The sequence below is a fragment of the Lolium perenne genome, chromosome 3 (assembly GCF_019359855.2).
Source record: "Lolium perenne isolate Kyuss_39 chromosome 3, Kyuss_2.0, whole genome shotgun sequence".
Classification (NCBI taxonomy): Eukaryota; Viridiplantae; Streptophyta; class Magnoliopsida; order Poales; family Poaceae; genus Lolium; species Lolium perenne.
Window position 1 is genome coordinate 105256264 of NC_067246.2, and position 72089 is coordinate 105328352.

At 42.9% G+C, this 72089-nt stretch overlaps 1 protein-coding gene and 1 long non-coding RNA gene across 8 annotated transcripts; both read right to left on the minus strand.

The window, feature by feature from the left end:
• Positions 1–20152: 20152 nt before the first annotated feature.
• LOC127342067 (uncharacterized) lies at positions 20153–27507 on the minus strand. Its single transcript, XM_071828083.1, has 9 exons — positions 26883–27507; positions 26761–26798; positions 25547–25616; positions 23749–25429; positions 23505–23623; positions 22933–23080; positions 21773–21883; positions 20880–20998; positions 20153–20456 (listed from the first exon to the last, which is right to left on the minus strand). The coding sequence occupies exons 1-2, from the start codon at positions 27324–27326 to the stop codon at positions 26778–26780; spliced, it is 465 nt and encodes a 154-aa protein (XP_071684184.1). The 5' UTR covers positions 27327–27507; the 3' UTR covers positions 20153–20456; positions 20880–20998; positions 21773–21883; positions 22933–23080; positions 23505–23623; positions 23749–25429; positions 25547–25616; positions 26761–26777.
• A 3261-nt stretch (positions 27508–30768) lies between these two features.
• On the minus strand, positions 30769–36208 carry LOC127342068 (uncharacterized). Of its 7 annotated transcripts, none has more exons than XR_007876198.2 (3): positions 35944–36208; positions 32561–35862; positions 30769–31905 (listed from the first exon to the last, which is right to left on the minus strand). It is a non-coding gene; the product is annotated as an uncharacterized lncRNA (long non-coding RNA). The 7 variants fall into 7 exon arrangements; XR_007876194.2 differs by having other exon boundaries at positions 32561–35869; XR_007876197.2 differs by having other exon boundaries at positions 32561–33646; positions 35687–36208.
• Between the last annotated feature and the right edge of the window lie 35881 nt (positions 36209–72089).

Below are 72089 nucleotides of genomic sequence, written 5' to 3' on the forward strand. Positions count from 1 at the left end.
TGAGATGAGAGGAGTTGATTGGTGTGAAGAGTTGGAGCTAGGGTGGCCTCCTTTTATAGCGAGCGATCGAGTCCGAGGCGCACGGGTTCGATCGACCATGGCATCTGCGATACAGTAGCGGAGCGGCGTGGGCGATGACGCAGCGACGTTGGCGACGTCATGGCGAGCACGGAGGGCTTGACGGCATAGAAAATGGAGAGCTGACGCGAGCGGGAGGGTGACGCGAGCTCACAGTACCGTGGCGGACAGTTTTCGACGGTGACGACGGCGACCGTCCTCTCCGGCGCAAGCGCATGTCTGGGAGGTTGATGGGGTACTGTTGCGTGCGTGTGCGAGAGGAGAGGTCAAGGGGAGGTCAGCAGTGACGAGGGCCGACGACGCTCAGGCGCGCTCTGGCGTGCACACGTCAGCGTCCTGGCATGTTCTGGACGTCACGGGCACGGCTCTCCTCTCCTTGGCCAACGGCTGGCACAAGCAAGTGCAGTAGAGTGTGTTGAGTCTCCAAGACATGGTGTGATAGGCTGGAGAGGGGTGGAGAGGAGAATGGCATGGGGTGTGCCATGATGCCGCGGCATGGTGGTGCCCTTGACGTTTTCATGCATGATCACTGGTCTCTGATGCTTGGTAATGTTCACTGGGTGCAAGAGGAGACTGGTGATGACCTAAGGCTCGATGGTTTAGTCCAAAACATGTTGGATATAAGGATGTATGGGGTTGGCAGATTAGTGCACATAATGTGTTTGATGAAATGGCCGCAAGAAAATAATTTTTGAATTTTGGCACAAAATTTTATGGGTGTGTCCCATATAATGTTTGGCATCTCCTGGTGGTGTTGGTTTGCAAAATGAAGTTGGTTTGAGAAAATCCAAAATAGGTATGATCTTGAATCTGATTTGATGTTGCCACTTTGCTTGATTATATTAAGCAATTAAAAAAGAATTTGCCATGTTGGTCTTCATCAAATCTGTTCACCTTGATGAGCTCCTGGATGAGGTGCAAAGTGTTGAGAGGGTTTGGTTTAGAAATCTCTTAATACAGGGGCTCAAAGTGGGCACCCTGATATAAATTGTCAAAATTACCATTATCATATGTGAGTGGGTTTTGCTATTTTCTTTGGTTTGTTTTGTATTCCTTTGATTCAAATGTGATTCTTATGTGTTTAGTAAGGTTTCTAAACCATTGACACAAGCTAAGATGGCCTAGGATAGAGTTTTGCAAAAATAGCCATAGCCTCATATGTGAAACTATTTTGATTTTCTTCCCTTTTTCTTTGTCTCTCTTTGATCCAAATAATCATGGTTTTGGGTTTAGTTAGTGTTAGGTTGGGTTTAACAATGGTTCACAACCATTTAGCTAAAGTAAAAATGGCATAGGCCAAGATTTGCAAATATGGCCATATGCTCTCATATGCCCTTTTTCTTTTATTTTGTTTTTTGTTTTTATTTTGTTTCTTTTTGACTTCAATGATCAAGAGTTAGGGTTTAGGAACCTTTCCAAACACTTCCACAAACAATCATGGCAAAGATCATCATATACATGCATGAGCACTATGCACATAACTTGATTTATTAAAGTTTTTGTTGGCTCCAAATTTGGAAAAAAAGGAAATTTGCATTTCTTTTTTGTTTTTTTAAAATTTGGGATGTTACAAACCTTTCCCCCTTAAACAAAATCTCGTCCCGAGATTTAAGAAAAGTAGGAATCCTAAGAGAGATTGGGCAATTGGGTTAACAGGAAAACATACTCTGCAGGGCATTGGGTGCTTCCTGGGCTTCAGTGGCATTCATGTGGTAGTAACGACCGTTGCGGTTGTTCGGGTTTCTTCCAGTTGAAACACGGCGCTATTGTTGGGCAGGTGCAACAGTATTGGGGGCAGTCTTGGCAAGCTTCTTGGGGCACTCATTGGAGTAGTGACCCACCACTCCACATTCATAACAAGTCACAGTTGACTTGTCCTTTGGGGTTACGGGGACAGCATTGCTTCTAGTCCTTGGGGCAGTGTTAGGGTTGTTGTTGTTACCATTGGGGTGGTTGTTGTTTTTCTGTTGCCTCCGGGCTTCGGGTGTCCTCCATTGTTGTTGGTGTAGTTTGGACGGAACTCCTGAGCAGGTGGCTTGTTGTGTCTTGGGGCAAATCCTCCACTTGAAATGGGGCGATAGCTTGATGTATTGTTGGGTCCATTCTGGTTTATCATTCTGCGCTTACGGTTCTCGTTGGCTTGGTGTAGTTTCCCTTCCATCTGGATGGCAGAATCCACTAAGCTTCCAGGTCAGCAAACGGGATGTTCACTAACACTGTCTGCATCTCATCGTGCAGTCCATTCAGAAATCTCTCCTTCTTCTTCTCGTTGGTGTCGGTTTCATCCGGGGTGTACCTAGACAGAGTAAGGAACTTGTCATGGTATTCCACCATGGACATCCTTCCTTGTTTGAGTTCGTGGAACTCATCCCTCATCTTCTTAATCAAACCCTGGGGCACATGGTACTTGCTGAACTTGAGCTTGAAGTCTTCCCAGGTCATCATTTGTCCTACATTCATTGCAAGGGCACTAGTCCACCAGGCTCTAGCAGGTCCTGACAAGTAGTGGGTGGCGAACAGTACTTTCTCAGCGGCTTCTACTCCTGCAACTTCCAGATTATTTTCCATGGTTTGGAGCCAATCATCTGCATCTAGGGGATCTTCAGTCTTGCTGAACATGGGAGGGTTAGTGTTCTGGAAATTCTTTAGCTTGGATCCAGGATGATCCTGATGTCCATGTCATTGGTTGTTCTGGGCTAGCTGTTGCAGTACGACAAGGTTGGCTTGTCGCTCATCTCTTTCTACTTCTCTATCTGCCATCATCATTTGTAGCATCTGCAGCATTGCATCCTGGTTGGTGCTGTGGGTTGGAGGGGCCATCTGAATATTGGAGGTAGATCATAAGATAAGAGGGAATTTTCTATGGTTTGTTTGGTTTAAGTTTGAAAAGTTCAAAACTTGAAAACTTGAGTAGTGTTGAGGGGGTAAAAACCAACAACACTTTTTCATTCATACCAAACATCACACATTACAAAACTAACACACTGTTGGTTTTAAGAACCATTCATTCGTTCTACGATACGAGGGAACAGATACAAACTCACACCTACGCGAGTGCTCCAGTAATACTACTCTTCATCCGGAGTGGTGGGTTCTTCGTCTTCACGGGTAATGTGCTTGGCGAAAGGCGCGGGTGTTGTCCAACTCCTTGCGGGTCTTGTACAACATGAAGTCCAGGTATGCAACATAGTGGTTCATCTCCGGGTGCGGTGGCATGGTTATTGGCCTTCCCATGGGGTCATGTCTTGGGTAGTAACAGAAACGAGTGTTCTTGATCTTGTTCACATTTTGTCCACACAGACGGGCAATTGTTTCTTGCATGGCTTTGGCTATCCCTTCCTTCCAAGTATTTCCCTTTACAAAAAACCATATGGTTTCCCAGATTGGGACTCCCAGCTTTCCCCTCAGATCTGCAGTAACTTCCCACTGAGGTTGTCTTCCAGACTGATTATTGAGTGGTATTCCAAAGAACTCGGGATACGGACGTCCAAGATATTCAACTAGTTGCTTCAAATCCTTCTCGAACATTAGGTCTCCTCCGTGGCCAAGCTGATAGGACTCATAGTGGTACTCCATCTGTGAGAAATTAGGATGAGTAAGTTAGAGAAGTGATCAAGTGTGCAAATTTTTGTGTGGGATTACAAGGAAAAGTGGAGCATGGATTTCTCATTTTGAGAAAGATCTCAAGGATAAGAGTGAGAATAAGTTTTTTTATAAATATTCACTTCATTTGTTTTGGCAACTAGATTTTTCAGTCGTCCATTCTAACTAGGGTCTCCTAAGGTCAAACCTGGCTCTGATACCAACTTATCAACACCCGGATTTTTAAGTCCAGATGCCTATTATGCCATACATCGCAATCCCATGAATATTGTTTTTGCGAGAAATAATAGATTGATATCACAGAACATCATTCATTACAAACCATAATGGTCTTACATCAAAGAATCACATGATCCAGTCTTAATACAACAATTGATCTAAAGATCAAATACATAGCGGAAGAAACGTAGTAGCGGTCCATCTGTTCCACAGACAACGCTAGACGTCAGGAGTAGTCCTAGTTATCATAGACGTCCTGCTGTCCATCCTCCTGGTACTGGTTCTCCTCTTCATAGTCTGGCCATTTGAATAGCCACGGACAAAGCCATGAGTACTTTAAAGTACTCGCAAACTAATACTAGTGTAAGCACTATCAACTATAGTAAGGGGGTTCTAAGCTCTAGGTTCATTTGCATAAAGCCAGTTTTATTTCGTAAGCACTTAGTAGTAAAAGACTCTTTCTTTGCCTAACTAACTCAAGTGGGAACATTAGTGTCATTCCCACAACTTTATTGTGATTCAAGTCAAAGTCACAATTCACCAGTCACATGTCATATTTTGAAAAGTTCCGATGATGGAACAGTATGGCCTTTCCAACTGCCCATGACCGCGGGCGCGGCTATTCGAATAGTTTTACACTCTGCAGAGGTCGCACACTTTTGCCACAACATTTGCAATAATCCGTCAGGGGTAACTGGCCCTGATTTATCACACTCAGTGTGTGGACTACCAACCATAACCTTTCACTTACATACCCTAGTACAGGCACCTCTCCCCATGAGCTTGGCCTCCCAGCCATGGCAAAACACCATCCTGGGAACTGCACAGGGCTTGGGTCGGACATTCATCTCATTTCACGTCATTTCACTTTCAACGGAGGCAGCATCGGCATAACCCCTATGACGCTTGTTTAGAGGGAACCCATACTAAAGCACATAAATTTCCAGTTAAGCCCTACCCATGATCAGGTATTGTAGGGGTACTCCAAAACTGGAATGGTATCGCATCCGAACCCAACCATCAGTTTTTGTCAAATTCACCATGTCTTCACAAGTCATATTCACCTTCAAAACTTTCAATAGAATGACTTGTCATTCTAAGGTTTTCAAAGTCATTTGATTCACATGTTCCCATCTAGAGTAGTCAATTTTAGTTTTAGCACTAGCAACTAGTCATGAGGGGTGCTAACTAACTTGTAGTTCTCTAGGCTATCTTTGATGCTCTTGTCATACTTCATATCTAGATCAAAGTGAACTATGAGCAAAATAAACTTTGATAACCAATAGTGAAAGCTTGCAAGATAAAACTTGGGATTGGAATCCTTAAACATAAAAGAACATGTGATGGTCCCTTGCTCTAGTAGAGCTTTGCATTAGGGTAGCTTGCAAGAGTATAGCTTGCCTTGGTTGGTGTACTGATCAAAGTGTTCTTCTTCTTCTTCGTAGAAGACTTCCTCGTCCTCGTAGCCTTCGGTACTAGCGTCTATAAACGGATACGAGGTAACAATCACCAAACCAATCTTAAGCACTAGACTTAACACACAAAGGGATCAAACAAGCTATCCTAGCATCACAACTTTATTATCATGGTGGTTGGTTTTGTTGTCTTTTTAAGAACAATAATTTCCTCTCATTGAAAATATTTATTAGAGTTTCTATTTGTTTCCTTTGATAAATAATTTCCTCTCATTAAATATTACTAAGGTTTAATGTCCTCAAATAATAAAGCATGAACACATGTTGACCAAGGTCAACACTTCATATTTATCCATTTGAGAAAATGATTTAAATGAGATACTTCATCTCATGTAATTTAAATACTACTATGGAAACAATTTAATATCACTAAGTAATAAAATATGAGGTTCTATAAACTAAGGTCATTACCTCATATTGAATTACTTGGGACAATGATTTAAATGAGAGGATACCTCTCATACTATTTAAGTAATTAATTTGGGTAATTTAAATGGACTAGAAATGGCCACATAGCCATTATTTTGCTCTAGCCCATGATCATGGTAAACACCACTGTCATATTTTACATATTCATGTAGAGCCTTTGAAATGTGAATTATGAGAGTTGGAATCAACTCAAAATCATTTATGTTTGATTTTTAATAAATGTTTGAAGTTTGAAAAGGTATTGCCTTGTTATTTTTACTACATGAGTTCTACAAGCAATCTAGAGTTGAGACCAGTGTAGTTGGTTAGATAATTTCATAAGCTTTCCAACAATATTAAATTCATGAAATTTGGCTCAGTAGATTTTGTTCTATTAAATTTTGAACATGGCACCAGTATTGAATTCAAACTAAATGATTTAATTCGAATTTGAACTGGTGGGCTTGCGCGGGAAAACTAATTGGGCCAGGGGAGAAAAAGAAACGGGCCGGCTGATAACGCGTGAAGCACACGTCTGTTGGGAACCCCAAGAGGAAGGTGTGATGCGTACAGCAGCAAGTTTTCCCTCAGTAATAAACCAAGGTTATCGAACCAGTAGGAGATGAAGGCCACGTGAAGGTTGTTGGTGGAGGAGTGTAGTGCGGCGTAACACCAGGGATTCCGGCGCCAACGTGGAACCTACACAACACAATCACAATACTTTGCCCCAACTTAACAGTGAGGTTGTCAATCTCACCGGCTTGCTGTAAACAAAGGATTAAACGTATGATGTGGAGAATGATGTTTGCTTGTCGAAAACAACAGAGAACAGAGATTGCAGTAGATTGTATTTCCGATGTAAAAGAATGGACCGGGGTCCACAGTTCACTAGTTGTGTCTCTCCAATAAGATAAATAGCATGTTGGGTGAACAAATTACAGTTGGGCAATTAACAAATAGAGAGGCACATACTTATCATGATGACTACTATGAGATTTAATTAGGGCATTACGACAAAGTACATAGACCGCTATCCAACATGCAATGCCTAAAAAGTCCACCTTCGGGTTAGCATCCGCACCCCTTCCAGTATTAAGTTGCAAACAACAGATAATTGCATTAAGTATAGTGCGTAATGTAATCAACACAAATATCCTTAGACAAAGCATTGATGTTTTATCCCTAGTGGCAACAGCACATCCACAACCTTAGAACTTTCTGTCACTGTCCCAGATTCAATGGAGGCATGAACCCACTATCGAGCATAAATACTCCCTCTTGGAGTTACAAGTATCAACTTGGCCAGAGCCTCTACTAGCAACGGAGAGCATGCAAGAACATAAACAACACATATATGATAGATTGATAATCAACTTGACATAGTATTCAATATTCATCGGATCCCAACAAACACAACATGTAGCATTACAAATAGATGATCTTGATCATGATAGGCAGCTCACAAGATCTAACATGATAGCACAATGAGGAGAAGACAACCATCTAGCTACTGCTATGGACCCATAGTCCAAGGATGAACTACTCACGCATCAGTCCGGAGGCGGGCATGGTGATGTAGAGCCCTCCGGTGATGATTCCCCTCTCCGGCAGGGTGCTGGAGGCGATCTCCTGAATCCCCCGAGATGGGATTGGCGGCGGCGGCTCTGGAACTTTTTTCGTATCGTGGCTCTCGGTAATAGGGTTTTCGCGACGGAGAGTTTAAGTATGCGGAAGGGCAGAGTCGGGGGAGGCACGGGGGCCCCACACCATAGGCCGGCGCAGGCCCCTCCTTGGCCGCGCCGCCCTATGGTTAGGCCGCCTCGTGGCCCCACTTCGTATCCTCTTCGGTCTTCTGGAAGCTCCGTGGATAAATAAGACCCTGGGCGTTCGTTTCATCCAATTCCGAGAATATTTCCTGTGTAGGATTTCTGAAACCAAAAACAGCACAAAATAGGAACTGGCGCTTTGGCATCTCGTTAATAGGTTAGTGCCGGAAAATGCATGTAATGATGTAAAGTGTGTATAAAACATGTGAGTATTGTCATAAAACTAGCATGGAACATAAGAAATTATAGATACGTTTGAGACGTATCAAGCATCCCCAAGCTAAGTTCCTACTCACCCTCGAGTAGGTAAACAATAACAAGGATAATTTCTGAAGTGACATGCTGCTATCATAATCTGGATCAATACTATTGTAAAGCATATGAAATCAATGAAGTGATTCGAAGCAATGGTAAAGACAATGACTAAACAACTGAATCATATAGCAAAGACTTTTCATGAATAGTACTTTCAAGACAAGCATCAGTAAGACTTGCATAGGAGTTAACTCATAAAGCAATAAATTCTTAGTAGAAAGTTTTGAAGCAACACAAAGGAAGATATAAGTTTCAGCAGTTGCTTTCAACTTCAACATGTATATCTCATGGATAATTGTCAACACAAAGTAATATGATGAATGCAAATAAGCAAGTATGTAGGAATCAATGCACACAGTTGACACACGTGTTTGCTTCTAAGATAGAAAGAAGTAGGTAGACTGACTCAACATAAAGTAAAAGAATGGCCCTTCACAGAGGGAAGCATGGATTACTATTTTTGTGCTAGAGCTTTTATTTTGAAAACATAGAAACAATTTTGTCAACGGTAGTAATAATTCATATGTGTTATGCATAAGACATCCTATAAGTTGCAAGCCTCATGCATAGAATACCAATAGTGCTCGCACCTTGTCCTAATTAGCTTGGATTTACATGGATTATCATTGCATAACATATGTTTCAACCAAGTGTCACAAAGGGGTACCTCTATGCCGCCTGTACAAAGGTCCAAGGAGATAAATCGCATTTGATTTCTCGTTTTTGATAGATCTCAACTAAGGACATCCATACCGGGACAACATAGAAAACAGATAATGGACTCCTCTTTAATGCATAAGAATTCAAGAACAGATAATATTCTCATAAGAGATTGAGGATTAATGTCCAAACTGAAACTTCCACCATGATTCATGGCTTTAGTTAGTGGCCCAGTGTTCTTCTCTAACAATATGCATACTCAAACCATTTGATCATGATAAATCGCCCTTACTTCAGACAAGACGAACATGCATAGCAACTCACATGATATTCAACAAAGGTGTAATAGTTGATGGCGTCCCCAGAAACATGGTTACCGCTCAACAAGCAACTTATAAGAAATAAGATACATAGCAACATATTCAATACCACAATAGTTTTTAAGGCTATTTTCCCATGAGCTATATATTGCAAAGACAAGGAATGAAATTTTAAAGGTAGCACTCAAGTAATTTACTTTGGAATGGCAGAGAAATACCACATAGTAGGTAGGTATGGTGGACACAAATGGCATAGGTTTTGGCTCAAGGATTTGGATGCACGAGAAGTATTCCCTCTCAGTACAAGGCTTTGGCTAGCAAGGTTGTTTGAAGCAAACACAAGTATGAACCGGTACAGCAAAACTTACATAAGAACATATTGCAAGCATTATAAGACTCTACACTGTCTTCCTTGTTGTTCAAGCACTTCACCAGAAAATATCTAGACTTTAGAGAGACCAATCATGCAAACCAAATTTCAACAAGCTCTATGGTAGTTCTTCATTAATAGGTGCAAAGTACATGATACAAGAGCTAAAACATGATCTATTTGAGCACAACAATTGCCAAGTATCAAATTATTCAAGACCATATACCAATTACCACGTGAAGCATTTTCTGTTTCCAACCAAATAGCAATCAACGAAGCGGTTTTCAACTCCGCCATGAACATTAAAAGTAAAGCTAAGAACACCAGTGTTCATATGAAACAACAGAGCGTGTCTTTCCCCCACACAAAGAATGCTAGGATCCGATTTTATTCAAACAAAAACAAAAACATACAGACGCTCCAAGTAAAGCACATAAGATGTGACGGAATAAAAATATAGTTTCACTAGAGGTGACCTGATAAGTTGTCGATGAAGAAGGGGATGCCTTGGGCATCCCCAAGCTTAGATGCTTGAGTCTTCTTGAAATATGCAGGGATGAACCACGGGGGCATCCCCAATCTTAGACTTTTCACTCTTCTTGATCATATTGTATCATCTTCCTCTCTTGATCCTTGAAAACTTCCTCCACACCAAACTCAAAACAAACTCATTAGAGGGTTAGTGCATAATCAAAAATTCACATATTCAGAGGTGACATAATCATTCTTAACACTTCTGGGCATTGCCCAAAGCTACTGAAAGTTAATGGAACAAAGAAATCCATTCAACATAGCAAAAGAGGCAATGTGAAATAAAAGGCTGAATCTGTCAAAACAGAACAGTCCGTAAAAGACGAATTTTTTAGAGGCACTTAACAGGCTCAAATGAAAAAACTCAAATTGAATGAAAGTTGCGTAAATATCTGAGGATCACACACGATAATTGGCAGATTTTTCTGAGTTACCTACAGAAAGAACTACTCAAATTCGTGACAGCTAGAAATCTGTTTCTGCGCAGAAATCCAAATCTAGTATCAACCTTACTATCAAAGACTTTACTTGGCACAACAATGCAATAAAGTAAAGATAAGGAGAGGTTGCTACAGTAGTAACAACTTCCAAGACTCAAATATAAAACAAAAGTGCAGAAGTAAAATAATGGATTGTCTCCCATAAGCGCTTTTCTTTAACGCCTTTCAGCTAGGCGCAGAAAGTGTGAATCAAGCATTATCGAGAGATGAAGTATCAACATTATTACCAGGGGAGTTGGGAGTTTTCTCAACAATGCATTGTATCTTGTCTATGTAAGTAACTCCTCTTTCGTTGCTCTTAGGCTTACTATCATCATCAAACAAATTTTCAGGAACAAGTCAAGCATAGTTATTTTCTAGAGCTTCATGCATCCCTAGGAGCTTACTAGGTATCGGTACTTTAATCTCCCCCTCACCATTGACGTTATTAGTGTACTTTAATATATCCATGTCTATCTTTTCAAGTGTTTTTGCAAAATCGGTACAAAAGCCAAGCCTCTTATGCTTAATAAAAACTTTTCTAGCTTCTTTAGCTACATCACCAAATTCTTTAAGAAGGGTTTCTAAAACAAAATCTCTCTTTTCTCCCATTTCCATATCAGAGAGTGTAAGAAACATATGTTGCATTATAGGATTGAGATTAACAAATCTAGCTTCCAACATGTGCACTAAAGAGGTTGTAGCAATTTCATAATTAGGAGCAAGTTCTACCAAGGATCTATCTTCAAAATCTTCAACCATACTAACATGAGTGAAAAATTCTTCTATATTATCTCTTCCAATGATAGACCCTTGCCCTACCGGTATATCTTTCAGAGTGAACTTAGGAGGAAGCATGATGAAATAAGCAAAAGTAAACTAATAAAGTAAATGCAAGTAACTAATTTTTTTTGTGTTTTTGATATAAGAAAACGAACAAGACAGAAAATAAAATAAAGTAAAGCAAATAACTAATTTTTTTGTGTTTTTGATATAAGAAGTAAACAAGACAGAAAATAAATAAAGCAAGTAACTAATTTTTTTGCGTGTTTTTGATATAGAGAAAGCAAACAAAACAGAAAATAAAATAAAGTAAAGCAAGACAAAAACAAAGTAAAGAGATTGGATGTGAGAGACTCCCCTTGCAGCGTGTCTTGATCTCCCCGGCAACGGCGCCAGAAAAAGTGCTTGATAACGCGTGAACCACACGTCTGTTGGGAACCCCAAGAGGAAGGTGTGATGCGTACAACAGCAAGTTTTCCCTCATTAAGAAACCAAGGTTATCGAACCAGTAGGAGATGAAGGCCACGTGAAGGTTGTTGGTGGAGGAGTGTAGTGCGGCGCAACAACAGGGATTCCGGCGCCAACGTGGAACCTGCACAACATAATCACAATACTTTGCCCCAACTTAACAGTGAGGTTGTCAATCTCACCGGCTTGCTGTAAACAAAGGATTAAACGTATGGTGTGGAGAATGATGTTTGCTTGTAGAAAACAACAGAGAACAAAGATTGCAGTAGATTGTATTTCAGATGTAAAAGAATGGACCGGGGTCCACAGTTCACTAGTGGTGTCTCTCCAATAAGATAAATAGCATGTTGGGTGAACAAATTACAGTTGGGCAATTAACAAATAGAGAGGCACATGCATATCATGATGACTACTATGAGATTTAATTAGGGCATTACGACAAAGTACATAGACCGCTATCCAACATGCATCTATGCCTAAAAAGTCCACCTTTGGGTTAGCATCTGCACCCCTTCCAGTATTAAGTTGCAAACAACAGACAATTGCATTAAGTATGGTGCGTAATGTAATCAACACAAATATCCTTAGACAAAGCATTGATGTTTTATCCCTAGTGGCAACAGCACATCCACAACCTTAGAACTTTCTGTCACTATCCCAGATTCAATGGAGGCATGAACCCACTATCGAGCATAAATACTCCCTCTTGGAGTTACAAGTATCAACTTGGCCAGAGCCTCTACTAGCAACGGAGAGCATGAAAGAACATAAACAACACATATATGATAGATTGATAATCAACTTGACATAGTATTCAATATTCATCGGATCCCAACAAACACAACATGTAGCATTACAAATAGATGATCTTGATCATGATAGGCAGCTCACAAGATCTAACATGATTGCACAATGAGGAGAAGACAACCATCTAGATACTGCTATGGACCCATAGTCCAAGGATGAACTACTCACGCATCAGTCCGGAGGCGGGCATGGTGATGTAGAGCCCTCCGGTGATGATTCCCCTCTCCGGCAGGGTGCCGGAGGCGATCTCCTGAATCCCCCGAGATGGGATTGGCGGCGACGGCGGCTCTGGAACTTTTTCCGTATCGTGGCTCTCGGTAATAGGGTTTTCACGATGGAGAGTTTAAGTAGACGGAAGGGCAGAGTTGGGGGAGGCACGGGGGCCCCACACCATAGGCCGGTGCGGGCCCCTCCTTGGTCGCGCCGCCCTATGGTTAGGGCGCCTCGTGGCCCCACTTCGTATCCTCTTCGGTCTTCTGGAAGCTCCATGGAAAAATAAGACCCTGGGCGTTCGTTTCGTCCAATTCCGAGAATATTTCCTGTGTAGGATTTCTGAAACCAAAAACAGCACAAAACAGGAACTGGCGCTTCGGCATCTCGTTAATAGGTTAGTGCCGGAAAATGCATATGAATGATGTAAAGTGTGTATAAAATATGTGAGTATTGTCATAAAACTAGCATGGAACATAAGAAATTATAGATACGTTTGAGACGTATCACCGGCCCACTGCGTGTCTCGCACGAGCAGGCCGCCTGACAGCGGGACCCGCTTGTCAGCGTGTTATAATCGCCGAAACGGTATGTTTGAATGAGGGCCACAGGATTAGATCAAGATCGGACGGTTCACGTGCGTCGTCGTCGACGACGAGCACGAGCTCACTGGCGGCGAGCACCAGGGGGTCGGAGGGCTAACCAGTGGCTGGCGACGAGCGACGTTGATGCACGGCGAGGTTGTCGACGACAGCGGTCCTCCTGGTACAAGTGGTGGCTCCTGGGCGGCTCCTACCGTCGTCTTCATCTGCGGTGGCTCCGCGGACTCCGGCGAGCAATTGGCGGGCTACGGGTGAAATTGGGAGGTGGGAGAGCTCGAGGAGGGGTTATGAGATGAGAGGAGTCGATTGGTGTGAAGAGTTGGAGCTAGGGTGGCCTCCATTTATAGCGAGCGATCGAGTCCGAGGCGCACGGGTTCGGTCGACCATTGTGTCGGCGATATAGTAGCGGAGCGGCGTGGGTGATGACGCAGCGACGTTGGCGACGTCATGGCGAGCACGGAGGGCTTGACGGCACAGAAAATGGAGCGCTGACGCGAGCGGGAGGGTGACGCGAGCTCACAGTATCGTGGCGGAAAGTCTTCGATGGTGACGACGGCGACCGTCCTCTCCGGCGCAAGCGAGCATATCTGGGAGGTTGCTGGGGTACTGTTGCGTGAGTGTGTGAGAGGATAGGTCAAGGGGAGGTCAGCAGTGACGAGGGGAGACGATGCTCTTGCGCGCTCTGGCGTGCACACGTCGGCGTCCTGGCATGTTCTGGACGTCACGGGCACGGCTCGTGCTGGTCGGTGTGCTCCTCTCCTTGGCCAACAGCTGGCACAAGCAGGTGCAGTAGAGTGTGGTGAGTCTCCAAGACATGGTGTGATAGGCTGGAGAGGGGTGGAGAGGAGAATGGCATGGGGTGTGCCATGATGCCACGGCATGGTGGTGTCCTTGACGTTTTCATGCATGATCACTGGTCTCTGATGCTTGGTAATGTTCACTGAGTGCAAGAGGAGACTGGTGATGACCTAAGGCTCGATGGTTTAGTCCAAAACATGTTGGATATAAGGATGTATGGGGTTGGCAGATTAGTGCACATAATGTGTTTGATGAAATGGCCGCAAGAAACTAATTTTTGAATTTTGGCACAAAATTTTATGGGTGTGTCCCACATAATGTTTGGCATCTCCTGGTGGTGTTGGTTTGCAAAATGAAGTTGGTTTGAGAAAATCCAAAATGGGTATGATCTTAAATCTGATTTGATGTTGCCACTTTGCTTGATTATATTAAGCAATTGAAAAAGAATTTGCCATGTTGGTCTTCATCAAATGTGTTCACCTTGATGAGGTCCTGGATGAGGTGCAAAGTGTTGAGAGGGTTTGGTTTAGAAATCTCTTAATACAGGGGCTCAAAGTGGGCACCCTGATATAAATTGTCAAAATGACCATTATCATATGTGAGTGGGTTTTGCTATTTTGTTTGGTTTGTTTTGTATTCCTTTGATTCAAAAGTGATTCTTATGTGTTTAGTAAGGTTTCTAAACCATTGACACAAGCTAAGATGGCCTAGGTTAGAGTTTTGCAAAAATAGCCATAGCCTCATATGTGAAACTATTTTGATTTTCTTCCCTTTTTTTTTGTCTCTCTTTGATCCAAATAATCATGGTTTAGGGTTTAGTTAGTGTTAGGTTGGGTTTAACAATGGTTCACAACCATTTAGCTAAAGTAAAAATGGCATAGGCCAAGATTTGCAAATATGGCCATATGCTCTCATATGCCCTTTTTCTTTTATTTTGTTTTTCTTTTTATTTTGTTTCTTTTTGACTTCAATGATCAAGGGTTAGGGTTTAGGAACCTTTCCAAACACTTTCACAAACAATCATGGCAAAGATCATCACATACATGCATGAGCACTATGCACATAACTTGATTTAATTAAAGTTTTTGTTGGCTCCAAATTTGGAAAAAAGGAAATTTGCATTTCTTCTTTGTTTTTTTAAATTTGGGATGTTACAAACCTTCCCCCCTTAAACAAAATCTCGTCCCGAGATTTAAGAAAAGTAGGAATCCTAAGAGAGATTGGGCAACAACTACACAATAACGCAGAAGGTGCGAGATAGAATAATTGATTTGAGTGGACTATATGTTTACCTGCCAATCTTCAATTTTAATAATTGGCAGCTATATTCGTTCTACAACATGCACTTAGAAGAGGATTTCCCTTAGATGTCCCTTGCAGAACTTCAAATATAGACTATTGATGAACTACAGCATGCAGACCATGTTCAAAAAACGATGCAAGAATGCCTACAATATACGTATATCACCAGCACTAATGTGCCTTGAATTGTATCGATATACTTCTACTATTTTAGGAAAACAATGTTCTACGACTGCCAAAATAATGCATATTTTAGCTGTGGGACGCCATGGAATCCCTGTGTTAGAAAGTAAGCTCACAATCATTGTTGCTGCTATTTACTTTCTATTCTCTTCGAAGGCAGGCATGGATGAACTGTTCCTTTTCTTAACTCATTGTGCTTTTCTTGACTTCTCGCTGCTAGTTGTATCAGCAAGAAAAACTAAACTCGGTTTGAAAGTCGTTGCACAGCATGCAGTGCTATCAATTCGAATCAGAAGTGCTCATCAGCCCAAGCACCGCCGATAGAGACTGGTCCTTGTCCTCTTCAAGGTGTTTCTGTTGATATCCAGTGTTGATGGTATCTCCAATGTGTTACTAACAAAACACGACGATCTATGAAGGAAACAGAAAACCACAATAGAGCTGTAAACATGATAGCATGGGCATATCTTTTCCAATCATAATGTAAATTTGTAATATCTTAATTTTCTTAAGAAATACTTAATCATATATAGTAACAGCAAGGCCTTTAATTATCATCACTAAATAAGTATGATATAAAGCTAAATATGCTGCAGGGTACTCTGAAGAAAGTTAAAAATTGTCTACTTCTAGACATTTACATTGGTTAAATATTTTAAAAATTGAAAGAGATCGCTAAATACAAAGAGGACATCACAGCATATATGACTCGGCTGTAAAATGTATAGTTTCCTGATAAAATACCTGGTCAGAACATGCAAAGGCATCCAAGAGTACTGTGAGTTACAGCCAGAAAAAAACATAGGCCAAATAGAGGGAGTAGATCTCATACATTACTGGGAACTACACGTGAAGTGGACAAACAGTACGAACAAATCACTGGGGCTCATAGACGCGTCAATCTTATTTTTAGGTAACTAAAAAATTGCACTTCTCCAGAAACATGAAAATAGTTCTTCCGTTTGTAGGAATAGTCCCAGCTTGCTAAAGAAACAACCTAACACACTGTAATTTAGACCCAAGATAAGAAGTTTCTTGCAACAAACTTAGGCCTCAGAAAACTAAATTTACCAACCCAACACTACAAAAATGATCTCATCTAAACACAAAGATCGATGAAAAGTATGATGTTATACCTAAATGAGTATACCATGTGATACTTCAACAGCTTCACATCAACCTGTCATTAGTTGTGTATGCCAGCTGTGCGTGTCGGCGTTGGTGCGTGGTTGCTGAAGCCAACGGATTGTTCTCCTTCTAGTTCATGTTGATGCACGTGCTTGAGGCTGTGACTGCCAAGGCCTTGAGTAGTTTCAGGAGAATAACGCAGTACACTGGAGGGAATCAGAGTTCAATTTGTAATGCGCCTGATAAATCAAAGCTATCCAGTGGAAAACAGAGATTTGAGAGGCAGAAAGGATCAATTAGATTACATGCATCTGAAGTCGTAGGCCGTAGCAATGGCAACCTCGCGGTTCTTGCTGAGGGTCATGCCAGGCACGTACCCCATCATTACCATCATCCTCGCAACCTTCCCGTTTACCTCCGGGCTCCCCAGCCTTGCCGGCGGCACCTGGTACCTCTCCCAGATTAGTCGCCCGCTGCCGTCATTGCTGGATGTACTGAACCTGCTGCTGCTGCCGCTGCTCGATGTTGGAGGCTTGGAGCGCATGCGTTATGTTGAAAGCGGACGCAGTGGGCTCCATCTTGCTTTGGTTCAAGACGTTGCTGGTGATGGTGAGCGCTGTAGCTGCTGCTTGCGGGACATGTGCATGGTTCATGGTTTGCATCTGGCAGTTGTTGATGGCCATCCGCATTGATGTTTCCCCGTGAGGGTTAGTTCTTGTCTCCTTAATCTTTCAAACCTATATCCAGCGACAACACACTTTGCTTATCCTCCCCATCCTTCTATCCTGTTTGATTAGCTTTTGTCTATGCACAAGACTGCAATAGGGAAAGAAGGTTATAGGTGGTGCTGGGAGAACGGGGAGGAGAAGATACGACTGATGGCATCTCGGGGAGATGGCAGACATGCACCATGATCTCTTTTTTTCGCGAAAACGCAAAGCTTGCGTTTCGATTCATTGATAGAAAAGGAGTTTACATTACGAGCCTAAGAAAAGGCCGAACGCCCACAGTACACACCCGACACTCAAACTAGACTACGACAAAAAGGCCGAAAATCCGTCGAGTGCTCCTCCAGGACGCTGCAGAGTGAGCTCCTCCGCAAGACAGAACCCTTGCCGATGAAAGTCGCAGTGCTTGTGCATCGTCGAAATTACCAAGAGCCTGCCAGCCGCAGCCAAGACGCGTGCCACCTGAATCCCGCGAGCCCACCACGGCTCAGCTGGGAGCATTGCTGCTCCGGCCTCGACCCAGATCCAAGGAACGCCGTCGGCGCAGCGGCTAGCTCCCGACAACCTCGACAGACGTGCGAGCGTGCAGTCTTCAGCAGCCCGCCAACAAACACAGAGGCCAGCCCACCACTGCGCATCCAGAGGCATGCTCGCGCTGTTCGAGGAAGATCCTCGTCGCGCAAGCCACCGCGATAGCACTCGAGAGGCCGGCGCGCTACCTGCATCGCAAGACACCTCCCATGTGGTCAGCGCTGAGATCCACGAGGAAGAACTACGGCCCGGACTCAAATTCCCAAGACTACGCCTCCAAGGAGGGTACGACGTCCAAGACGTCGTCGTCGCCCGATTTGGCTAGCCAAATCTGAGGTATTCACCCGGAGCATGAGACCCTAGGCAAGGGAGGTGCCGAAACTCCTCGATGACGCCACAAGAGGAAAACGGCGCCCTCAGGCGTCGCCGTCACCGGCCCCGAAAGGCAGGGCTTTCGCCCAGAGCATGGTTCCTCACCACTGCAGGCACTGTCCATCCTTCGCCAAGACCTCCTGCGCTGACCCTTTTCTCTCAAAGCGCTAGCCTCGGCAGCGCAACCCGTCGGCAGCACGTCCAGCGCGCCAGGTCGGGGGCAGCCATACCCCCAAAGGGACAGGCCGCCTAAGAGGGGCACTACCGAGCCGCAAGCGGCGCAGGTGCCACCATGGGGTGGGCCGCTGCGGGACTGCACACATCCACCTCAGAGAGCATCGCCGGCCACCCAGCACCGTCAACCTTGTCGCCAGCGCCGCACGGACGCCACGAGCCGCCACGCCAAGATGGCATAGGGTTCCGCTCAACCCGGCCAGAGCAGCAGCACCATGCGCTCGGAGCCGAGGAGGACGGACAAGGAGGAGGTGCCTGGCCGTACCCAGGCGTAGGAGGGCAGAACGGCCAGGGCCCACCAAACCCAGATCGGGCCCGAAGGGCCCAGACCCGAGCCAGCAAGCCCGCGCCGCCATGGCGCCATCTCCGGCCGCCCAGCACCACCTGCCGCCGCGCGCCGCTGCCGTCCCAACGCCGTCGCCGCTATCCCTGGGGCCATTGCCGCCGTCGCGGCCACCCGAGGATACGACTGGCCGCGCCGCCCGCCGCCGGACTTGGTGGCAGCCCGAGAGCAGCCGCCGCCTCCGGGGCCGCGGGGTCGCCGCCACGCCACGAAGCCTCCACGCCGCTGATGAGGCAGCCGCGCCGCCGCGCCCCTCGTCAAGCGCGCCGCCCTCACCGGCCCCGTCGGCCCGCGCTAGGTCTTCCACGTGAGGGGGAGAGGAGTCCTCGCCGCCGCTAGCGCCCGGGCTTTGCCCAGCGACGCCCTCCGGCGGCGGCGAGGGGAGGGAGGAGCCGGGGGGAGGGGTCTGGGCCGGTGGCGGCTAGGGTTCCCTCCCGTCGCCCACGGGAGCGATGAGGGGGAACGAGCGTTCTCTAGATCTATCTGTTTCGAGATTGTCTTCTGGAACTGACACCACATGCACCATGATCTGGAATCAACAATGTCGAGTGGACAGGATAACTTGAGGAAAGAATGCCATGGCGGAGATTAAAGCCTACGCCGACTCCAAATAATCATCTGTTTGATGCAACTCCGACAAACAACATATCAATCGATCTGTGGGCGTTAGGGCATACCGCTGAATCAATTCCATCAAATTAAGAATTATGCTCCTGCAGGAGAAATTCTTAGAATCCGCATCTTCCATCAATGGCGGCCAGAACGGGATTAAGAGTACTTCTCGGATTCGCAACCACTTGCCATTAAAGTTGTCGCGCCGCCGCCATGGCCGCCACCATGGCTCCACCGTCCAATTCCATCTTCCCAAACCGTCGACGACAGTACGAAACCTCGGCATCATTGATTTCTTCCAGACCTTGGCTGGTGCCGGATATGGCCGTGCGAGCACACTCTCCTCCTGGTCCGACGACCAGTTGAACAATAGAGCAGTTTTTCAGAGCACGTGCGCACCTCATGCACAGTAAAGAAATTTTGGAGAGAGAAGAGTGTCTTTTTCTGAGAGGATTTTGTCTTTTCTGGGAGAGATTACTCAAAGTTTTGGACTATGTGCATGTAGGGGAGATAGTGCCAAACAAGAAAAGTCAAACATCTAGATTTGGATGGAAATGAATGGTGAGGATAGGCATGTGTGCTGCGCACCTGCACCATTGAAGATTTCCCGTTGAACAATCCTGCTTTGATATCACTAGATTTAGATATGCGCCTTGGCGCACGATCCCGTGAAACTCGAACCGATATACGTCTAAATAGAAATACGTTTTATTGAATTTAGAAAACAAAGTTAATAAGGTGAAATTAGACCCAACCACACAAAAACAAACGGAACAACAATACTTATATACAATCATGAAAATAGTTTTAAATATACTACTTCCACTGATTTGAAAAAGTGCCAGATGATTAATACAATTGTTCGTTTGACACTTAAAACCTTCTAGAATCAGAAATTTCATCTTTGCTGATTTTTCAAGTTCCTCGGCACTAACTGGGTGCTAGGCAAGCTCGATGTGGATGGGATCAGAGCCTCCATCACAAGCGCCAGCTTCAGATTCTGCTTGGGCTTTCTGCCGGTGCCATATGGGTCGGCCATCTCGAAGAAGGTAGATCCACTGGAGGTCAACCCTATCAATGGCGTGGTCACAATATGCATAAGACAGTAGATGCAGAACATGTTACGTCACCATATGCTTAGCAACACTGGCTTAATTGCACCAAAACAGATCATTATAATAGGTGGTTTAGCCAGAACTTGTTTCAGTAGCTTGGTAAAGTTGTAAATATAGTTACTTGAATCAACTGAAAATTATACATGGATCAGTCTAATCCAATCAACCAGAATCAATGAATGAATTCTAACAGCAGATCGTGGTACCAAAACACCTAAAATCCATCAAAGACATTCCAAGGAAACATGTTTAACCATATCTGAAACTGGTATTAGACAGTTTAGATAGTGCAGCAATCAAGTATCCCTGCAGCACTTTCAGTTTTAGCTAATCGTTTCAGCCATCTGCTTATAAGACCAGGATTGCATAAAGAGCTCACCGCTGAAATAGTTAGTATCTCTCATAGCATCAGGCCAACCTCATACACCCCGTTGCAGTGGAAGGTGAAGGTATCGTACGCAGAATATTAAGCTAAATCACATGGGAGTGGCTCCATACCTGGAAATGTCAATTTGTTATCATCATCTTTCCAAAAAAATAGAGGTAATGAGCACATTCATGATTAGGACTTGGAAGGACAAAAGCAAGACAAAGAAGAAACTAACAACTCTGAATCATCTTGTGATCATAAGAAAAATAATATCTCTTCTTTCAATAGCATGATATATTAAAGAAAAGGAGTGCACAAATATCGTACAATTTCAACCTATATGTGAATAAAATAAAAAACTCGAAATTGTCCTCAATATAACCTAAGGTGCCTTTGAACTTTCCCACTGCTTATTCCATCCAAAGGATATAAAAGCATTGATAATTATTTAAGAGCGGAAATTTTATATGGTGAAAAATCACAAAATCAGTTATCATGTAAGCACGGAAGAAACAATAAGCCAGCGCAAATCCGACATGAGCTCATATATTCATGAGGAAAATCATAAATTAGCAACCACCAGTAATATAAACATGAAAACATAATGCTAAATGGGAAGAAGATATCAAGCAGATACAGACTTCCAACATACAATAAATGAAATAAATAAACACAAGCATCTATATCTTCTTCCGCCTGTGCTAACGCAAAAGACACAAGGAGTATTGGGAGAGGACAAAGCCAGAAGCAAAGGAGAAGAATCAATTACGCTCTACAGGAACTACATTATTCTAAGTTGTCTATTTGTACGGATAGTAAATTATATTACTCTTCAATCCATTAGGGTCTGTGTAGATACATACCGCTATTTAGCACTACAACAACAATAGTGTTCATCATACCTGAAAAAATAATGGCACACCAGATGCATGTATTCAGAAATTTTCCCATAGATCTGTCTATCTGTCTTCTCTTCTTCTCCCCACGGGAAATCAAATCATATATCTCAGCGGCTGCCAAAAAACATATATCTCTCAGTGCAGAGTTGAAACATAAACAATCTTGAATCATTACATATCTTATGAAACACTACTCCACGACACCATAAAGCATGGTAATGAACATACATAATGTTTAAAGGCAGAAACAATCTTCATAAAATATAATAACCACTGCATATCAAATTAATGTGTACTAAATAATATGACTATTTTAGGTGCAGCAGCATTTCAAGCACGGCCAAAGTAAGGATGATAACCTGCTGACGCTCAATATACTACTGCTTGAAAGCACCCAGTTCCTTACAAAGTGCACAAGACTTGAATATCTACTGCCAAAAAATAACTGAATGGTATTGTCTCGCTTTAACATTTTGCCTATAGCACGATACACAACTGTAAAGATATGCTAGTTGCAGGTGTATACAAATCCACACCAGCTAACATGTATAAGTTGTCGTGACTTTTCCATTTTTTAGAAAGATAATTTGCCCCATCTTATTGACATATGGGAAGGCCTAAAGATAATAAGGCTGAAGCTGGACCTAGAAATGAGCCATGGATATATACGTAAAAGAATTTCTCCAGGTATTGTTGTTACTCGAAACTAAAATCAGAACCAAAAAATTATTCCTAAACATTCACACACAAAAGAGCAAACCCAAAGCTATTGGATGTTAATTATCTATCGTTTTATATAAAGCCAGAGAGATTGTCATCATTACTTATGAATAAGTTCTTTGAATTAAATCACTATATTTTTTAGAAAAGTGAAGCTGATATGGTTCCCACTTCCCCCATGTTGTTCAACTGTTACCACCTTACATGAATTGGTGTGCAGCTGCACCACTATTGAAGTATTTACTTTTGGGTACAGTTAACCTAGTAGGAAAAAGAGGGCTTGAGCTTCTTCAAAGGCTATGACATGAAAAAATAATGAACCGCCCAAAGCTGAATTGATTTGAATAACCCGGGGATGATCAATACAATTGCGTTTGACAATTAAAACCTTCTAGAATCAGAAAATTCATCTTTGGTGACGTTTCAAGTTCCTTGGCACTAACCGGGCGAGCAGGCGCTAGGCGAGCTCGACGTGGACAGGATCGGAACCCCCATTTCAAGCACCGGCCTGAGATGCAGCAGGCTTTCTGCCGGTGCCGTATGGGCCTGCCATCTCGAGGAAGGGAGAGCCACTGGAGGCTAGGGTCAACCCTATCACAGGCATGGTCGCAATATGCATAAGACGGTAGATGCAGAACATGATACATCACTATATGCTAAGCAACATTGGATTAATTGCACCAAAACGGATCAATATTATAGGTGGTTTAGCCAGAACTTGTTTCAGTAGCTTCGTAAAGTTGTAAATATAGTTACTTGAATCAACTGGAAATTATACATGGATCAGTCTAATCCAATCAACCAGAATCAATGAATGAATTCTAACAGCAAATTGTGGTACCAAAACACTTAAAAGCCATCAAAGACATTCCAAGGAAACATGTTTAGCCAGATATCTGAAACTGGTATTAGATGGTTTAGATAGCGCATCAATCAAGTATCCCTGAACCTTTTAGTTTTAGCTAATTGTTTCAGCCATCTGCTTATGAAGATCAGGATTGCATAAAGAGCTCACCGCTGAGATAGTTAGTACCTCTCATAGCATCATGCCAACCTCACACACCTCGTTGCAGTGGAAGGTGAATGTATCGTACATAGAAGATTAAGCTAAATCACATGGGAGTGGTTCCGTACCTGGAAATGTCAATTTGTCATCATCATCTTTCCAAAAATTAGAGGTATGGCTTCCATTGAGCTATATATGCTGCAGAATTGCAGCAATCAGTTAATGAGGTCTTAACTTGGGCCTATAGCCTTACGTGATAAGCATGAGACCTCTGTCAAAAGGAGTTTCCATCAAGTCTGAGATGTTGCCATCAGGTGAAAGCTCTCTCAAAAAACACAGAAAACAAATTATTTGATACTACATTGACATAGGACCAAATTAAACAACCATAAGCATAGCCGGCTGGAAGTACACTCCAATTTATAAGTTCTATAAAAGAAACAGCTAGCAACTTCAGATATACAGAGAACCACTGAAGTATGACTGACAACTTAATTCTGATGTTAGTCTGAACCTTATTAGCGTCTTTTTGACATGTACTGGAGCATGGCTTTACTCACCATTTTGGCATCGGAGGTTTCTCCAAGATAGAAAGAGAGGAAGTAAACACTTGTAGAGTCATAGGCATGTTTAGTTCAAAGTTGGAGTGTTGCATTCTCAAATATAACACCGCCACTTGCGACCCAAGTGAATGGGTAACACCCAGAATTGAATAGAGTTACTTATGGTAGCTATTAATCATCTATTTGCAAAGGCGCAAAAATGACATGAAACAAATAGCTGTATCAGGTTACGTACTTCCAAGCAGCCCTGCATGATGCCACCATGGATAGGAGGGAAGCTCTCGTTTTATGTGTAGGTAGCCAATGGAGCTATTACTTTTGCAATACAGATGGATGCACTGAACACTTTAATTAGTTCTACACCTGAATAATTGATATGTAGTAGTGTTTCTCGGTTAATAATTTCTTATACGAATCCATAATTAAATCTAATCTGTTATGTGCCATGATATGTAAAAAAAAGGTAACCTTACAGAGTTCAACCGGACAGCTTCTACAAAAAATGTACAAGTGTTTCATGCGTAGTATTTATATCCCTAAGTCTATTTTCTGGCCTATAATTAAATGTTGTGAACAATATTACTCACTTCAGCTTATATTTAAGATTTTTGGACCAACAAATCACTTGCTTGAACTCTTAGGTGATTGGCTGTGTCTTATGACGATCCATGGCAGTGCAGGTTCGAAAGGCTTTAGCTTGGATTAGGTTGCTGGTTTCCATTGGCATCGAACGCATGCATAAGGAAGCATTATTGATGCAGCTAATAGAGAAGAACTTCATGGAAACGGAATTACCCCTCAGGGTCCAGTGCAATACGCTCTTCACAACAGGGCGTGATTTCTATGTAAATAAACAATCTAGTGCTTCATGAATAAAGAAGACCATATAAGTAAGAACAAAGCAAACTGGTAACCACTAAGAAAGGGATTTTTTTTTGGGTAAATCAGTATAAAGAATAAGTAGTTAAATGAAAATGCATTATATGTCAACTGCAACTCTGCTTTGAAAACAAAATTTCTTAAATTCTAACACAGGACTTCTTCGGTGGTATTGGAAGGCATACAAAAAACAGACCAATATTTTCCATTTTTTACATGGATAAAGCGTGCACCCAATCGTATTGCAGTTCTTTAAGAATATTCTTCATATTGCATTATTAGATGCCTACTCTAGTAGTAAAAAAGTCCAACAAATGAATAATATACTTATATAGCAGCAAGTGAAGGAACAAAGTAGAAGCTGGTAACACAAGCGGTAACGGTGGAGTTTGGTACCTTACCTAGATAACATCGTTGGGTTCAGGCTCAGTGACCATATTGCACGGAGCTTGCATCAATTAACGAATCCACGATCCATCAAACACTTCAGTACTGTACCATCAAAGCCGAGTTTAAGTTCTGAAGGTGTAAGAAATAAATATTCAACTAAGATTATCCAGGAGGATCTAAGAAATAAATATTCAACCGAGTCTCATGATGATGAATTACATGATGTATGCTACCCCAAAGGGAAAATTTCGTGAGCGGAAGATCTGAACCTGGCAGTAAACCTATCAACCTGTATACAATAAGATTAGATGAAAATTGATTTTCAGATCACGTGCTGCAAAATATACATGCTTAGAAGTTGCTTCTGGTCCTCTTAATTTTCACAAAAAAAAAATCAACATGCTAAAAAAAGAAAAGCTGGGAGAAGACCAATGCTCGAGTAACAACCCATAGCAGTCTTCTTCCTGGCATTTCTTTGCCACATGTGCAAGACCACCATCTATTGGCTGAAGCATCGCAAACCATGCAGGAATCAGTATGCACTAAGTTGTTCCTAATTCCTAGCCAAGTGACTTAGCTTGGATTATCTCCTAATAACTAACAACACACAAGATTCAACTATTTATATGGACTGGATGTTCAGATTTTCTCTCGTGCAATATGACTGGTTGCTAGAGAATATAAACGGAGGGAGAATGGATAGTTAATTCCAAGCCTAGTGAAGGAAATCTAATAGTTATCACATGACAGCGGGTGCGCGACAAGCAAAACAAAACAACCAGTAGCAACATTGTTGGAAGCCCTTCCAACCTTAGCAGCATCAGATTATGAGATTTTGACTATTCATGTACATAATAGAAAGGTTAGGGAGATAAATACTTCTTTATGAACGTATATCTTAAAAATAGATGAATATATGTATGTAGCATCGCATGTAACAGAATTTGAATGGCACAACAGTGAGATGAGAAATTACATCAGGTAGGGTAATCTCATGCTAGTGTACATCTGGAACTATGTCATCACATTATTAACCTCATTTGCCAAATAAAATCGCACAATGAGTTATTTGCAATATTGCATCATCTTTCAAACAATGCCTTTTTGTTAATTCAGTACGTTTAAAAAGAAATGCATCACATATTAAAAATCTCAAATACTATGTCCTTACACTGAATTATTAATGAGATGGGATCGACTTTCGGACTTCTAATCAAAGTAGTTCATAGGATCCAAGCTAATAAAAATCTGTTCTAAGTGTTTCTGTCTTTGATTGATCACCAAAAGATTTCTGCCTATCTTCACAAAGATAAAGAAACTCATGCCTTTAATATGGTGGATACTGTTCAAAAGGCATGTGAGCACACCAGGAAACCATTATAGCGTAAGTATGTTTGCTAAATATCAATAGTAAATACTACTTTACTTGGTACCTGTTTATTGATATCCTTCACGCCTGCATCTTGGTTCCCTGGGTTGAGCACAAATCCATGAGAAAAAAGCTATTCAAAGAAAATAGTTAAAGGAATCCATCCTGGATTTTTGTGTCTGGTACCTGGGGTGAGCAGCTGTGGAGATAGATCGTGAAGCTGGGGTAGGTTACGCAAGTGTTGCTTGTTGTTATCGGAGAGATCCCACGGAGATACTCCAGCTGCACCAGCCCAGAAGCAGAGGAGGTGAGGCGGAGGAGGGCGGCGTCCTCCTTATCAAATTGGGCCAAGCAGCGCGGATCGATGACCTTCGCCCCTGCGGTTCTCCTCCCCAATCCCATCCATCTCTCTGTAGGCGCAGCAGGATGGCAAAGAAGCCCGCCGCCGTGGCCTTTACTGCCGGAGAAGCGGAGGCAGAAGAGCGGCAGCGCCAGCGCTGAGGCAGTTGCAGCCTGATTGAGCGCCGATTGATGACCTCCACCCCCACTGTCGCCTTCGCCGCCGTCGTCTCCAGGCACGCGCTCGCCGCCGCAGTCGCCCAGGCGCGCGCTCGCCTTCACCGCCGCCATCTCCAGGTGCGCGCTCGCCGTCGCCCAGGCGCCCAGGCGCGGAGAGGAGATCACGAGGGAGGCAGAGATGAGCACGCGAGGAGGGGACGGCGGCGCTGGGGCAGATGAGGAGGCGGGGTGCGGCGGCGATGGGGCAGAGGAGGAGGCGGAGCTCGGGTGGCGGCGGGATTTAGAGCATCCCCACTCGCTCCCCACGCCCAAATCCGGCGAAATTTTCGTCCGGATTGGATGAAGATTTGGCGTGGGGAGCGCCGAAGTTCCAGCCGTCCCCCGGCAGGAAACCCCCAACCTCGACCATTTGACATATTTCAAACAAATTCAACATAAAATTTAACAAGTTCGGCAAACAAGAGTACGAAAATTGCTGAAACAAATTCGGCGATAATCAGTACAATGTTTAATAAGTGCTGAAACAAATGAAGCACACAATTTCACAATTTTTCAAACAAATTAAGACAGACTAGTTGGCGTCGGCGTTGGCGTTGCCTCGGAGCCTCCATATGTGCTCCACCAGATCATCTTGCAAAGAATGATGCATTGTAGAGTCTCGAATCTCCTGGCGCATAGCAAAGAAGGTGGCCCATGATGGAGGCACCTGGTGATTAGGCTGTGCAAGAGGACCCTCTCTCTCATATGGTGCTTCTTGCTCAGCCAGAGGAACCGGATGCTTTCGCTCATCTTCAATAATCATATTGTGTAGGCACACACAGCAGTTCATCACCTCCCACATCTGATCTTTGGACCAAGTCATAGCGGGAACCTGGACGACAAAGAAATCTCTGCTGGAGGACACCAAATGCTCGCTCGACGTCTTTTCGGCAAGCTTCTTGTTTCTTGACAAACTCGCAAAGTTTGGAGGTGCCAGGGTTGGAGATAGTCTTCACAAATGTTGCCCACTTTGGATAGATACCGTCTGCAAGGTAGTATCCTTTGTTGTAGTGCCGACCATTGATCACATAGTCCACCGGAGGAGCATGACCCTCAACAAGCTTGGAAAAGACCGGGAGCAGTTTAGGACGTTGATGTCATTGTTGGATCCAGGCATACCAAAGAAAGAGTGCCAAATCCAAAGATCATGGGTAGCCACCGCTTCAAGTATCACAAAGTGCAGCCTTTTTGTGACCCTTATACATTCCCTCGCCACGCAAACGGACAGCTTCTTCCATTGCCAATGCATGCAGTCAATGCTTCCAAGCATCCCCGGAAAACCCCTAGCTTCATTTGTTGCAAGGATCCTCCGAGTGTCTTCGACAGTGGGTGATCTCAAGAAATAGTCCCCGAACATCGCTATGACGGCCCCGCAGAACCGGTAGAAACAATCAAGGGCGGTGGACTCCGCCATCCGAAGATAGTCATCTGCAGTATCACCAGGAGCTCCATACGCCAAAGATCCTCATAGCCACCGTGCACTTCGCAGTGACGAAAATCCAACCAAACCGGTGCAATCCGCCATGCATCCGAAGTAGGGATCAAAGTGGCGGATGGCATACACAATTTGCAGAAATAGCTTTCGCTCATCCCGAAACGACGCCGAAAACACTCTCACCCTGCAAAGGATTGTCGGCGAACTAGTCGGCGTACAACATGCGTAGCCCTCCATTCGCTGTCTCGGCTTGCACTTCCGGCGACCTCGTGCCGACCCACCACGTCGACCGCCTGCCGGTCCGGCGTACATGCTTGCCAAGCAACCAAGGATCATCATGTGCTCGTCGTCTTGGGCGGCCGTCGCCATCTCTTCTTGCATAAGCTCGACGAACATCTGCTCCTCCTCTTCGTCCGAGTCCATGGCCGGCGAGGCAAATGGACGAACACCCGACGGCGTGGTCGAGGCAACCCGAGCCGCGAGCGACGAGGAGCAAGCGGCGGAAAACAAAGCCGGCGGAAGAGCAGCCAGATAGGCCGTCGTCCAAAGACGGCGGAATATAGGCAGGTGGGGAAGGAGGGGCGGCGGAATCTGGGCAACAAGCCGGCGGGGTGGTGCCGGCGGCGAGAGAGATACGAGGGGTGGGGGAGATTTTGAGCGACGTGGCGGTGGGGTTCGTGCGTCGAGTCACCGACAGATCGGGCCCTTCCCCGCTTTTCACTCGTACGGAGTCCCCGAGCGCTCCCCGGGGGGCCGGGGGTGGCGTGGGCTCGCCGGATGGATGAAGGGCCAAATCCGGACGAAAACGAGGAACCGGGGGCGCGACTGGGCCGAATTACGCCGTCCGGATGGAAAAAACGCTCGCCGGGGGCCTCGACGGGGGCACGAGTGGAGATGCTCTTAGCGAGCGAGGGGCACGAGTAGAGAGGACGACGCGCCAACGCCGGGCTGGGTGGGCTTCATCGACCCATGGATAAAAAGTGGGTTCGCGCGAGGGCCTCGTCCTGGACTACTCCACCAGTAAAAAAATGGACGGACAAGATTGCCAGATGGGTAAGATCCAACGGCTACGAGCAGCTAATCTCTGTGAGGCCCCCTATGGGGGCATCATATACAACGTTAGACTAGATTTAGATGTGCGCCTTGGCGCACGATCCCGTGAAATCCACATAGAATTACAGTAGTAACGATAAGAAATCAGGTAGGTAAATTTTAATACATTTTAAGTTTTTTGAATAAAGTCAATTTGATAAAATTATGACATTTTTTTAACAAAGTCAGCCTCGAAAGGCCAGACTAAAAGCGGTGGGTACAGAAATTACAACGATGCCCTTTAGCATGTCTTGCCCTGGAAAACCTAAAATTTGAAGTAAAGGCATCGAATTTACAAAAAGAACCCTAGCAATAAAATAGGAAAAGCAATAAAGTGCTCGGGCTCCATCTCCACCGCACGCCGGTGACCTCAAGATGCAGAGCGCTGAGATCAGAGAGGAAGCAGCTCAGGGTGTTCTCCATTCCGACGAAGAACCTACCGTGCCGGCCATCTCTACAGCTCCGGGGACGAACCACTTGGAGGAGAAGCGACGGCGAGCTCCAGCGCAGGGTTGATGAGGGCCTCCAAAGGAGGTTGAGCTCCTGGACGAGGGCCTCCAACCGGCCATGGAAATCAGGGGCGAGGCAGAGTATCCAACATTGATCAGGGGCAAGGCAGAAGTATATAAGTGCAAGAAAATAGTCGCTTCAACATTGATCTTTATTAAAAACTTACAGAAAAATCTTTGATTTAAATAATAGGAGCACATACTGATACGTAATCTTAGATTTGAATAATAGGAGGTTTACAATTATATAACTCAGGCCATTTGCACACTCGTCTTATTTTGTACAGTACAAAAGAATGTAACTATTAACCCGAAACAAATGTAGATGAAATTTGTAACATGAATAGAATAAAATGGAGACATACATGCCAACCATATGTTCAACACTTTAGTGATGACTGGAAGTAAGAGAAGATATGAGTAAAACTTAAAATAAACCCGACACTCATAAGAAGACAACATTTTAAGAGAGCACTGCTTGGAGAACGACAATTAAATTTAGCTGAATCATGACTTATACAACCCGTGTGACACCACTATGAGATATGAAAGTATTATTCTTGGACACACATAGCATCTTAAGATTCCTCTCTCTCCATTTTCTCTAGCCACCTACCTCCCCTCTCCCCTCCTTTCTCTCGCTCAGGAGAATACAGTGTACGTGAGCTCGATGTTCCAAGATTTTCCCTGGTGCTATTCCCACAACTCCATCTCCATGCCAGGTTGGAAGAGAGCCGTGGTCGTGGCCGTCGCCAGCCTCTGTCCATGGCACCGTTGACCACCAGATCCCCTCGCTGCCCCGCTAAGCACACACGCATGCCTGTCTCACTGCCTGGGCAGAGTATTACTTCACGTGGAGCAGCAACACAGAGAGGAAAAAAGATCCATCAAGTTGGATGATGATGCTTGTTCCACTGCAGCAATATGCGCGTGGTGGATGCCGAAGACGGCATGACCGCGTTGGTCCCCGCAGAACACACCCGTTCATCTCTGGGGCAGACCTGCAAGCAGCAGAGTTCTTAACCGTCAAGCAGATGGCGTGGCTTCTCTGCAGCACCGGCGGCCGGGCTCCCACGCTCCGCCAGCGGTGGCCATCGAGGTGACAGCTGCAGCCATCTTGACCGGTGACATGGCGGTCACGACCTCCTTCAGGTCGGTCTGTTTTCGTCTACTGATTTACTATAAACAATCCTCTTTTATGGGTGTGCGTCTTCTTTTAGGGTCTGTGTCTTGATTATGCGAGTTAATTGGTAAGAAATTGAAATGGCATCACTCTGAAAATAATTGTCCATTAGTTCATAACATTGATATGTGCACTCTGTACATAATAAAATTTCAAGCGTGAAGAAACCATAGACTAAACACTATTATTACATAATAAAAAGGTCATCCATCCAGATGAAGAGCAAGATATTTTTGCAAATGAGAAGTTAGAAGTGTCACCTAGATATGAGAACAACCTGCTTGAATTTATGCCGAATATTCTGTAGGCATAGATAAATAGGACTTGAAAAAATAAACAGGTTGGATTAAGCTCTCACAGCCAGGAATCCAAACAGCCAGTGACCAAAGATAATTTTGCAACTCTGGTTATATTAATTAGTGTCGTAGGTTCCTGACCCGAGAAAAAAGGTAGAGTTATAAGTGCGAAGCAAGAATCTAAGAATGAAGACTAGAAATTATGTAGTACAACACAAATTATGCGACCATAAAGCGTGAACCTGCACAATCCATCAACCATAACATAGTCCATATCAAATAGCAGAAGAGAAGTAAAAGTTTTCACATATACACTGCACTTTTGACTAAATATATATTGCATCTAGTTCTAAACCACTATCTAGGTATGTATTGAAAATTTGAAATATGATAAACCAAAACCTAAATATGGGCCAATATATCTTGGTTTTCATATGGTTCGATGTAAAGCAATAAATGGCTATGCACCTGCCACTTTTCTGAAGAATGCATTTTGTACAACCTGAGTTATACTCATGCTACAGACGGAGCTACAAACCCGCAAAACATCACACGAATTACTACATCAATCTGCACCATATCTCTTCTAGTGGACCAGTAATCAAACTAAAAAATCATTTGGATGCCGAATGCCAAAGCTTTGAAAGAGAAAATAAACTTGGATTAAGAAATAGCGTTCGGATCAAAAGAATAGAGTAATTAGTAATATAATACTGGAAGATCTTAAATCTCATGAATTAGTTTTCATGTAGCTGGAACACATGTAGACCAAAGCTTCTGAGTTGATTTACCTCAAGCTACCTTAGCCCTTGTATTTGTCATCGGAGTAAACTTGACTCTCTAGGGTCCAACCAGGTCATCAGGTCATCACAGAATCAAAATTGAAATTTCAGTGTTCAACTCCTCACTGCATAAAACCTGAACCGCTCGACATCGTCTATATCAATCAAGAAAAATAGCCACATGGCAGATTTCACCTGAGTGTAATGAACCATAGTGAGGATTTGGTCGCATAAGTAAAAAAGAATAGGCGAAATTAATAAAAAATATCTACGAAAAATTGGAGTTGTACTAATTATAATCAAAAAAAAATCAAGGTGTTGTGCCGGTGCATCGGAACCAGCACAACGAGGGTAGAAGAGAATGCACGACACTCTTGATGGTGAAGATGGTAAAAAATCCAATTTAGCAACGAAAACTAAACATGCAGTCACAACATTGCGTTACTGTGAATACTGATCATTAAGGCATGCCGCATCTAGTTTGTAGTCCTTCTAGGCATCTAGTAACTTATTGCGTTTAGCATTGTCCAAAAAGGGCAGAAACATATCTGAAGATCCACGTCAACATCTATATTTAAAAAAATGCTAACAAAAGTAATACACTACTGAATCCGGTGGATAAAGCTAGCACAAATCAAAGCATTGACCTTACTCGTCTGAATATTGTTTATATATTAGTTGAATTAAGGTTGTAGTTTCTGTTCAAAAGCTGCAAGATAAAAGGAACAACTCGCAGATTTAAAAAATCCTCTTGTGAGCTGGAAAGCAATTAGAAAGTAACTAATAATGGCATTAGCAAGAGGTAACTATACTTAGCTTGAGATAGTAGCTTAGCAATTAGCAATCATCTCAGAGGGATCAAGAAATCCCTACACTACAGAATAGCATTACAAATCTGGAAGATACACGACTGCCATGATTGAATCAGTGAAGCTTTTCATGCAAATTGAGATCCAATAAAATGCTTCATCAGCTGCAAAAGAACCGATAGTTGCCTTCAGAATAAGCCAAGAATGAGCTGATTGGTCTGCATAAAGCCAACAAGGTAGTGATGCTTCTTTAGCAAAGGGATCCCGGAGGGACTTGAATGCCAATCTGCATATTCATAGTCCATTTGGAATGTTTAGTAACTGGATAAAGTAATAGATACTTATATGACATGAAACAATTATTTCATGAAACTGAAATACCATCTTTAGGCAAATATCATGGCCTGTCGAACAATGAATTAAAATTAAATATGCTTGACATTATAAGTAGCAGGTATCTAAGAATTATTATGTACGGTGAGAAAATTTAAAACCTGAGGTTTTGAGTTAGTTTGCGGCAAAGAAGGTTTCGAGTTACTTTTCTGCAAATCTTCACAAAATCCTCTAAAATTATTTGAGAAACGTAGACTACAACTACACCACATGGCAAACAATACCTCGCAGAATGGTTTACCAATTATTTTTTCTGAAGATAAAGCATTCCAAGGTTTCGATCTAGTCATCCGCAAAGGAATCATCACATGGATCATAATAGGCACTTGCTAGCAAGATATGAGCACCTTTTATTTATATGCCCTCTCCTAGTTTTTCGAGAACAAAATACAAAATAACAAAACATGCCATAGGTGAGGAGCAACTACAACCACAAGTTTCCAAGGTAGGAAAAACACTGCTTAAATAGCATACATGTCTCGGACCTGATATTTTGAGAAGCAATATTTGAAAATCTGTACGTGTCAGTAATATCCTAATCTATACTCTCATGCAAAACAGTATATAATGTAAATGATAGCACTGCAAAACTCCCTACAAAAATTAAACCCCCACTAGAACTAATCAATGATGGTCAGAACTAAATGATTGACCTATAGAAACTCTAAAAACGTTTTATATTATAATTCAAAAAGAATGTGCAGCTGCAAAGTTATTCTAGATATCCTATAAAGTTTGCCCAACATCAGATTCATTTGTATACTCCTCATTTTAGATAGAATCCCTTCCACCTGCAGAGAGTGTGTGGTTCAAAATAGAAGGATGCAACAATAATCAAAGAATTAGTGCCTTTCAAAATAGGAGGCAACAATAATCAATCATGCCTTGCCTAATCCAGTTAACCTTTTGATCACACAACCTACAAAAACAACACAAAAACTGAGAAGCAGACCATGTACATGTAAATGATTGGGTAACAACAGTGGCAGATACAACTACATGGTGCCAACATAAGATAGGAAATGTCCATCCTTGGACACCGGCAAATTATACTTTTCATGAAACCCATAGATTTCTTCTAATTGGCAGCAAGCAAGTCAACAAAGCAAACTTAAAATCCATATAAAACCTGAAGGTAGTGGACTGTAATTTATAGCATACCTATACAAACACACAAGAAACGGCAAAGTTCACTAATGAGCAGCTAGATCCCTGAATCATTAGGCCATGTTTCACACAAAAGCATAGCATCAGTATTAAACGCAAAAGAAAGGATGGGGTTCATGACAGTAGGAATGTCTGAATATTTTAATTGTAGCTCCAGCCACTACAATGCATATGTGGATCTCTGAATCTGCAAGATGTGTGAAAATCATCACAAAAATGAAATTCCTGATACCACAGCGCCATATTTTAGGATGCTCTCCGACAAATGCATTTTTGGTACGCCGAACAGTTTCTTGATACTATGATCACACTTTTGTATTAACATTTTCAGTCTATAAAATGAAACTTCAAAGCTCCAAACTATCACACAACTACTGAGTCAATGTGGATCTCTTTTAGTTTTAGTCCGAACACCGCCGACAAATTTCAAAATTGTTTTGTTGCTAAAGCTCTAAAAGAAAACACGAACCTCCAGTATCAGGTCTGGGGATACATCCTAGCAAGAAATTACCCACCTAGTTAAAATACAGACTTATGTATCATAAAATTCTGCTGTTTTGGGTTGTACATGGTTAAGTACAATCTGATCCACCTAAAAATAAGAACACATAACTTAGGTAAAGGACATTTTAGGGCTGAAACCAGGTAAGCCGTGCATCTTAATAGGATCCACAATTACCATAGTAAAACAGGGCAAGAAAACTATTTCATCCTATATCATCAGGGAGCACAAAGGAAGCATTAATTCAAGCATCATATGAAATACCTCATGTGCAAAAGGAATTCCCCTCTAGATCCATCACAATATTGGTACTTCTTATTACTTCCACTGCTAGACAACATGGGATATACATGGAAAATTTGTCCAGATGCACATAAATCACCATCTTCCCATAGCAGTTTTTGCCCTTAGGCATTTACACAAACACCTTCCCTGCACACCTGCAACCTGACAATAATGGAGCAAATAAGAAGATGTTTTAGGAAGGAGATGGGAAGCCAAGGTAAAAATGACTGCTACACCTGGGGATGCTGCGCAGATGGTGAGGAAATCCTCCCTGGGGCGCGGCTGGGCATCCCGGGTACTCCTCCACATCGAGCTCCGCCTCCTCATCCATGGCATGGCACCATGGTTGGCCCTCTGCCTCTCCTGCCATGGAGAAGAGCAACTGAGGAGAAGGGGGCGAGGGGAATCTGGAGGGGATTGGGGAGAGACGGGGGGCAGGGATTGGGGAGAAACGGGGGCAACTGATTGGGGACGGGCGCGAGTGTGAGGGGGCAGGAGTGGATGGCGGCTAGGGTTTTCTGGTGGGGGCTTGTTTTTATATGGTGCGGTGAAAAAAACTAACGGTCAAGATTTACCATCTGGTAAGATCCAACGGACGCGAGGCTCAAATCGTTGTGAGTTCCCCTATGGGGGGCATCAATTATACCTTTAGATGCTATGATTTTAACAGAAACCGCGGCGATCCGGCTATATCTCGTGACGTGGTAATGCCCAAAGGGAAGGATTAAGATCCGATCATTTCGCGTCAAAAGGGTTTGGGTTGGTTAAGTTTTCGCACCCCGCGTGCGGTAGGAATTTCATCTTCACCGTTGTTCTTTCACTACAGGAAAATCTGGCATTGCCGTGTGCCAAATAAACACGGCAAAGATGCCCCGGAACATGGCGAAGGCCTTGCCGTGTGTTAACACACGGCAAAATTTACACGGCATAGTTCCCTACAACAAAGATCACTTTGCCGTGCTCCTTCAACATGCACACGACAAAGACCTTTCCCGTGTGTTTTCCGTGCTGCACGACAGTGAAAAGTAACTTGACGGGCCGCGGTGGAGCTGACGGCGCTTGGACTTTGCCGTGTACCAAAGCACGACTCACGGCAAATAAACAAACTTTTGCCGTGCGTCCTCCAGGTTGGAGCACGACAAGGCTGAGATGGTTTGCCGTGGGTTCTTCAGTTTGGAGCACGGCAAATCTCCAATTGTTTGCCGTGTGTCCTCCATTTTGGGACACGGCAAAGCTTGAATACTTTGCCGTGTGTTGTTGCCTATGCGCACGGCAAAGCTCCTGGGTCGCTCAGGCTGCACAGAACCTTGCCACCTGTCCACTTTGTTGTGTTTAGGCACACGGCAAAGACCAATTTGCATCTTTGCCGGCAAAGGCCCAACTGTTTTTCCATTTTTGGCTTATTTGATACGGGGTGGCCTTTGGACACCGCCTCCTCAAGACCGACAAGCCCTCCTCGTGGTCCAATGACACGAGCTCGAGCCCAAGCCCTACACCAAGAGGTGAATTCGCTCCTTTCCACGTATACACACTACAAGAAAAGTTGCCATGGCCGACGAAGTTGAAGTCGCGCCGTGGTTGCTGGTTGTACCATGGCCGACGATTTTTGGTCTCTCCGTTGTGCATGTCAAAACGTTTTCTTTCTCGTTTTTGAGGCCACCTAGCCCGACGAAAACGGCCAAAACGTCGCGTATGGTGGCCCGGGACGTGGTGCATCTCGAAATCTCGGGTTCGCCGGCCGAGTCAACGCAAATCCGCACCGCCGAGGGATGTAGGGCCCAGATGGCAGCCTCTCTGGCATTATTTTTTTTCTCGATCGCGCCATCTCGTTCAATGCTCTCCGATCGAGCCGTTTACGATACAGGATCATGGGTCCCGCATGTCATCCTCTATGAACCAAAATTCTTTCTATTCTTGGATTTTTTTTGACCCCCTTATTTCTGGCTACTTGCTTTTTCTTTTGATCCCTTGCCGCCTTGGAAACGTTGAGACCGCTGCTGCTAAATGGGACCCGCATGTCATCCTCTATGTGCAATCAACTTTCTTTTCTTGGAGTTTTTTTGGGCACCTCAAATTTGGTCACTTGCCTTTTTCTTTCGATCCCCTGCCGCCTCTCAAACGGTGATACCGCTGCTGCTAAATGGGACCCGCATGTCATCCTCTATGTACTATAAAACTTTCTTTTCTTGAATTATTTTTGGCTCCTGATATTTGGTCATTTGCCTTTTTCTTTCGATCCCGTGCAGCCTCTCAAACGGTGATACCGCTGCTGCTAAATGGGACCCGCATGTCATCCTCTATGTACTATAAAACTTTCTTTTCTTGAATTATTTTTGGCTCCTCATATTTGTTCACTTGCCTTTTTCTTTCGATCCCGTGCAGCCTCTCAAACGGTGATACCGCTGCTGCTAAATGGGACCCGCATGTCATCCTCTATGTACAATTGATACGTCCCCGACGTATCCATAATTTCTGTCGTTCCATGCTTGTTTTATGACAATACTTACATGTTTTGCTTGCACTTTATAATGTTTTTATGCGTTTTCCAGAACTAACCTATTAACAAGATGCCACAGTGCCAGTTCCTATTTTCTGCTGTTTTTGGTTCCAGAAAGGCTGTTCGGGCAATATTCTCGGAATTGGACGAAATCAACGCCAAACCTCCTATTTTTCCCGGAAGGCTCCAGAACACCGAAGAAGAGTCAGAGAGGGGCCAGAGGGCCACCAGACCATAGGGCGGCGCGGCTGGCCCGGGGCCCGCGCCACCCTATGGTGTGGAGCCCTGTGTGCCCCCTGCGCCGCCTCTTCGCCTATAAAATCCCTTTTCGACCTAAAAACACCGTACCAATTGACGAAACTCCGAAAGACTCCGGGCGCCGCCGCCATCGCGAAACTCCAATTCGGGGGACAACTGTTCCGCACCTGCCGAACGGGGAAGTGCCCCCGGAAGCCATCTCCATCGACGCCACCGCCTCCATCATGCTCCGTGAGTAGTTCCCCCATGGACTACGGGTTCTAGCAGTAGCTATGTCGGTATACTCTCCCCATGTACTTCAATACAATGGTCTCATGAGCTGCCTTACATGATTGAGATTCATCTGATGTAATCGGTGTTGTGTTTGTTGGGATCCGATGGATGATACATTATGATTAGTCTATCTATAAAGTTTGTGAAGTTATTGTTGCTGCAATCTTGTTATTCTTAATGCTTGTCACTAGGGCCCGAGTGGCATGATCTTAGATTTGAGCTCTATATTGTTGCTTAGATTGTATCTACAAGTTGTATGCACATGTCACTGTCCAGGAACCAATGGCCCCTAAGTGACGTAAATCGGGACAACCGGAGGGGATGGTAGTGATGTGAGGATCACATGTTTTCACGGTGTGTTAATGCTGTGCTCCGGTACTCTATTAAAAGGAGTACCTTAATATCCAGTAGTTTCCCTTGAGGCCCGGCTGCCACCGGCTGGTAGGACAAAAGATGTTGTGCAAGTTTCTCATTGCGAGCACGTACGACTATATACGGAAAACATGCCTACATAATTAATAAGCCTGATGTTCTATCTTAATGCTTTGATTCCTATCAATTGCCCAACTGTAATTTGTTCACCCAACACTTGTCACTTATTGGAGAGTTACCACTAGTGTAGATCGCTGGGAACCCCGGTCCATATTTCATCATCAAATACTTGTTCTACATGTCATCATATTACCTCTGTGTTACTATTACTGCTGCTGTGTTACTATTACTACTGCTCTCATATTATCGCTACTTTCACATCACCCCTGTTACTAGTGCTTTTCCAGTGCAGCTGAATTGACAACTCGCTTGTTAAGGCTTATAAGTATTCTTTACCTCCCCTTGTGTCGAATCAATAAATTTGGGTTATACTACCCTCGAAGACTATCGCGATCCCCTATACTTGTGGGTCATCAAGACTGTTTTCTGGCGCCGTTGCCGGGGAGGCATAGCTCTACTCATAAGTTCACCTGGGGAGTACACTCTACCTCTCTCTCTGTTTTATTTTATTTTGTTTTGCTTAGTTTACTTTTCCCTAGTTTATTTGTGCTTAGTTTATTTCTGTCTAGTATTATTTTGCGTAGTTTACTTTTGCTTAGTTTATTTTTGTCTTGTTTTATTTTCCTCATATACCCAAAAATCCATAAAAATTTGAAAAACCAAAAAATTAAAAAACTGCTGTTATGGGAGAACCAACAACCTACTTGGAGCTTATAGAATGTTATAATAATTATAGAAAATCAAGAGCTGGTGAAGTAATGAGTGCTATGATAGAAAAAGTGAATACAATTGCTAAAATCTTGCTTAAACGCCATGATATAAACTGTTGCTCTCAACAGGATACTAAACATCTTAAATTTCAATGTGGCTTTAGTGAGGAATTTTTAATTAAAAACTATAATCGGAATTGCTATATTCATTATGGGTTCGAAGAGGTAGAACAATTTGTCGTGTTTATGGGAGCCTCTGAGATCGAATCCTTCATGGTTGAGAATTATGAAACTTGTGTTGTTTGTAAGGACCTTAAAGATTATGTCTCTTCTATCCTTAATTGTTGCATAGAATGCTTCGGTAATAATCCTTATATCATTGATTATAAAGAGAGACACATTAATGCACAAGAATGCACTCACAATTTGCAGGAACCGGTGGAAGAAGAAATTGATGAACCTGAAAGCTCATTGGATGAAAAAGAGGAGGAAATTGATGAACCTGAAAGCTCATTGGATGAAAAAGAAGAGGAGAGCGACGAACAAAAGGAGGAAGAATGGATTAGCTACCCATGCCAACCTTCTAATGAGAGTAACTCTTTATCTCTTACACTATTTGATTGTCCTCCATGCTTATCGAAAGAGGTTGAATGTTATGTTCCTGTGGATTCTCTTGAAATATTCCCTATGAGTAAAACTTGTGAGAATAATTATGCTACTGTTATATATGATAATCCATGCTACTTTGATAAATCTTATGATAATGCTTTGTTTGTGTCTGATGTCGAAATGCATGGTACTAAAGAATTTTGCTTAGCAAATGTTTATGATAAAGCTCTAGATGATGGTCCTATGTTACTTGATACTATTAATTGTACTACTAATGAAAATGGGATTGGAGAGTTCTTGACTTATTCTATGAGTCCCATATCTCTTGAGATTGATCATTTACCTCGTTATATTATTGATAAAAGTGTGTTTGAAAGTTTTAATTCCACTATTCTTGAACTTGATAAAAATTATATGTTTGTGGATCATGAAAAGTATGCTGCATGTGATAGTTATATTGTTGAGTTTGTTCATGAAGCTACTGAAAATTATTATGAGAGAGGAAAATATGGTTGTAGAAATTTGCATGGTACTAAAACACCTCTCTATGTGTTCAAAATTTTGAAGTTGCACTTGTTCTATCTTCCTATGCTTGTTACTTTGCTTTTCATGAACTTGTTTATTTACAAGATTCGTATGCATAGGAAGCATGTTAGGCTTAAATGTGTTTTGGATTTGCCTATTGATGCTCTCTTTTGCTTCAAATACTATTTCTTGCGAGTGCATCATTAAAACTGCTGAGCCCATCTTAATGGCTATAAAGAAAGCAACTTCTTGGGAGATAACCCATGTGTTATTTTGCTACAGTACTTTATTTTATATTTGTGTCTTGGAAGTTGTTTACTACTGTAGCAACCTCTCCTTATCTTAGTTTTGTGTTTTGTTGTGCCAAGTGAAGCCTCTAATCGAAGGTTGATACTAGATTTGGATTTCTGCGCAGAAACAGATTTCTATCTGTCACGAATCTGGGCTGTTTTCCCTGTATAAAAATCAGAAAAATATGCCAATTTACGTGCGTGTTCCTCAGATATGTACGCAACTTTCATTAGTTTTGAGTTTTCTGATTTGAGCAACGGAAGTATTTTATTAAAATTCGTCTTTACTGGCTGTTCTGTTTTGGCAGATTCTGTCTCTGTTTTTTGCATTGTCTCTTGTGGACTTTAAGCGAGGTTTTCTAGACGTAGAGAGCTGTAGCTAATGTTTTATTGAGTTCTTGCAATATGTCACTACAGGACCAAGGTGGATTCAAATTTTTTTTGAGTACTAACCCCTCTAATGAAGTTTATGAGAAGTTTGTTGTGAAGGAAGTTTTCAAGGGTCAAGAGAGGAGGATGATATATGATCAAGAAGAGTGAAAAGTCTAAGCTTAGGGATGCCCCCGTGGTTCATCCCTGCATATTTCAAGAAGACTCAAGCGTCTAAGCTTGGGGATGCCCAAGGCATCCCCTTCTTCATCAACTTATCAGGTTCCTCCCCTGAAACTATATTTTTATTCAGTCACATCATATGTGCTTTACTTGGAGCGTCTGTGTGTTTATTTTCGTTTTGTTTGTGTTTGAATAAGATCGGATCATAGCAATCCTTGATTGGGAGAGATACACGCTCCGCTTTTTCATATGAACACTTGTTCTTCGTTTTACTTTTAATGTTCAATGATAAAAGTTGGAAGCTACAATACTTATCTTTATTTGGTTGGAAAAGGAAAATGCCTCATATGTCTTGGATAATTTGACACTTGGCAATTGTTTTGAGCTCTCAAGTGGATCATAAGTTTTTGCATGTAGTTTAAACCTATTAGTGGAGAACTACCGTAAAGCTTGTTAAAATTGGTTTGCATAATTGATCTCTCTTAGGGTCTAGATATTTTCTGGTAAAAGTGTTTGAGCAACAAGGAAGATAGTGTAGAGTATTATAATGCTTGCGATATGTTCTTATGTAAGTTTTGCTGTACCGGTTCATACTTGTGTTTGCTTCAAACAACCTTGCTAGCCTAAGCCTTGTATCGAGAGGGAATACTTCTCATGCATCCAAAATCCTTGAGCCAACCACTATGCCAATTGTGTCCACCATACCTACCTACTATGTGGTATTTCCTGCCATTCCAAAGTAAATTGCTTGAGTGCTACCTTTAAATAATTCAAAATGCTTCTCAATTTGTGTTAATGTTTTATAGCTCATGAGGAAGTATGTGGTGTTTAGCTTTCAACCTTGTCATTTACTTTTGACGGACTCTCATATGGACTAGTGGCACATCCGCTTATCCAATAATTTTGCAAAAAGAGCTGGCAATGGGATTCCCAGTCCCGAATTAATTAACTCAAATAGACACTCCTCCATGGTATGTGATTGTTGGAAGGCACCCGAAGGATTCGGTTAGCCATGGCTTGTGTAAGCAAAGGTTGGGGGGAGTGTCATCATCATAATAAAACTAAAATAAAAAGGCACTCCTTCATGGTATGAGATTGTTGGCAGGCACCCGAGGATTCGGTTAGCCATGGTTTGTGAAAGAAAGGTTGGAAGGAGTGCCACCCAAAAATAAAAATTCATGGGAGCCGCTCTTGAAAGTCCGGTTGGCGAGGTAGTTAGTGTACCCATTACCATTCGTTGACAACAACAAACACCTCTCAAAATTTTACTTTTTATGCTCTCTATATGTTTTCAAAACCAAAGCTCTAGCACAAATATAGCAATCGATGCTTTCCTCTTTGAAGGACCATTCTTTTACTTTTATGTTGAGTCAGTTTACCTACTTCCTTCCACCTTAGAAGCAAACACTTGTGTTAACTGTGCATTGATTCTTACATACTTGCATATTTGCATTCATCATATTACTTTATGTTGACAATTATCCATGAGATATGCATGTTGAAAGTTGAAAGCAACCGCTGAAACTTATATCTTCCTTTGTGTTGCTTCGATGCCTTTACTTTGAATTTATTGCTTTATGAGTTAACTCTTGTGCAGGACTTTTGATGCTTGTCTTGAAAGTACTATTCATGAAAAGTTTTGCTATATGTTATCTACTTGTTAGCAACTATAGATCATTGCCTTGAGTCACTTCATTCATTTCATATGCTTTGTAATAGTATGATCAAGGTTATGTAAGTAGCATGTCACTACAGAAATTATTCTTTTTATCGTTTACCTGCTCGGACGAGCAGAACTAAGCTTGGGGATGCTGATACGTCCCCGACGTATCCATAATTTCTGTCTGTTCCATGCTTGTTTTATGACAATACGTACATGTTTGGCTTGCACTTTATAATGTTTTTATGCGTTTTCCGAACTAACCTATTAACAAGATGCCACAGTGCAGGTTCCTATTTTCTGCATTGTTTTTGGTTCCAGAAAGGCTGTTCGGGCAATATTCTCGGAATTGGACGAAATCAACGCCAAACCTCCTATTTTTCCCGGAAGGCTCCAACACCGAAGAAGAGTCGGAGAGGGGCCGAGGGCCACCAGACCATAGGGCGGCGCGGCCTGGCACAGGCCCGCGCCACCCTATGGTGTGGAGCCCCTGTGTGCCCCCTGCGCCGCCTCTTCGCCTATAAAATCCCTTTCGACCTAAAAACACCGTACCAATTGACGTAACTCCAGAATGACTCCCGGGGCGCCGCCGCCATCGCGAAACTCCAATTCGGGGACGAACTCTGTTCGGCACCTCGCCGAACGGGGAAGTGCCCCGGAAGCCATCTCCATCGACGCCACCGCCTCCATCATGCTCCGTGAGTAGTTCCCCCATGGACTACGGGTTCTAGCAGGAGCTATGTCGGTATACTCTCCCCATGTACTTCAATACAATGGTCTCATGAGCTGCCTTACATGATTGAGATTCATCTGATGTAATCGGTGTTGTGTTTGTTGGGATCCGATGGATGATACATTATGATTAGTCTATCTATAAAGTTTGTGAAGTTATTGTTGCTGCAATCTTGTTATTCTTAATGCTTGTCACTAGGGCCCGAGTGGCATGATCTTAGATTTGAGCTCTATATTGTTGCTTAGATTGTATCTACAAGTTGTATGCACATGTCACTGTCCGGAACCAATGGCCCTAAGTGACAGTAAATCGGGACAACCGGAGGGGATGGTAGTGATGTGAGGATCACATGTTTTCACGGTGTGTTAATGCTTTGCTCCGGTACTCTATTAAAAGGAGTACCTTAATATCCGATAGTTTCCCTTGAGGCCCTTTGCCACCGGCTGGTAGGACAAAAGATGTTGTGCAAGTTTCTCATTGCGAGCACGTACGACTATATACGGAAAACATGCCTACATAATTAATAAGCCTGATGTTCTATCTTAATGCTTTGATTCCTATCAATTGCCCAACTGTAATTTGTTCACCCAACACTTGTCACTTATTGGAGAGTTACCACTAGTGTAGATCGCTGGGAACCCCGGTCCATATTTCATCATCAAATACTTGTTCTACATGTCATCATATTACCTCTGTGTTACTATTACTGCTGCTGTGTTACTATTACTACTGCTCTCATATTACTGCTACTTTCACATCACCCCTGTTACTAGTGCTTTTCCAGGTGCAGCTGAATTGACAACTCAGTTGTTAAGGCTTATAAGTATTCTTTACCTCCCCTTGTGTCGAATCAATAAATTTGGGTTATACTACCCTCGAAGACTATCGCGATCCCCTATACTTGTGGGTCATCAACAATCAAGTTTCTTTTCTTGAATTATTTTTGGATCCTGATATTTGGTACTTGCCTTTTTCTTTCGATCTCATGCCACGTTTGAAACGTTGAGGAACCTACAGGCTCATGGGACCCGCATGTCATCCTCTATGTACTATAAAAGTTCATTTTCTTGGTTTTTTTTCACCCTCTGATTTTTGGCAATTTCCTTTTTCTTTTGATCCCCTGCCGCCTTTGAAACGTTGAGGACTCTGCTGGCTCATAGGTCCCACATGTCAGCCTCTATGTACAATCAAGTTTCTTTTCTTGAATTATTTTTGGATCCTGATATTTGGTCACTTGCCTTTTTTTTCGATCTCATGCCACGTTTGAAACGTTGAGGAACCTGCTGGCTCATGGGACCCGCATGTCATCCTCTATGTACTATAAAAGTTCATTTTCTTGGTTTTTTTTCACCCTCTGATTTTTAAATATTTCCTTTTTCTGTTGATCCCCTGCCGCCTTTGAAACGTTGAGGACTCTGCTGGCTCATAGGTCCCACATGTCATCCTCTTTGTACAATCAAGTTTCTTTTCTTGAATTATTTTTGGATCCTGATATTTGGTCACTTGCCTTTTTCTTTCGATCTCATGCCACGTTTGAAACGTTGAGGAACCTGCTGGCTCATGGGACCCGCATGTCATCCTCTATGTACTATAAAAGTTTATTTTCTTGGTTTTTTTTCACCCTCTGATTTTTGGCTATTTCCTTTTTCTTTTGATCCCCTGCCGCCTTTGAAACGTTGAGGACTCTGCTGGCTCATAGGTCCCACATGTCAGCCTCTATGTACAATCAAGTTTCTTTTCTTGAATTATTTTTGGATCCTGATATTTCGTCACTTGCCTTTTTCTTTCGATCTCATGCCACGTTTGAAACGTTGAGGAACCTGTTGGCTCATGGGACCCGCATGTCATCCTCTATGTACAATAAAACTTTCTTTTCTTGGATTTTTTTGGTACCTGATATTTGGTCACTTGCCTTTTTCTTTCGATCTCATGCCGCCTTTGAAACGTTGACTAAGCTGCTGGCTCATGGGTCCCGCATGTCATACTCTACGACAATAAAAGTTTTCTTTCTTGGAGTTATTTTTGACCCCTAATTTCTGGCTATTTGCCTTTTTCTTTTGATCCCCTGCCCCCTCTGAAACGATGAGGACGCTGTTGGCAGGTCGGTCCCACATGTCATCCTCTATGAACAATAAAAGTTTCCTTTGATGGATTTATTTTGAACCCCTAATCAATTTCTGGATATTTCCTTTTTTTCTTTTGATCCCCTACCGCCTTAAAATCGCTGAGGATGCTGCTGCCTCATGGGTCCCGCATGTCATCCTCTCAAAACGGTAAATGTTTGTTTTCTTGGATTTTGTTTACCAAACGATTTTTGGCTTATTTTTTCTTTCGATCTCCTGCAGCCTTTAAAACGTTGAGGACGCTTCTGGCTCACGGGTCCCACATGTCAGCCTCTATGAACAATAAACTCTGAGGATGCTGCTGCCTCATGGGTCCCGCATGTCATCCTCTTAGAACGGAAATGTTTCTTTTCTTGGATTTTTTACCAACAGATTTTTGGTTTATTTTTTCTTTCCATCCCCTGCCGCCTTTAAAATGTTGACGACACTGCTGGCTCATGGGTCCCCGATGTCAGCCTCCCCGTACAACAAACATGTGATATCTTGATTATTTTGCAGACAATAAACAGTGTATTGCGCTCTGAGCTATTTCAAACGGATAAATTAAATCTTTATTTTTACATAAACAAACTTATATGTTGAATCTCCTTGTTTTTTTGTTTTTGCGAAGCATAGGACTTTCCTGTTTTTTAGAAAATTCCGAAGTTTCCTGTTTTGGAGTGGGCTGAAATTGTACGAGTCAAAAGGCCAAGCAGGATAGTTCGAAGGCCCAGATGTCCAGATGCAGCCCAATTGAAATCTTTCTTCTTGGATTTTTTTTCACCCCCTGATTTCTGGCTACTTCATTTTTATTTTGGTCCTGTGCCGCCTTGGAAACGTTGAGACCGCTGCTGCAAAATGGGACCCGCATGTCATCCTCTATGTACAATAAAATTTCTTTTCTTGGATTATTTTTGGCACTCATGGGTCCCGCATGTCATCCTCTATGAACCAAAATTCTTTCTATTCTTGGATTTTTTTTGACCCCCTGATTTCTGGCTACTTCCTTTTTTCTTTTGATCCCTTGCCGCCTTGGAAACATTGAGTGCTGCTAAATGGGACCCGCATGTTATCCTCTATGTGCAATCAATTTTCTTTTCTTGGAATTTTTTTGGCACCTTATATTTGGTCACTTGCCTTTTCCTTTCGATCCCGTGCAGCCTCTCAAACGGTGATACCGCTGCTGCTAAATGGGACCCTCATGTCATCCTCTATGTACTATCAAGTTTCTTTTCTTGAATTATTTTTGGCTCCTGATATTTGGTCACTTGCCTTTTTCTTTCGATCTCATGCCACATTTGAAACGTTGAGGAACCTGCTGGCTCATGGGACCCGCATGTCATCCTCTATGTACTATAAAAGTTCATTTTCTTGGTTTTTTTTCACCCTCTGATTTTTGGCTATTTCCTTTTTCTTTTGATCCCCTGCCGCCTTTGAAATGTTGAGGACTCTGCTGGCTCATAGGTCCCACATGTCAGCCTGTATGAACGATAAAGCTTTCCTTTCTTGGAGTTTTTTTACCTCTAATTTCTGGCTATTTTCCTTTTCTTTTTGTCTCAAGCCGCATTTGAAATGTTGGGACAGCTGCTGCACAATGGGACCCGCATGTCATCCTGTATGTACAATAAAAGTTTCTTTTCTTGGATTATGTTTCACCCCTGATTTTTGGTCACTTGCCTATTTCTTTTGATCTCATGTCGCCTTTGAAAACGTTGAGGAACCTGCTGGCTCATGGGACCCGCATGTCATCCTCTATGTGCTATAAAAGTTTATTTTCTTGGATTTTTTTCACCCTCTGATTTTTGGCTATTTCCTTTTTCTTTTGATCCCCTGCCGCCTTGGAAACGTTGAGTAAGCTGCTGACTCATGGGACCCGCATGTCATCCTCTATGTACAATCAACTTTGTTTTTCTTTTGATCTCAAGCCGCATTTGAAACGTTGAGACCGCTGCTGCTAAATGGGACCCGCATGTCATCCTCTATGTACAATAAAGATTCTTTTCTTGGATTATCTTTGGCTCCTGATATTTTGTCACTTGCCTTTTTCTTTCGATCTCATGCCGCCTTTGAAACATTGAGTAAGCTGCTGGCTCATGGGTCCCGCATGTCATCCTCTACGAACAATAAAAGTTTCCTTTCTTGGAGTTATTTTGACCCCTAATTTCTAGCTACTTCTTTTTTCTTTTGATCCCCTACCGCCATTGAAACAATGAGGATTCTGCTGGCTCATGGGTCCAACATGTCAGCCTCTATGAACAATAAACCTTTCCTTTCTTGGAGTTATTTTGACCTCTAATTTCTGGCTATTTTGCCTTTTTTTTTAAATCATGTGTCGCCTTGGAAACGTTGAGGATGCTGCTGCCTCATGGGTCCTGCATGTCATCCTCTCAGAACGATAAATATTTTTTTTTTTGGAAATTTTTCAACTGATTTTTGGTTTATTTTTTTCTTTCGATCCTCTGCCGTCTTTAAAACGTTGACGACGCTGTTGGCTCATGGGTCCCCGATGTCAGCCTCCCCGTACAAGAAACATGTGATATCTTGACTATTTTGCAGACATAAACAGTGTATTTCGCTCTGAGCTATTTCAAACGGATAAATTAAATCTATATTTTTACATAAACAAACTTATATGTTGAATCTCCTTGTTTTTTGTTTTTGCAAAGCACAGGACTCTCCTCTTTTTTTTAGAAAAATCCGAACTTTCCTATTTTGGAGTGGGCTGAAATTGTACGAGTCAAAAGGCCCAGTAGGATAGTTCGAAGGCCCAGATGTCCAGATGCAGCCCAATTGAAATCTTTCTTTTCTTGGATTTTTTTCACCCCCTGATTTCTGTCTACTTCATTTTTCTTTTGGTCCTGTGCCGCCTTGGAAACGTTGAGACCGCTGCTGCAAAATGGGACCCGCATGTCATCCTCTATGTACAATAAAATTTCTTTTCTCAGATTATTTTTGGCACTCATGGGTCCCGCATGTCATCCTCTATGAACCAAAATTCTTTCTATTCTTGGATTTTTTTGACCCCCTGATTTCTGGCTACTTCCTTTTTTCTTTTGATCCCTTGCCGCCTTGGAAACATTGAGACCGCTGCTGCTAAATGGGACCCGCATGTCATCCTCTATGTGCAATCAACTTTCTTTTCTTGGTGTTTTTTTTGGCATCTCATATTTGGTCACTTGCCTTTTTCTTTCGATCCCCTGCCGCCTCTCAAACGGTGATACCGCTGCTGCTAAATGGGACCCGCATGTCATCCTCTATGTACTATCAAGTTTCTTTTCTTGAATTATTTTTGGCTCCTGATATTTGGTCACTTGCCTTTTTCTTTCGATCCCGTGCAACCTCTCAAACGGTGATACCGCTGCTGCTAAATGGGACCCGCATGTCATCCTCTATGTACTATCAAGTTTCTTTTGTTGGATTATCTTTGGCTCCTGATATTTTATCACTTGCCTTTTTCTTTCGATCTCATGCCGCCTTTGAAACGTTAAGGACCCTGCTGGCTCATGGGACCCACATGTCAGCCTCTGTGAACAATAAACCTTTCCTTTGTTGGATTTATTTTTGTCCCCTAATTTCTGGCTATTTGCCTTTTTTTCGATCCCCTGTCGCCATAGAAACAATGAGGACGCTGCTGTAAAATGGGTCCCAGATGTCATCCTCTCGGAACGATTAATGTTCCCTTTCTTGGATTTTTTTTACTCGTGATTTCTAGAAAATTGACTTTTTCTCTGGATCCCCTGCCGTCTTGTTAAGGTTGAGGATGCTGCTGCAAATGGGTCCCATATGTCAGCCTCAATGTACAATGAACGTTTCCTTTATTGAATTATTTTTGGCCCCTGGTTTATGGCTAATTGGCTTTTTCTTTGGATCCCCTGCAGCCTTTGAAAAGTCGAGGACGCTGCTGGCAAATGGGTCCCATATGTCATACTTTTTGAACGACAAACGTTTCCTTTCTTTGATTATTTTTGGCCCCCTAATTTCTGCCTACTTGGATTTTTCTTTGGATCCCCTGCCGTCTTCGAAACTTTGAGGCCGATGCCGCAAATTGGGTCCCATATGTCATCCTCTCTGAACTATAAAATTTTCCTTTCTTGGATTTTGTTGACTCCTGATTTCTGGCTACTTGGCTACTTGGATTTTTCTTTGGGTCCCATATGTCAGCCTCCATGTAGACGAAATGTGTCATATCTCAGATATACTATATGGTTCAAAACGTTGCACTGGTTCACAATGGGTTTATCTTTATTTTGCAGACTTCAATACAATCTCTATCGGTCTAAGATCTTCGAGTTGATAGAATAAATCATAAAACTTTTCAGAATTTTAAAATTTCAAAATCTACTTTTTGATATTTTTTTTCCAAAATACAGTGATCCATGCAGGGTATGGAGTGATCAAGATTTTTCACACAGGGTATGGTTTCAAAAATTGCAACCCCCAATAATACAAAAGAAATACTTTAAAAACAACTTGTACGTAGAATGTCCCTGTTTTTTCTGGTGAATCATAGGATCCGTGTTGCATTAGAAAAGGGGCCAAAAGTGTTTGAGTTGCTCATTTGTAGTTATTGGGCATTATAGTCCGAGTAAGTAGGCCCACATCAATTACCATGTAGACGGCAACCCAAAAGGGAAATTTTGGCCCAAGCGGGGGAAGTTGTACTTTTTTTCTATTGGTAAGGTTAGCCTCACACACAAAAAATGTCTGGTTACATGGGGCAGTGCTGGAAGCCTGATCGTTACTGAAGGTTGCACATTTGCGCCTAATATGCTTGTCAGCAGGAGGTTAGCTATTTGTTGGAAAACTATGGAAGGGGAGTTTGTTGGTGCATGCATACGTTCGCGAGGAACCAAATGCAGCATTTTGACTTCACCAGACAACTGAACAGCATGTGTTCTTCACAATACAGCCAACACAAGCATTAACTAATGTAACTAGAGACATTGAGTACAGATTGAGCCTTCATGTTTAACATAACATTGTGTGTGGAGGAGCCACGCACATATATAAGAGTACCATCATGTTGACCACAAATGCATCATCGAAGAGAGTGGTAAATATACTTATTGACCACCTCTCTACAAAAAAGTGGTAATTAGAACCGAACATGCACCACCTTATTTGAGCTGTGATCCATATTGTTCCCCCAGTGGTGCATGATTGCCTTTACACTTGATGACCTTCTCGCAGTTGTCGTGATCAAATACGAGCACCTTCAAGGATCTGGTGTCAATCCTCTTGAATACCGTGAAGTATCCTATCTTCAAGTCATGTGCTTTGACAAACGCTGACCAGCGTGCATCCATAACAATCTTGCCATCTTCCTCCTTCAGGCCGACCTCCCAGATGCAATCGGTGGAGATCTTCAGCTTGATGGTCTCTGGCCACAAACCTTCAAACCAGGGCTTAAAAGCACTGGGGATGAGCCCATCCAAGAACTTGCGAAGCTGCCAGGGCGGGTCTGCTCACTGGCGTTTGGTGGCCTGATCATCAGGGCAGCTCCCTTTTTTTCGAAGATAAGCTCTCTACAAGCTTGATCTTGTTGCCTGAACAATGCAACAACAAAAATGGACCCAAATGGTATACTTATGAAGCCCACAATCTGAACATTATGCCTCTGGATCTAGTTTGGCTAATTCGTAGGAACGGTATATCAGCTTCAACTCATAAAACTGGGAAAAAACTAAGCAACAGGAATAGAACTATAGATAGCATGGCATGGTGGATGCATAGCCCATGTTTGCAAATAGTTTGTGGGTAGCCCACACTTGCAAGTTCATATCAACAATTATTTTCCCCGGAAATTATTGTATTGCAATTTCGACGATTCGCACTTGATCATACTTTTCATCGGCTGCCCAGTTTGGCTGACCGGTTTGTTTATTCGCTAGTGTCCTCCTTCCTAGACACCCAAGTCCATCATCATGGGCACTGACAAGGTGTAATATAAGATATATGCCACAAAAATAATACGTAGGATTGATAATGAAAATAAGTTTCCAATGGTCCGTGTCCAACAAGGGACGAGTAGTTTCTCTCCACTTCATCCTGACGTGTGTGGTGAGCAAGCCCTCCCATCAGTATCAGAGGAATTTAATTTGACAAGGGCTACAGGAAGACATCACCAAGAAAGGGTGATGCATGTCTCCTTAAACAAACATAGCAGTACATGTCTGAAGCAAGTACATGAACACAAGTACACCACCATAATAATACTACATGAACACAAGTGATGCCGTCGGTTGGGGAGGCCTAAATAAAACTTAAACTTAATCCTAATCTAATGGACGTTGATACGTCCAAAACGTATCTACTTTCCCGAACACTTTTGCTATTGTTTTGCCTCTAATTTGTGTATTTTGGATGCAACTAACACGGACTAACGCTGTTTTCAGCAGAATTGCTCTGGTGTCTCGTTTTTGTGCAGAAATCCAACTTTCAGGAAAATCCTCGGAATTTATGCAGAAGGCCCTATTTTCCCAGAATACTGACGGAGCCAGAAGGACAAATCAGGTGGAGGCCCGAGGGCCCCACACCATAAGGCGGCGCGGCCTAGGGGGGGCCGCGCGGCCCTATGGTGTGGCCCCCTCGGCCGGCCTCCGACGCCCTCCTTCGGACTACTTATCGGCCTCGACCTAAAAACACACAGGGAGAAGTCGAAGTCGCCAGAAACCCTCCAGAACGCCGCCACATCGCGAAACTCCGTCGCGGGAGCCAGAAGTCTCCGTTTTGGCACTCCGCCGGGACGGGGAATTGGAGGAGATCATCGCCATCATCACCGCCAACGCCTCTACATCAACCAGCCATGTTTCCCCCATCCATGTGTGAGTAATTCCCCCGCTGTAGGCCGAAGGGGATGGTAGGGATTGGATGAGATTGGTCATGTAATAGCATAAGATTGTTAGGGCATAGTGCCTAGTGTCCGTAATTGGTACTTTGATGATATTGTTGCAACTTGCTATGCTTAATGCTTGTCACTAGGGCCCGAGTGCCATGATCTCAGATCTGAACATGTTATTGCTTCATCATGATATTCATTGTTTATTGATCTTACCTGCAAGTTGTATACACATGTCGCTGTCCGGAACCAATGGCCCCGAAGTGACAAGAATCGGGACAACCGGAGGGGATGGTAGTGATGTGAGGATCACATGTGTTCACGGAGTGTTAATGCTTTGCTCCGGTACTCTATTAAAAGGAGTACCTTAATATCCAGTAGTTTCCCTAGAGGCCCGGCTGCCACCGGCTGGTAGGACAAAAGATGTTGTGCAAGTTTCTCATTGCGAGCACGTACGACTATAATTGGAACACATGCCTATTGATTGCTTTGTACTTGGACACCGTTTTATTATTATCTGCAAATGCCCTGCTATGATTGTTACATGAGTTTCTCTCATCCATGCAACGCCCGTTCATCCGTCCCCGTGCCTACAGTATTTTAATCCCGCTGTTTACTAAAATCACTACTGCTGTCTTTGTTACTCTGCTGCTGTTATTTCACTATCGCATCGCTATAAAACTGTTACTACTGATAAACTCTTGCGGGCTAGTCTGTTTCCAGGTGCAGCTGAATTGACAACTCCGCTGTTAAGGCTTTCAAGTATTCTTTGTCTCCCCTTGTGTCGAATCAATAAATTGGGTTTTACTTCCCTCGAAGACTGTTGCGATCCCCTATACTTGTGGGTCATCAAGACTATTTTCTGGCGCCGTTGCCGGGGAGCATAGCTTTATTTGGAAGTTCACTTGGATTGATATTGTTCGCTGCAAATTCTCCATCATGGGTAAACCTCGCGATACTAAGGTCGCCATATTACCATCCACTACAAGAAAAGGTACAACTCTGAGTACCTCTGCTGCTCTTGATTCACCATCTGTGATTGATAAACTTGTTTCACCGCCACATGCTTCACATGCGGGTACTTCTGCTGAATCTGAAAATTCTTATAATATTGATGATGCTTCTGCTGTGCTTGATGATAGTGGTTCATTGGGATCCTTTCTAGATGCTACGATTGCTAGGTCTAGACAAATTGAAAATACTGAAACTCCTAATGCTACTACACCTGTTAATTCACCTGAACTTGATTATCGTAGTGATGATCCTGATGAAGATTATGTGGAGCTTAATGATGATTTTATTGAAAAATGCAATGCTACTACTGATGCAAGAAAAATTAAAAAGTTGCTTGCTAAACATGCTGTTAGATATAAACTGTCTCCTGATCCTAAGTTTGCCACATCTCCTATAAACATTAAGGATAAAGATTATGATTTTTCTCTTGATTTATCTCATATAGCTATTGTTGAGAAAACACCCTTTTGTGGTACTGAAAAAGAAAGTGCTGTTGAACACATGATTGAGCTATCTACTCTGAGTAGCTTGTTTTCTGATGATGTTAAGAAGCGTACTTACTTTGTTGCTAAAATCTTTCCATTCTCATTAAAGGATGACGCTAAAACTTGGTATAATAGTTTGCCACCTAATTCTATTAAAAGTCCAAAAGAATTGCTTGATGTTTTCTTCCGTAAATACTTTCCTGCTAGTGCTCAACATATTGCTTTGCAGAGAATCTATAATTTTGACCAGGGAGATGGAGAGAAATTGCCTGAGGCTTGGGCGAGATTTTGCTCTCTTCTTAGAGCTCGGCCTGATCATGATTTGGAAAAGCATGATTTACTTGATATATTTTATAGTGGACTAACCATTGAGTCTAGGGCATACCTGGATAGTTGTGCTGGTTGTGTTTTCAGGAAAAGAACTCCAGGGCATTTGAAGAATTATTGGCTAAAATAGGCCGAAATCATGATGATTGGTCTACACCTGAACCAACCCCGACACCGATACTGAAGAAGAGGGGTATGATTAAATTAAATGATGAAGATATGAGGGAAGCCAAGAAGTCTCTCAAGGAGAAAGGTATTAAATCTAAAGATGTGAAGAATCTTCCTCCCATAGAAGATATATGTGAGATAATTCCCCCTTCATCCATGATTGAGGTAAACTCCCTTCAACGATTTACTAGGGAAGATATTCCGTATTCGAAACCTCCTGCACAATGCTTAGATGAGTTTGATAATTATATTGTTAAGCAAGAAAATTTTAATATGAGAGTAGAGAATCATTTAATGGAAAAAACTCGAGCTATTAGTGAATTGCATGATATTGTAGAGAGAACCTCCAATGATGTTAAGATGCTTGTTAAACATTTTCATATGGTTCAAACTCAAATTGATCAACTCACTAAAGTGCAAAATGACTTGTTGGGGAATAATTCTAAAGAAAAACATGCTTATGAAGTAACAACTAGAGGCGGTGTTTCTACTCAGGATCCTTTATATCCTGAGGGACATCCCAAAAGAGTTGAACAAGATTCTCAACAAACTAAAACTAGTGCTCCATCTAAGAAAAATAAAAAGAAACATAAGAATGTTGTAGAATCCTCTGAACCTGTTAGTGATCCTAATAGCATTTCTATTTCTGATGCTGAAACTGAAAGTGGTAATGAACATGATAAAGATAATGATAAGAATGATGCTTCTGATAAAGAAGATGTTGAAGAAGAACCTGAAAAGCATGCTAAAAATAAAAAGTACACTAAAGAAGATTTTATTGCTGAGAAACATGGTAATGAAAGAGAACCTTGGGTTCAAAAGCAAATGCCTTTTCCTGCTAAGAAACTAAAATCAAAGGAAGAAGAACACTATAATAAATTTTGTGATTGGATGAAACCTTTATTCTTGCAAATCCCTTTGACTGATGCTATTAAATTGCCTCCTTATTCAAAGTATATGAAAGATATTGTGTCTAACAAAAGGAAAATCCCCAATGAGGAAATTTCCACTATGCTTGCTAATTACTCTTTCAATGGCAAAGTTCCAAAGAAGTTGGGCGATCCAGGTATACCAACTATTCCTTGTTCTATTAAGAATAATTATGTTAAAACTGCTCTATGTGACTTGGGAGCCGGTGTTAGTGTTATGCCTTTTTCTCTTTATAAGAGACTTTACTTAGATAAGTTGATACCTACTGATATATCTTTGCAAATGGCTGATAAATCTACTGCTATTCCTGTTGGTATATGTGAGGATGTTCCTGTTCAAGTTACTAATAACTGCTTGATATTAACTGATTTTGTTGTGTTGGAAATGCCTGAAGATGATAATATGTCTATTATTCTTGGGAGACCTTTTCTTAACACCGCAGGGGCTGTTATTGATTGCAATAAAGGAAAGGTTACTTTCAATGTTGATGATAGGGAGCATACCGTTTATTTTCCCAAGAGGATTGAGAAAGCGTGTGGAGTTAATACTATTTCTAATGTGAGAACTATCAAAGTTTGATTGTCCTATATATGAGCCTAAAGAAGAATATCAAACTCTCGTGATTGAATCCATATCAATACAATTCAAGGTAACATGATTGATTTGAGGTTTATGTCTTCTTATGCGATGTAAAATTTATTTGGTGGCAAGACTTGATCAACCTTGTTAACAAATACCTTTTATACGCATAGAGGAGGTAAACAACATCTCTTTCTTCCTCCATTTTCTCTAGTTGCTGCAGCACTTTTAATTTGCAAAGTTCCTTACTTAATTAGAGTTTTCAAAAAATTTCCTGGCCAGTAATAATAAACTTAATACCCAGAAATGTGCATTTTTCAAAGTTTTCAAAAATTCGCAAAAATTATACCGTTGGTCCTATTTTTCGAAGAGGCACCTGGGAGCACCAGAGGATGACCTGTGGGGCATCCCAGGGTGCCACACCACAGGCCGGCGCGGCCAAGGAGGGGGGCGCGCCACCCTGTGGTGTGGGCCCCTCCTTGCCCCACTACTTCATCTCTTTCTCCCAGCATCTTCTCTCTCCCGAAAAAACTCGCACCAGGTTCCTCTCACTCGAGTTTTTGCTCAAGAACTCCAGATTTCTCGATCTCTTTGCTCAGCTCAGATTTCTGTCTGAGATTTGGCACATTTGCTCTTCGGTATGTGACTCCTCCGATTATCCAAGTAGAATTTTGTTTGGTTGAGTATATCTTGAATATTTTGCTGCTGTAGGTAACATGTTTAGTGAGCTTGCATGCTTGTTCTAAGTTGTATAAACTAGTTTTGATGCATGATTAGTACTCTAGCAAGTTCCTATAGTAGTTCCCCTTGATTATATGTCACCAAATCAAATTTTATATTGTTTGTTGAAAATTTCAGAAAATGGAGTGGAATAGATATCAACTTAACCAACAAGAATTGGAGGTCCAACAAGTTATGAGAGTGAACCGTGAAGAGGGAGTATACCCCTCTTACTACCCGTGCGCAGATTTCATGAGAAGCGCGGGAATATTGGAAGATGTTCGGAGTCTAATTTCTCGTGCAGGGCTGAGTGATTTTGTTGAAGGAGAGCCAAGCCAATATGCAAAACTAACTATGTCTGTTGTGCAGGACTTTAAGTTCAATTGGTCGCGATCTAACCCCACGGTTCAGTACAAAATTTATAATAAAGCTGTCAACTTGCCATTCAGAGATTTTTGTGCAGCAATTAGAGTACCGCAATGGGGATCATGCGAGAAGATAAGGGGATCGCCGCAAGAACTCTTAAGCCTCTTCAAGATGATTTGCTATGGAAGGAGTTTCTCAGAGGATAGTGGTAAAATCACTAGCATTCAGCTACCGGCTATCCGCTACTTTGCTTATTACATTACTAAATGCGTTCTTGCTAAAAGGATTGGTGGTAAACTATCTATCCCGGATTTAGCTTTTCTAGCTGCGGCATTGCAAAGTAGTAGGACTTATAATTTGGGGGCATTGATAGCTTATAGACTTGCTACTAACCGTGAGAAAGGTGGAATTTGTGGAGGTCTCATCGCTTCTCGTTTACTAGCTTTTCATAATGTAGAACCTCATCATTTTGATATTCCACTTTCCATAGAAAAACTTGACATAGCCTCTATGATTAAACATGAATTTGTTTCTGATTCCTCCAACTTGGGTAACCTGTTTTACAAGATGACATTTTATAAGAAAGTCTGGAGAATAACTAAGAAAACTGAGAAACTAGTAAGATTGCCTGCGCCTGTTCTGTCTAACCTTGATTCCAGGGAGGATTGGTCGGTCATAGAAGGTGCACTGGATGCACACATAGAGGGAGGAGGCCATCATGCAAGAGACAACACGGAGGAGGCTGAGGAACACCTCGACTCATCGTCCGATGCAGCAAGTTCCTCGCATCAACATGTTGGGCATGTGGAGCCTTCACGCTTTTCTTCTGCACAGGAACTTTACTATGACTACGCCGTGAATTATCCACCGGCGAGGAACAGCGACCCTCGATGGGATTGAACTCCACTTAGGCCAAAAGCCTAAGCTTGGGGGGAGGTATACCAGCATCACTCATTCCTTGCATATTATGGTTGCTGGATACTTGTACATACTTGTTTAGTCTCTTTGAGTGGTTTTCTAATGAGAGGAAGATGATATTTGGGGAGGTGCTGCCTGAAAACAGATTCTGGACTGTTACTAGAAAAATTCGTGCGCACAGCCAGAACGTTATTTTGAGCTGCCAATTTTTGTGCAGGTTCCCCAGGTTGTTATCTAACTTTCATTAGTTGAACACTTTTCGAGCTGAGCAACGTAAGATTTTTGTAAAAATCGATTTCTGTACTGCTGTCAGGTTTTGGCAGATTTCTGCCATCTCGCTTTTCTGTGTTTCTTTTAGTTTTCATTTTCTTGTTCTTGCTTTGTTTCTTTCCTTAAACACAAAAAGACCAAAAGTATTTCTACTGTTTCTCTTCACCATTTGTTTATCTTGGTTTCTTGCATTTGTTTCGCTTTATTTGCTATTGCCAGTTTGCTATAAGAAAACCCAAAAAGATTTTGCTTTGTTTGTTTGTTTCCTTTTGTTCTTGTTCTCAAATTCGAAAACACCAAAAATATTTGCTGTTATTCTTTGGTTTTGTAAAGTTCTTTATGAGTTCAATGGTCTTCGGTGGCTGGAGCGTGGTTTTCATTTCATATTGTCCAAGGTACACAAGTGAAAGGCAATAATGACGATCTACGACAATTGGATTGTGGTGAGAGGCTGGTATGAACTCTATTTGTTTTCATTTTTGTACATATACTCATCCATGTGAGCATGCTTGGTTGGTTCATGTGAGGTATATGTCATTTAAGAAGTCTAGTAGTTCATGATCTCTCATGTTAAGCTCCAATTTATTAATATGAGTAGCATGTCATGGATGTTTGTTGCATTGTTTTATTCATAAGTAATTATGGCATTGTGGTATCCTCCTCTGAATAATTCATTTATATCGACTTGGCACATGCTCACGCATGCATATGACTGAACCAAAGTCAATTAAGCCTCGATGATTTATATTGCTTCAGAGTTCTTGTATCACTTTTATGCCTCCGTTAATTTATTTTGCCGCAAGCATGATTATGACAGTTACTGCTCTCTTGATTTGTCGCTCCCTAGTCTTTTGCTAGCCTTCACTTGTACTGAGCAGGAACGCTGCTCGTGCTTCCAAACACATGAAAACCAAGTTATTCCAGAGTGTCCACCATAAATACCTATGCATGGCATTTCAAACCATTCCAAGTAAATTCTCATGCGCTACCTTTAAAACCTTCAAAATGCTTCCCAATTTGTGTTTATGTTTCATAGCTCATGAGGAAGTATGTGGTGTTTAGCTTTCAACCTTGTCATTTACTTTTGACGGACTCTCATATGGACTAGTGGCACATCCGCTTATCCAATAATTTTGCAAAAAGAGCTGGCAATGGGATTCACTACTAGGAATAACCTTATAGCCGCACTTATTACCGCCGGCAAATCCACTTCGAGGTGGCCGGCGGTAAGTTACCGCCGGCAAGCTAGTTTGGGGTCGCCGGGGATAGGCCCCTTACCGCCGGCAAATCGGGACTGAAACCGCCGGGGATAAGTTGTGCCAAGAGCACCCGAATGAGCCTCCCCTTACCGCCGGCGATTTAGACTCGGAAACGCCGGGGGTAAATTTATTACCGCCGGCGAAACTGATTTATTTGTGCCAGGGGTAAAGTGGACTGGTGTGGGCCAGTTGGGCCAAAATTACCGCCGGCGTTTTCAGCTGAAACTCGCCGGGGGTATTTCCACTTACGGCCTGCATCTGTGTCCACTCGTTCCGTGTCCACTCCCCGATCCAAGTCCACTAAACGCACCCCTCTGCCGCTGCACAAATCGCTCGCTCGCGGCCGGTCCACATTTATGCCACCACCATAGCCCCCTACCTACCTACCTATCTACACACCCCTTCTCGATCCTCTCCCCTCGCCATTGCAGCCTTTCTCCCCCTTCTCTGCTTCCTCTTCAATTCGTATCCAACTACACACCATGCCGCTGCTGCTGCGACCAAGCAGCCACCGCACGGCCGCGCCACTCCTCCTCCTCCTGCACTGCTGCTGCGCCACCCTCCTCCTCCTCCCGTCCCCCGCCTCCGCCGCCCACCGCCACGCCACGGGCGACGGGATCGTCATCAGCGAGGCGGACCGGCAGGGCCTGCAGGCCATCAAGCACGACCTAGCCGACCCGCTCGGCTACCTGCGCTCCTGGAACGACACGGGCCTCGGCGGCGCCTGCTCCGGCCACTGGGCCGGCATCAAGTGCGTCAACGGCAACGTCGTCGCCATCACGCTCCCCTGGCGCGGCCTCGCCGGCACCCTCTCCGCGCGGGGGCTCGGCCAGCTCGTCCAGCTCCACCGCCTCAGCCTCCACGACAACGCCATCGCGGGCGCCATCCCGCCCTCCCTCGGCTTCCTGCCTGACCTCCGCGGCCTCTACCCCTTCAACAACCGCTTCTCCGTCCAAGCCAACCTCCTCCACGGCGACCGGCGGCAGGTGGGGCGCACGAAGGGGTGGCGGCAGGGGTGGCGCACGGCGAGGCGGCGGAATGGAGGCGTGCGGCGGCGGTGTAGTCGATTGCTTTTTTCTGTTTAGTGTAGGGTGTTCTCTGTTAATTTGTGTGACCACTGACCAGCCTGGATGGATGCGATGGGGAGTGGTCCCTGCTGTGATTTTTTTTTTGTCTCCTACCGTGGTTATCACCAGCGCATAGAACAGCTAATACAGGCGCCGGGGGTAGCAAATACCGCCGGCGAATTGGAGAAGGGCACCGGAGATAAGTTGGAATTAGCACCGGCGAATACAAAAACGCCGGGGGTAGCCTATTACCACCGGCGAGGCTACCGCCGGCGAGTACGAAACCGCCGGGGATAGCTAAAACGTTGTGCCAGCGGTAAGGTTATTCCTAGTAGTGATTCCCACTCCCGAATTAATTAACTTAAATAGACACTCCTCCATGGTATGTGATTGTTGGATGGCACCCGAAGGATTCGGTTAGCCATGGCTTGTGTAAGCAAAGGTTGGGGGGAGTGTCATCATCATAATAAAACTAAAATAAAAAGGCACTCCTTCATGGTATGAGATTGTTGGCAGGCACCCGAGGATTCGGTTAGCCATGGTTTGTGTAAGAAAGGTTGGAAGGAGTGCCACATAGACATGCAAATAATTCATGGGAGCCGCTCTTGAAAGTCCGGTTGGCAAGGTAGTTAGTGTACCCATTACCACTCGTTGACAACGACAAACACCTCTCAAAATGATTTTACTCCTGATTTCAAAAATGAAAAGCTCTAGCGCATGTTAATCCCTGCTTCCCTCTGCGAAGGGTCAATCTTTTACTTTTACATTGAGTCTCCATCCTTTCTTTGAGTACTTTCTTGAGAGCACAACTGTCATTCTTAGTATAATATGCTTGTCTCAAAATATGATTGATTGTGGTATAACTTTGATGCTTTTATCTTTGACAATCACTATTTCTAGTCTTTCTATGAACTTCAGAGGTGCCTGAGCATTTATGTTTTGCCGATCAAATACGGGCAAGCGAGATACCACTTTATCATACTCTCTTATGAACATTGCAATCCTGCTTATATACATGATTCATGATGCTTATTATTAATTGTTGGTACCTCTCCATGATTGACATAGCTGTTAGATGATCCTATTTGCATATATCTCATTATGAACTGCTTAAGTATTAGCTATAGCATGAGAATATATACATCATATGAGCAAATGTGTTCGTGAAAGTTCTTTTATCGCTCAGTTGTTAACTGAATTGCTTGAGGACAAGCAATAAGCTAAGCTTGGGGGGAGTTGATACGTCCAAAACGTATCTACTTTCCCGAACACTTTTGCTATTGTTTTGCCTCTAATTTGTGTATTTTGGATGCAACTAACACGGACTAACGCTGTTTTCAGCAGAATTGCTCTGGTGTCTCGTTTTTGTGCAGAAATCCAACTTTCAGGAAAATCCTCGGAATTTATGCAGAAGGCCCTATTTTCCCGAATGCGACGGAGCCAGAAGGACAAATCAGGTGGAGGCCCGAGGGCCCCACACCATAAGGCGGCGCGGCCTAGGGGGGGCCGCGCGGCCGTATGGTGTGGCCCCCTCGGCCGGCCTCCGACGCCCTCCTTCGGACTACTTATCGGCCCCGACCTAAAAACGCACGGGGAGAAGTCGAAGTCGCCAGAAACCCTCCAGAACGCCGCCACATCGCGAAACTCCGTCGCGGGAGCCAGAAGTCTCCGTTCTGGCACTCCGCCGGGACGGGGAATTGGAGGAGATCATCGCCATCATCACCGCCAACGCCTCTACATCAACCAGCCATGTTTCCCCCATCCATGTGTGAGTAATTCCCCCGCTGTAGGCCGAAGGGGATGGTAGGGATTGGATGAGATTGGTCATGTAATAGCATAAGATTGTTAGGGCATAGTGCCTAGTGTCCGTAATTGGTACTTTGATTATATTGTTGCAACTTGCTATGCTTAATGCTTGTCACTAGGGCCCGAGTGCCATGATCTCAGATCTGAACATGTTATTGCTTCATCATGATATTCATTGTTTATTGATCTTACCTGCAAGTTATATACACATGTCGCTGTCCGGAACCAATGGCCCCGAAGTGACAAGAATCGGGACAACCGGAGGGGATGGTAGTGATGTGAGGATCACATGTGTTCACGGAGTGTTAATGCTTTGCTCCGGTACTCTATTAAAAGGAGTACCTTAATATCCAGTAGTTTCCCTAGAGGCCCGGCTGCCACCGGCTGGTAGGACAAAAGATGTTGTGCAAGTTTCTCATTGCGAGCACGTACGACTATAATTGGAACACATGCCTATTGATTGCTTTGTACTTGGACACCGTTTTATTATTATCTGCAAATGCCCTGCTATGATTGTTACATGAGTTTCTCTCATCCATGCAACGCCCGTTCATCCGTCCCCGTGCCTACAGTATTTTAATCCTACTGTTTACTAAAATCACTACTGCTGTCTTTGTTACTCTGCTGCTGTTATTTCACTATCGCATCGCTATAAAACTGTTACTACTGATAAACTCTTGCGAGCTAGTCTGTTTCCAGGTGCAGCTGAATTGACAACTCCGCTGTTAAGGCTTTCAAGTATTCTTTGTCTCCCCTTGTGTCGAATCAATAAATTGGGTTTTACTTCCCTCGAAGACTGTTGCGATCCCCTATACTTGTGGGTCATCAGACGTCGGTTGGGGCGCGCGACGGGTCTGCCTCGTCCTCGTTCTTCGCCTATGCCGCCTACGTCCGTGCCCGCTTCTCGTCCCATGCTTCGCGACAGGGGCGGCGCCAGGGGTATTCTTGCGTATGCAGCTGAATACCCAAGATTTTGACAAAACCTTAGAATTTCCTCATAAATCCGGGAAAAATTTGGCAAATACATGAGGATTTTGGCAAAATGAATACACAGGTTGAAAATGAATACCCAGCACTTCATCACTGGCGCAGCCACTGTTCGCGCTTCAGGCGTTGGAGCATGGCGGATGCCGTCAAAAGACCTTGCCGGCGGCGCTGTCCCAGCGGTTCAGTCCTTTGCCGAGAAATCTCCTTCTGGAAGAAGAGTATCGCTTGCTGGCGGGCGAACGCCTCATAATGGTGATGAGCCCTGTCCTTGCAGAACTTCCGTTGGGAAGCCTCCAAGATCCGGAGGTCGTGCTCGCTGTACTCATCCTTCAACCGTGGGTCCTCGTCGTTATCGGAGCTGTACTCCGCGTCGGACTGCGGCTCCGGCTCCGGCTCCGGCTGCGATGGTGGTGGAGGCTGCGCGCGGACTTTGAGGCCAAGCCTACAGAACCTCGTCTTCCGATGGCGCGGCATTTTTGAGGTGGAGAGGAGAGAATGGAGCATAAGCGGTGGTGGAAATGAGAGGATAGCACCGCGGGGGTGGACGGCGTAGTAGGTACTTTATGCTGGTGGTAGGCAACTAGCCTCATTTACGGCGGCGTAGGCGACTGGACGCCGCGTGTCCGGCCACTGCCCTCGTGGCCGCCTAGGTTTAGGCGCGGGAGACCATTAATCGCCGGGGACTACCAACCTTCCCGCGTCGCCTTTGATGCGAACAGTCGCGTCCTCCCGCTGACAAGGTGGCCCCACACGCGAAAACCGTCGTGCCGCGAGACGCCGACGCGCCCGATTCGCGCCCTTCGCCGGTGTGAGCCCAAAAAATGCAACTACTACTACAGTACTATCTTATAGGGTGAGCAGGCCCTCCCATCAGTATCAGAGGAATTTGACAAGGGCTACAGGACGACTAGTTACATCACCAAAAAAGGTGATGCATGTCTCCTTCACATGGTCTTCTTATGTCATATAGTAAGGCAGTAGCAATGATCGACGCGGCGTGTCTAACTAATATACTCCCTCTATCTCAGAGCTTAAGGCGTAAAAATAAATTCGATTTTTGATCAAAGCATAAGGCGTAAGGTGAACTCTATCCTATTTCTACCGAAGATGCCCCTCTCAGCCGTTTCTCGTTTGCTAAAAACAAGGAGACGATTGACCCAGCTATGGCATGCACACGGTATTCACGCTGAATTAACTGCTCCTCCAGTCAATCTCCTCTAAAACCGGTGCCTCATTGGTTGTATACGGTGCATGCATGAGATGGTAGTTAACGAGGAGTCTGATGCAGCTACTTTAGGGAAGACAGAGAAATACGGAGTAAAAGGAGTGAGTTATTAGAGATTTATGAGGGGCAAGTATGGAAGCTAATTTGCACGCCAACCCTCCTTAATCCTAGCGCCAATTTATTTACACCTTAAGCTGTGAGATGGAGTAAATGTTTAGCAGTTGTAAATATTTATGGGCTTTTCATCAGCAATGATGATGGCACAACATGAAGTGAAGTTTAGCAGTTGTAGCATGATTTTTTTTAATAAATGATGCTCAAACTCACTGATTCTCAAACTGCCCTTACAACGTTAAGGGAGCTGATATTAGGCACATACCCACTTTCCCTAAGCCCTGAGACAATGCAATCAAACAGCATGCTATCCGGAAGTCTGAAACAATCTCAACTGTGAAGAGATCAACATTTAATTTAACAAAACTGTCTAATCCTGATGTGTAGAGAACGAATGCGTTGCACATATTGCTGCAACTCTTAAATAGATCACAACACAACTTCAGGATTATTTTTTACAGAACACAATTTTGTGATGCCATTTGTTATCACTCCTTGGTGTGTATCTTGTGCAGTATCGGTTAAATGGCTAGGCCATCTACTAATACTGATGGTTCATGTCTCCAGTTGTGAAAGTAAGAGTTCATATACTTAGCCAAATTCTCAGCTAGCTACCCCATGTAGGAAACTGACCGTGGGAAGGTAATTGCATCCTTCTCAGAATTTTATCTATTAAATACATCTGAAAACAAAAGACGGCTACCCTGAAGTAATTGAGTGTAAGATGAAATACTAAAATTGCTACACCAGCAAAAGTGGACAATTGCCTCATCTAAGCTGGTCTAGTGTACATCCATGTTTAACATGTGAAGATGTGAGCGTATGAATTAGTAGCCAAAAACAACAGACTATTTTCAGGGAAAGCACGGCAAAGTAAATGCAGATAATTCTACTTTAGCAATCGTCTCACCTTGGCACATGTAATATGAACTATAGTTTCATGAACAGTAATTAGTAAGAACAGAGAAAAGTAACAGCTGCCTTAGTTGATATAATCTAAAAATAGTAGCTGCTCATTTCAGCTAATGATTTGTCCAGATGAAAAGCCCAACAGGAAACTAAGCATCAGAAACGTCTCAATAATATATAGAAACTAACTCTACATCAGGATAAGGATGAATTCAGTAGCTAACTCTATTTGAGTCCTTCTGTTACTTTGACTGATGTTTACATACTAAAGTGGTACTGCAATCATGTTTCTGTGACTGACATCGAGCATTCTTGCAGTTTTAGCATTTGTGTCATATAGGTTATTATTGATGCGTAGCTAATAGTGTAGTGAATGGAAATTGGACCGACCTTTTTTTTCTCTGCAAATGATGGATATACCTTCTTTTTCTCGAATACACACCAAACTGTGTCATCTGTATTAGAAGAAAGCACTAAAGTAGTGCAACTACAACTCTCAAAGCAATATCAAAAAGAAAAGAAGAAACATGAAGCAAAAAACTTCTAAGCTAGGCTATGTAGAATCTAAAACGTGTCAGGTTGGGTCATTAGACTGGCACGTTGTACATCCCTGCACCCATCACAAGAAATAGTGTGAAGACCAGAGCCTGAAGCAGTGTCTACACCCAAACAATTCAGATATGAACAACAATTGACAATACAGAACATATTAAATCATGCCAACGTTACCTCAACCGTCCATGGCTGACATTGCTAGATTCAGGCTCAATAGTATTGCTTCATGTTGCTGTATGATGATCAAAGATTGTCCGCCAACTTCGGGTCATCTTGCCCTGGAGTTTGATACGTCTCAAACGTATCTATAATTTCTTATGTTCCATGCTAGTTTTATGACAATACCTACATGTTTTGTTCACACTTTATATCGTTTTGATGCGTTTTCCGGAACTAGGAACTAACCTATTGACGAGATGCCGAAGTGCCAGTTCCTATTTTCTGCTGTTTTTGGTTTCAGAAATCCTAGTAAGGAAATATTCTCGGAATTGGATGAAATCAACACCCAGCATCTTAGAATTCCACGAAGCTTCCAGAACACCCGAGAGCCGCCACTTCCGTGATAGCATCAGCTCGACGCGGATGTCAGCGACCACACAGGATGCACCTCACCAGCATCTTGTGCCGGCCAAGCCCCGGCCGACCTCGCCGCCTCTGCCTCGTCGCCCAAGCAGCGCTGCCTGCTGCCGCCTACCTCCTGCCTCAGTGCTTGGCTCCACCGCCCCGAGTCGTAGATTGCCAACTACCTGAAGCGCCTCTCGACGCCAGGCCGTAGCGCCCGTCCCTCTATCTCCGCTTGAAGGGATCAGGCGAGGCGAGAAGCTCCGGCGGCGGAAGCCGGTGAATGTGTAGGGGATTGGCGGGTGGAGGATGTGGAGCTCGTCCGGACGCTGGGCACATCGCTCTTTGCGCCGTCGCCGCCTCCTCGCCGGCGCCGGTCCTCCCCTCCGCTCCCGCCACTGGCGCAGGTCGACACGAACGTCCGCGACGGCTGCACCTCACCAGCAGCTTGTCACGGTCAGGCTCCGGCCGAACTCACTGCCGGCCGCCGTTCCCCGCCGCCTCTACCTCATCGTCCAAGCAGCGGCACCTGCTGCTGCCTCAGGGCCTGGCACCACCGCCCCGCGCTGTACCGCCTGAAGCGATTGTCAATGCCAGTCCCTCTATCCTCCATTGGAAGAGAATTAGGAAAGGAGAGGAGCTCCTGCAGGGACCGTAGGGGATTGTCAGGGAGGAGCTCGCGAGTCGCGATAGTGGGGAAGATAATGAGGAAGAGAGAGAGAGCCGGGAGGAAACCAAGAACGGTATGGCACGTGATTTCTCCAGTCAGAGGCCATTCAGTGAGACAAAAGTAGTCAAAGCGGTTTGAAAAGAAGCTAGAGCCACCTAGACAACACGAAAACACACTGAAACAAAGGGAAAAAACCCTTAGAAAATTGCAAAGACTGCACCAAAAATACATCATGGTAATCAGCCACATACGCGTCCACCCATCCGTAGTTTAAAAATTAATACAAAATTTTGAGAAAAAAGATGTTGGTTACACTTTAATATAGTAGTTATTGAAGTTGATAAACAAGGTCTAGACATATTTAAACCAGACAAATCATGTATCTACCCCCTAACCCTAAACTCTGTCTTGTAAAGTCAAGCATGAAGATAAGTGGTTTAATTTGGGTTTCAAACATGGAAATTTCAAGAACCCCCCAAAAGATTCATTTTAGAGTGGACTAAGAAGGATCCACGCCGGGCTTACCTTTTATTTTCATGTTTTAAACTTGTTCAAATCTTGGTCAAACCTAGGATTTGAATAAGATTAAAATGGGCATAAAATTCAAAAAAAAAAATCGAAAAACCAAAGCACATAGCCTTCTTATGTCATATAGTAAGCACTCAAGTTGATAAACAAGATCTACACATGTCAAACCAGAAAATCATGTATCTACCCCTAACCCTAAACTTTGTCATAAGAAGTCAAGCACGAAGAGAAGTCGTTTTGGGTTTCAAACATGGAAATTTCAAAAGCCTTCCCATGAGCTTCGTTTTGGAGTGACTAAGAAGGATGCAGGCTTACCTTTTCATTTTCATGTTTTAAACTTTTTTAATTCTTGGTTAAACCTAGGAATTGACCAAGATCAAAGCATGAAAATTCTGAAAAATCAGAAAAAGAAAACCAAAGCACATAGTATTTTTTTTTTGAAAGGAATACGGTAAGGGAAGCCCCTACAGTGTTTTTTTATAATAAGAACCCAATTCTCCGCCCTTGGGGACTTGAACCTGGGTGGCTGGGTTGTACATCCACTTCCCTAACCGAATGAGCTAGGCTCGCTTCTTTGCACATAGTATTCTTATGTCATATAGTAAGCATTCAAGTTGATAAACAAGGTCTAAACATATTCAAACCAGACAAATCATGTATCTACCTCCTAACCCTAAACTCTGTTTTATGAAGTCGATCAAGCATGAAGAGAAGTGGTTTTGGGTTTCAAACATGGAAATTTCAAGAACCTCCCAAAACCTTCATTTTAGAGTGACAAACAAGGATCCAGGCTTACCTTTTCATTTTCATGTTTTAAACTTGTTCAAATCTTGGTCAAACTTAGGATTTGACCAAGATTCAAATGGGCATAAAATTACTTAGAAAAATCATGTACGTATCTACCCCTAACCCTAAACTCTGTCATATGAAGTCAAGCACGAAGAGAAGTGGTTTTGTGTTTCAAACATGGAAATTTCAAAAACCTCAACTCCTGAAGCTTCATTTTAGAGTGACTAAGCAGGATCCAGGCTTACCTTTTATTTTCGTGTTTTAAACTTGTTCAAATCTTGGTCAAACCTTGGATTTTACCAAGATTCAAATGGGCATAAAAATACTTAGAAAAATCATGTACGTATCTACCCCTAACCCTAAACTCTATCTTACGAAGTCAAGCATGAAGAGAAGTGGTTTTGGGTTTCAAACAAGGAAATTTCAAAAACCTCCCAAAAGCTTCATTTTAGAGTGACTAAGAAGGATCCATGCTTACATTTTATTTTAATGTTTTAAACATGTTCAAATCTTGGTCAAACCGTACATAGGATTTGACCAAGAATCAAATGGGCATAAAAATTCAAAAAAATGAAAAACCAAAGCACATAGCCTTCTTATGTCATATAGTAAGCACTCAAGTTGATAAACAAGGTCTAGACATATTCAAACCAAAAAAAATAATGTATCTACCCCTAACCCTAAACTTTGTCTTATGAAGTCAAGCACGACGAGAAGTCGTTTTGGGTTTCAAATATGGAAATTTCAAAAACCTTCCCAAAAGCCTCATTTTGGAGTGACTAAGAAGGATACAGGCCTACCTTTTCATTTTCATGTTTTAAACTTGTTCAAATGTTGGTCAAACCTTGCATTTTACCAAGATTCAAATAGGCATAAAAATACTTAGAAAAATCATGTACGTATCTACCCCTAACCCTAAACTCTATCTTACGAAGTCAAGCATGAAGAGAAGTGGTTTTGGGTTTCAAACATGGAAATTTCAAAAACCACACAAAAGCTTCATTTTAGAGCGACTAAGAAGGATCCATGCTTACATTTCATTTTGATGTTTTAAACATGTTCAAATCTTGGTCAAACCGTACCTAGGATTTGACCAAGAATCAAATGGGCATAAAAATTCAAAAAAAAAAAAATGAAAAACCATAGCACATTGCCTTCTTATGTCATATAGTAAGCACTCAAGTTGATAAACAAGGTCTAGACATATTCAAACCAGAAAAATAATGTATCTACCCCTAACCCTAAACTTTGTCTTATGAAGTCAGGCACGACGAGAAGTCGTTTTGGGTTTCAAACATGGAAATTTCAAAAACCTTCCCAAAAGCCTCATTTTGGAGTGACTAAGAAGGATACAAGCTTACCTTTTCATTTTGATGTTTTAAACTTGTTAAAATCTTGGTTAAACCTAGGATTTGACCAAGATCAAATGGGCATAAAAATTCAGAACAAATAAAAAATGAAAACCAAAGCACATAGTATTCTTATGTCATATAGTAAGCATTCAAGTTGATAGACAAGGTCTAAACATATTCAAACCAGACAAATCATGTATCTACCCACTAAACCTAAACTCTGTCTTATGAAGTCGATCAAGCATGAAGAGAAGTGGTTTTGGGTTTCAAACATGGAAATTTCAAAAACCTCCCAAATGCTTCATTTTAGAGTGACTAATAAGGATGCAGGCTTACCTTTTCATTTTCATGTTTTGAACTTGTTTAAATCTTGGTCAAACCTTGGATTTTGCCAAGATTCAAATGGGCATAAAAATACTTAGAAAAATCATGTACGTATCTGCCCCTAACCCTAAACTCTATCTTACGAAGTCAAGCATGAAGAGAAATGGTTTTGGGTTTCAAACATGGAAATTTCAAAAACCTCCCAAAAGCTTCAGTTTAGAGCGACTAAGAAGGATCCGTGCTTACATTTTATTTTGATGTTTTAAACATGTTCAAATCTTGGTCAAACAGTACCTAGGATTTGACCAAGAATCAAATGGGCATAAAAATTGAAAAAAAAAATGAAAAACCATAGCACATAGCCTTCTTATGTCATATAGTAAGCACTCAAGTTGATAAACAAGGTCTAGACATATTCAAACCAGAAAAATCATGTATCTACCCCTAACCCTAAACTTTGTCTTATGAAGTCAAGCACGACGAGAAGTCGTTTTGGGTTTCAAACATGGAAATTTCAAAAACCATCCCAAAAGCCTCATTTTGGAGTGACTATGAAGGATACAGGCTTACCTTTTCATTTTCATGTTTTAAACTTGTTTAAATCTTGGTTAAACCTAGGATTTGACCAAGATCAAATGGGCATAAAAATTCAGAACAAATAAAATATGAAAACCAAAGCACATAGTATTCCTATGTCATATAGTAAGCATTCAAGTTGATAAACAAGGTCTAAACATATTCAAACCAGACAAATCATGTATCTACCCACTAAACCTAAACTCTGTATTATGAAGTCGATCAAGCATGAAGAGAAGTGGTTTTGGGTTTCAAACATGGAAATTTCAAAAACCCCCCAAATGCTTCATTTTAGAGTGACTAAGAAGGACGCAGGCTTACCTTTTCATTTTCATGTTTTAAAC

Excerpts from the sequence above, each read along its gene's own strand:
- LOC127342067 (XM_071828083.1), bottom strand. The coding sequence starts at position 27,326 with ATGGCGGCGGTGAAGGCGAGCGCGCGCCTGGGCGACTGCGGCGGCGAG. Across the intron at positions 26,799-26,882 it reads TCCACAGCTGCTCACCCCAG|GGAACCAAGATGCAGGCGTG; the intron begins GTACCAGACACA and ends TGCTCAACCCAG.